This window comes from Panthera uncia (assembly GCF_023721935.1).
Source record: "Panthera uncia isolate 11264 chromosome B2 unlocalized genomic scaffold, Puncia_PCG_1.0 HiC_scaffold_24, whole genome shotgun sequence".
Classification (NCBI taxonomy): domain Eukaryota; kingdom Metazoa; phylum Chordata; class Mammalia; order Carnivora; family Felidae; genus Panthera; species Panthera uncia.
Genome location: NW_026057580.1, coordinates 27,266,813 through 27,335,316, shown reverse-complemented (window position 1 = coordinate 27,335,316; position 68,504 = coordinate 27,266,813). Strand labels below are relative to the sequence as shown.

Below are 68,504 nucleotides of genomic sequence, written 5' to 3'. Positions count from 1 at the left end.
AGAGATTGCTAGTTGGTCCATTCTTCTCTGCTACTTTCATTATAGAACCCATGATTTCCAGCTCAGAATATGGCTGCCCACAGTAAAGACCATACTTTCTGGCCTCCCTTCCTGTAGGGTGGCTATGTGATTAATTCCAGATTGATGGGCAATGGGGTGGAAGCATGAAGGTTGTACTGTGATCTCAAAGTAAAAGGCATAGGCACCTTTTCCTTTCACCCTTCCTGCTGGTTGAAACAAGCACAATATCTGATATCTTTTTTTTATGGTTATTTATTTTTGAGAGAGAGAGAGAGAGAGAGCGAGCAGGGGAGGGGCAGAGAGAGAGGGAGACAGAATCCGAAGTAGGCTCCAGGCTCTGAGCTGTCAGTACAGAGCCCGGCACCGGGCTCGAACTAGCCAACCCTGAGATCGTGACCTGAGCTGAAGTCAGACCCTTAATGGACTGAGCCACCCAGGCTCACCTATCTGCTATCTTAAAACAGTCTTGGCCCATGTGGAAAAAGCCATGCCTGTAGTTGGCAGAGAAATAAGATAGAGGGAACAGGGATCCATGACACTACAAGTGCTGGCTCGCCTATCTTTAAATCTTATTTTTGGAGGAATATACAATTCTATTTTGTTTGTGCCTCTCTTATTTTGGGTTTCCTGTTATCTCTAGATGAACCCTATTCTATCTGTCACAGATATAAGACTATTGATTACACATTTAAGAAATAAATTTAAAGTTTACAAAAAAGTGGAAAAAAAGAAGAAATAAAAAAGAAACCACCTTACTAAAACATGTTAAAGAGAAAAGAAAGAATCCTCAAGCCCAAGGCATATATTTCTGAGCCTAGGTTTTATCTCTCTACTGCTAATGTAATGATTCTTTAAAGGGGTGTCTTTATTTTTGTGGGATAATGGTGTCTGTTCCAAAAGTTCATTTGTAAGTTTCTTGATTAGGATTTGGAATATATTTTCTCATAGAAGTAAAGTTATGGATGATGGTTGGGTTCCCTATGAACCAGTGCCACAGAGGACAATAGCGGGTTCTGATGAAGACACAGGGACTTGAATCAATATTGATAGTAGTACGTATTTCCAGTCTTCTGTCTTTCTAATATAATCACATTGTTAAGTTTACAGTATTTTGTGTGTTTATATTATCATGAATATAAATGTTGTGGATGGCTCAGCCAAATATTATACCATGATCATTTTTCCTTTACTTCAACTCTTTGTTTTCCTAGGGATTAATTACAGTTTATTTTCTTCATTTGCTTATGTCTCTATGAACTATCAGTTTGACCCTAAACTCTCAATCAATAGTCTAAACCTCTTCTTAATACATTCAGACCCACCAGGTATTCTTATGGCTCTTCAGATGTGCTTCCATCCGGAAGAGTTTCCCTTAGAGCCTTGGACTCTGAGCTTTGGATTGAGAATCCTGGTAGCTCTGCCTGACTGGCTGGGCAGAGGACAAATATCTTTTCCTAGATGAGGTGCATACATGTTAATTGTAGGGGTAGAAATGTGAGAATCTGATATTTTCACCTTCTGTAGTGAGAGCTGACTATTGCTTCCACCAAGACTCTCAACATAAGTACTTTTTTCCCCCAAACGCAGGAAGGGTTTTAGATTTTAGGCAGTAAACAACACAAAATAGCACCAGTATCCATAAGGGCTATGAGTAAACAATGTTCACTATTAATCTAATTGAATTGATAAAGCAAGTAGCAAATTGAATAGCTGCACTTTTAACATTCACTGATAATAACATTTAAATGTCCCAGTTTTCAGGTGCCTCTGTGGCTCAGTGTGTTAAGTGTCTGACTCTTGATTTCAGCTCAGGTCATGACCTCAGGGTCCCGAAATCAGCCCCTCGGCAGGCTCCACACTGAGTGTGGATTCTCTTTCTCCCTCTCCCTCTACCCCTCCCCCCTCTCAAAATAAATAAACATTATAAAAATAAATTTCCCAGTTTTAATCAGTTTTCTAAAAATTAAATTCCTATATGGGATCTTGAATCATGTTCTGAGATATCTGGGCTACTTCCCTTCAAAATCTTTTGGGTTCTTAAAAAAATGATTAGGAGACAGCGAGAGCCTGAGGAGCAGAGTTGCTATGGAGGGATCTGAAGGGCGGCTCTGCCCCTCTCCCCATCAGCTCTGTCACAGTGATATAACAGTGCCCTCAATGCCACCTTATGTTTTGAGATGATTTAAACTTACAGAAGAGTTCCAAAAATAGTACAGAGTTCTAGTATGCTCTTTTTCAAGCTTCCTCTTATGTTTGCATCTTACATAACCACAGAACATTTACCAAAACCAAGAAAACTAAGAAATTAATCTTGGCACAGTACAACTAATTAGAGAATGTATTTGTATTTCACCAGTTTTTCCAAAAATGTCCTTTATTTATTTCAAATCCCCTTTTGCCCTTAGAAACGCCATAGCTTTATTTTTATTTTATTTAATTTATTATGTCAGATAACTCTACACATAGAAATTTTACAGTTCTTCCCTGGCCTAGTCATGCTAGGTGCTTAGTTGGAATTAATTTCCTTGTTTTATTTTAATTTTTTTAACGTTTATTTAATTTTGAGAGAGACAGAGTGTGAGTGGGGAAGGGACAGAGACAGGGGGACACAGAATCTGAAGCAGGCTTCAGGCCCTGAGCCGTCAGTACAGAGGCTGACACTGGGCTCGAACCTATGATCCGCGAGATCGTGACCTGAGCCAAACTGGGATGCTTAACTGACTGAGCCACGCAGGCTTCAACTCCCAGTTGGAGTTAATTTCTAAGATCTGTTTCCTATTATGACAATTACAGCATGGACGTGAAGAGGTTACATTAAACTTGGAATACGCCACAAGGAGCATAAATAAGTGTAGGGGACCATGAGTGGGTCTCTGGTTCTTTAATATTTTACAGAATTACAGAATATTAGAGTTGGGAAGAACCTGAGAGATCATCTTACCCCAATCCTCATTTTGCAAAGGAACCAAGATCTAGAAAATTAAGTGATGTGCCTTCAAGGCTTCATCTGGAACTCGGGTCTTTAATCTGCTGGCTCTTCCCCACTGCAGTAGCAGTTCTCGGTGTGGTCCAGGGACCCCTAGGGATCCCCACACCTTGTGAGGTGATTATGACATCAAAATTATTTCCATAATAAGATGTTATTTGCCTTTTTCACTCTTATTCTCTCACGAGCGTACAGTGGAATTGTCCAGGGGCTGCCTGGCATGTGGTGATGCAATAGAATGCAGAAGCAGATGTGAGATTCTAGCGATTTTCAATTTCTAGATACTAACAAGAGTTGCAAAAATATGAAATGGTGTCAAGCCTCTATTACTTTTTTGCATTTTGGAGAATATGGTTATTTTTCTTTGAAATATATTATTTGTGTTAACATGTACTCTGTTCATTACTATTTTGTTTTGAAATATGGTAAATATTGATTGACATAATCTACATAAATGAAAGGTTTTGGAATTCTCAATAATTTTTAAGCACTGTCCCAGTGTTTGGAAGGATGTCCTTAGTAAGAGAAGAAAACATGGACTGGACAACATTCACTATCAAATTTGTTAAATTAATGGTGCTATAAAAATGTTTTCTGTGACACTCCCCTTCTTTCTCTAAATAGGGCTCTGGCTGTTTGGGAGTAATTTTTTTACTCATTATATGTGATAGCAAGCTCCTTGGAACTAAGATTTCATGCTCCAACATTCATTATTGACTTTATTTAACTTTATGGAGTTTGGCTAAATATATGAATAATGATTGAAAATATTGTATTAAAATGGTTTTGAACTAGTTTTTCATTTTATCAAATCCGCATAATTGCATTATTTTGTACTTCTCGCCTGTACTTCTCGCCTAGAAATGTTTCTAGGCAGAACTGGGGAGAGGCGGGGGCTGGGTAGGTGGAGGGGACTACTGGAAGCTGTTGTAATCAGGAGTTCCAGAACTCCTGAGAGAGCCCAAATATTACTCTTCACAAGGCTTGGCCATATTCTCTTCAGTTAAGGGTGTCGATGGCAGTTTTCTGGTAGTCTGTCACAACTAGACACATATGAAAGAGGAGCAAACCCATGCAGCTTCTAGAACACAAATCTGGAGAAAGAGAAAGTGCAAGTATCCTTCTGTCACTGTGGTCATGGCCTCGCACTGATCCTAAACTATGGTTTTGTGATTGATGGAAGTGGTAAGAAAGACTATTCTCTCCTTTGCACTTATCTATTATTCTCACAAATCAGTTAGGCCCTTAGCTCCATCGGGCATGTTCTATCCTATTTCTTCAGCAGTTAGTGTTGGGAAGGCAAGAACTTTGTGTCTTATACATTGTTTTGTAACATGCATACATAAGTGTGAAGTAAAACCAGAATTATTGTGGTTTCATTTTCTTCCACTGTTTCTTGTACAATGAAAGAATAGGTTTAATCTTGTACTTAATTTGCATCCTTTGCTCCTCTAGTCCTGTTAAATAATTCAACAGAAGGCAGTAACTTAGTGGTAAACAACACACTGTTTCCCCTGGTTGGTACTTAGTAAACTTTAGCTCCTACAATCTGTTCTCAGAGAATGAATCCCATCATTCCGTTAATCATTTTAGTCACTCCTCTCTGGATCCACTCAATTAGAGTACATCTTTTTGGCAAGAGAAGTACTCGAGTTGAACAGTCTTCCCATATGTTGTCTCAGAAGAGTGGTAGGGGAAAGACTTGAATCTTACGTTCATGGCTCAATGACTCTAATCATTTGGCTGATGTAGTCCCTGAATATAGTAGGTATTGAACAAATGCTTGTGAATGAGCAATATTGACTATGGACTTATGACCATTCACTGTTTTTTCCCATCTATCCCTTAAACATTTTACTAACTTTTGGTTTCCTGAAAACTGATTTTATAACAGTAAGACTTTTAATGTATCTTGTGCTACTATCACAGATTTGGTTATTTCCATGTATCCACGCACACAAATGATTATGGTAGCTGCATGCATGGTTAGCCTATTTGCCATCCATTGCTGGACTGCAGCAGTATCAACGAAAAGATGAATAAGTGGAATAGCAAATAACCAAGAATTTTCCAAAAGGACGTTAAATATATACACATAAATATGTATAAGTGAAATAATTGACTTTATCATTCATCCAATTTGTTTTTCCTTTAATAGTTTTTAGTTCAAGAGTGAAGTTTAACATTTTATAAATTCTTTTCTTCATAGATTTTATTTTATTTTATTTTATTTTATTTTATTTTTATTTTAGAGAGAGAGAGAGTGAGCATAAGCAGGGGAGAGGAGCAGAGGGAGAGAGAATCTTAAGCAGGCTCCACGCTCAGCAAGGAGTCTGAGGTGGGGCTTGATCTCAGGACTCTGGGATTGTGACCTGAGTCAAAATCAAGAGTCAGATGCTTAACCAACTAAGCCACCCAGATGCCCCTATAAATTCTTTTTGTTTTTTTTTAATGTTTATTTATTTTGAGAAAGAGTGTGAATGCACAAGAGAGGAGGGGCAGAGAGAGAGCAGGGGAGAGAGAGAATCCCAAGCAGGCACTGTGCTGATTGAGCCCAATGCAGGGCTCAGTCTCATAAACCCTGTGATCGTGACCTGAGCTGAATTAAAAATTGGTCACTTAACTGACTGAGCCACCCAGGCACCCCTATAAATTCTTCATATAATAAAATTCCCTGGGTAAAATTACAACTGGTCTTGAAAATTGACTTGATGTCTTGGACTTTAAATAACATATTTTTCAATCAACATTTTAAGGAACAAATCATAAATCATACTAAGGAGGGGTGCCTAGGTGGCTTAGTCAGTTGAGCATCCAACTTTGGCTCAGGTCATGATCTTGTGGTTCATAAGTTTGAGCCCTGCATTGGGCTCACTGCTGTCAGTGTAGAGACCTCTTTGGATCCTCTGTCCCCCTCTTTCTCTGCCCTTTCCCTGCTCACTCTCTCTCTCTCAAAAATAAAAAATAAGCACTAAAAAAAAAAATCACACTGAGGAAAAAAATGTATATACCTCATAAAAAGACACAAAGCATATAAGAAGAAAGGAAATTATAGTAAGCAAATAGTGCTTATATTTACTTTTGCTGACCCTAAACAGAATATGAGGCAATGTGCTGAATAAGAATTCTTCCAGAAAATCAGACATTGATGAAAGGAGTTTTTAAAAGCAAAAATGTTTGTTCCTGTGTCTTATTAAATGTTCTAAGTTTACTTTCAAAATGATATGTGATATACAGAATATATTATTACATATTTTTATTTAAAAGAATGAAAACAGAAAGTATCTTGAGAGATCACAAAGTATAAATGTGTACATTTGTCGATCAAATTCTCTGTCAGGGGTTGGCAAACTGGCCATATATTGTCTATGGCTGTTGTCATCCTACAGAGGCACAACAATGACCTACAAAGCTTAAAATATTTATTATTTGGATTATGGAAAAAAAGTTTGTTGATCCCCATTCATGGTTAAATACCCAGATTTATTCCTTAAAGTTTATTTATTTAGTCTGAGAGAGAGAGATGTGGGAGGGGCAGAGAGAGAGGGAGAGACAAAGAATCCCAAGTAGGCTCCACACGGATGCAGGGCTCGAACTCACGAACTGTGAGATCATGACCTGAGCCGGAGTTGGAGGCTTAACTGACTGAGTGAACCAAGTGCCCCAAGAATCATTCTTAATTGAACAATCTTAGAAAGATTTTCAAGAAACCTGAAATAGTAGTAAATAATATACAGTATTTTCTAAAGCAGCAACCTGGTCAGAGAACACTCAAATGTTTGGCATATAAATTATATGAAGGGCTCTGACTTTACCTAAAAAGTAATCATGAATACAAATTGTCACTTCTGGGTGAAGATGTCTGACAGTAGATGTTTTCAGTCCTTTGTCTAATAGAAAGAAAGCACTCATGATAACTTCAGTGGCTATGGGGAGTGACTGCAGCATAGACACTATATCACTTGAAACTAAGTCATCATAAAAATTTGATTTAGAATGGCATAAGAGACTATTTTTTTGGCAATATATACTTAATTCTCATAATAGAAGTGTGCCATATTTTTCCTAGATAATAAATTCAGTTTTTCTCATACATCATTCATTCATTTAACAAAAGTATATTGATCTCTTATGAGATAGGCAGTATTCCAGGTACTTGGGTTACAAAATAGAGTCCAAACTCTCTAGGAATTCACAACTTTGGTGGGAGATATAGAGACAGATAAAATACTCTATGTTATGGCAAACACCATGTTAAGTTATGTAAAAGGATTAAGTGGCTAACTGTACATAAAGAAATTACATAAGACCACTTACCAAAAAAAGAAAGAAACAGAGATCAAGTAAACACAATTGAATGAACTGTTTTTTGAAGAGAGAAATCAACATTTCAACCATCCCCACCCCCACTAACTTTTGTGTTTATTAAAGATATATATGCCCATGGTTTAAAGAGGCAAACAGTTCCTCACTCCACTTCTGTTTCCTCTCCCAAGACATCTAGTCTCAATTTCTTTAGCTGGATCTTTTTGTTTTGACTCAGTTATCTCTAAAAATTGTACTTACATTACTATTTATTTATCTTTAAGTTTTTGGCATTAACTATTGACTTCTCACATTGGATAAATGAGGATTTAGCTGTCTTTCCTTGCTGAATATACATGTACACTTTCAATTCCCACAGTTGTTCTAATAAAGCATTATAATGTTATTAGGATCAAAACTTAGTATTTACATTATTATGTAAAGCTATTCACAGTTGAGCCGTGTAGTATTATTACATGATTCTTTTTCCTGACCCACATCATTTTTTTCTTTTCCATGATGTTAGCAATTGTCTTTTTTTCCCAGTTGCTTATGTATAAGTATCCTATGTAAAATTAGAAATTCAGTCTCGGGGCGCCTGGGTGGCTCAGTAGATTAAGCGGCCGACTTCAGCTCAGGTCACGATCTCGCGGTCCCTGAGTTCGAGCCCCGCGTCGGGCTCTGGGCTGATGGCTCAGAGCCTGGAGCCTGCTTCCGATTCTGTGTCTCCCTCTCTCTCTCTGCCCCTCCCCCGTTCATGCTCTGTCTCTCTCTGTCTCAAAAATAAATAAACGTTAAAAAAAAAAAAAAAAAAAGAAATTCAGTCTCAATTATTCCCCCAAAATTTAGACACAAGAGATGTTTTATTAATTTATTCTTTTTGAAAGTTATTTCTTGAGACTTTGCTCTGAAAATATCTGACAATACTTTACTTTTGCTATTCAGCCGTCATTCTGAGATTTCACCTTATCAGTTTCCTGGTGCTTCTCTTTACTCTCCCCCATGTGGATCTCCTGTTACTTGGGCCTGTGGTTTTCTTCTATTTTGGTTTCCTACATTGGAAAACCATATCCTTCATTAGTTTTCTGAGAAAGGGTACATGAGTGGTATGTGAAACATGTCATTAGTTTGTTCATTTGATTGTTAGTTTTGACTCAGTATAGAATAATGGGTTAGGTATTTTTCCACAGAACTTTGAAACCTTTTCTCCATTGTTTTCTATTAAGAAGTCTGGGTTCTTTTGGATTCTTCATACATTGTATATGTTAGTGTTCTGAAATTTTATAATAGTGAGACTAGATATGTATAAATTTTATTCCATTTAGCTACTTATTCAGTGTAACCTTTCATTCTGAAAACTCATGGCCTTCAATTCTGGGAAATGACTATTTTTGAAGATACCTTCCCCTTTATTTTTCTCTATTATATTTTTCGGAGGCTCTTATTATTCATATATCAAACCTCCTAGATTGGTCATCTTTTTCTTTTTTAGTCTCTTTGATCTTATTTTTTTTTTTACTTTTTGCTTTTTTCTCTTATTTCTGGAAAGTTCTACAGTGCACGCTGTATTGTTTCTTGACTTTTCTCACTGATTACTTAGGATTAGCTTACTGTGGTTTGTTAAAAGTTTGCTACAATTTTTCAACATGCTTTCTACCATCCAAATCTTTTTTCTGTTGTCCTCATTTCCATTAAATGAAGGGTTAAAGAGGGTTAAAGAAAGAGGATGAAAACTTCAGCTATAATTTTTTTACTCTTCCTTTATTTTAAAATTTTTTTTAAAGTTTATTGATTAATTTTGAGAAAGAGCAAGCAGGGATGGGGCAGAGAAAGGAGAGGGAGAATCGCAAGCAGGCTCTGTGCTGTGAATGTGGAGACTGACATGGGGCTTGATCTCGAGAACTGTGAGATCATGACCTGAGCTTAAACAAGAGTTAGATGCTCAACTGACTGAGCCACCCAGGCACCCCATGATTTATTAAAATTTCCAAAGAAAATCAGCATTTGGCTTTGGATTAAATTATGAAAAATCAACCAAAAGTAATTAGGCAAATAGGTCTAGTTTGATTTTTTTAAGTTTTAAGAGAGAAGTGAAAAACTTCTTAGATATTAAGTTTTGTAATTAAGAACAGCGAATAAAATTTGTCAGCAATATAGAAACTATTATAAAAAATGTGTTTGAATTTTATATTATGGTTTGGTTAGAAGTAGACACAGAGGATAAACTGAGAAGACCTTGAAGTTTATATGGTAGACAAGGAACACAAGGGAGACAGGTGGAAAGATGAGCAAAGAAGCAAAGGAAAAAATAGAGTTGATTACAACAAACATAAAACAATATGCAGTTATGGAAATAGAACAAAAGAGTCAGGCCTGGCTGATGGGCTGGAGTGTTGGCTTGGGCTTCCTCAGGCCAGAGTCCAGAACAGAAGTGATCAGCTATGGAGACTGTACACTCATACATGGAAAATGCTTAGAGAGGATTTGATTTGGTTCAGAACACTTCCCTCCTCTCCCCCACCAACATGAAGTCACAATTGAAGGCAACAGAAGCATAATTTCAAACTCTCTTTGAAAAAGCATTCCCTATTCCTCTGACTGAGTTAGGATTGTTTCTGGACCATGTGGGGGCAACCTGTAGATCATTCTATGTTCCTTGTGGCCAGCTGGGAAGGGCGGGGGTTTGTCAGAGAGTGACATTTGTAAAATTAGAAAGGCTAAATAAAGAAAAATGGTTGTGGCTATATAGCAAAGGACCAGAATTAATTTAGAAGCTAGAAAGGACCCTAGAAAACAAAAGGAGAGGAAAGGAAAGGAAAGGGAAGGGAAGGGAAGGGAAGGGAAGAGAAGAGAAGAGAAGAAAAAAATGGGAATTACAAATGAGTGGATCTTTGCCATTGGTATAAATCTGGGTCACTTACAACTGTATTTTTCCATTTGTGTTTTGTCTGTGGACTGTGATTGCATAGTTGTCTAATAAATGTTTCATCATCTGAGGCTAACAATAGAGTTCATTCTAGAATACAATTGTTATATAACAAAATTCAGTATGTTGGAGAAAAAGTCAATCAACACAGTTTTAAGCTCTGCAATGTCCTTTGTTTGTAGGGAGTCAGGCATAAATGAGCATTTGTCATTCGACTCTTCTAGTGCATTTCCAGCATACTGTGCCTTGGGCATGACACATCAGAGTCTGGTGTTTATCTTTTATTACCTGCCAGACCCCTCTGGAAAAGAGCCTCAATGGAATTCATCATCTGCCGTGTTTGTTTCAGGTATACATATAAATACGTGTTGAACGCATTTGTTGGGGATTGTGGTTTCCAAAGTGGACTTAAATAAAAAAGTGTGAGATGGATGATGAAGGGGACCTTCTACAGGAGGTATGAAGTTAATGGTTAAAATGTTATTTACCAAAATACTGACAGCAAAGCTTTTTATTATTCTATGTGAACTATTTGAGTGCCAGTATGAATAAGGGCAGCATGATTATACTTGTTTTATGTCTGCTTCAGAGAAGTTGGTGAAGACACTCTCTCCTCTACTACACGTTGAGTTTATAAATATAATCAAAACTAAATTCAGAATTTGCATTAGAAAAGCTCATTTAGTTTGAATAATCATTGAAAATAACTTCACTAGGCACTGCATTTAGGAAGCATAAGGATGGTGTAGAATTCTTTTATGCATATTTTGGTTGTTTTTAAGAGCACAATCTTTGTTTTTCTCAAAGCTTTTGTCTCATAATAAAAATGCTTTGAGGTTAAGTGGCTAAAGGTGAGAACCCATTTTCAAATTATAATTGAAATGCATGGCATTTAAATAGTGATAGCCTCTCATCTGCTCTAGAATATATTAAAATACTCAGTTGTCAACATGTAGCACTTCTCACTAGTTTTTAATGGGTATGTACCCAACTTTTGCTCTTGTATTTCTGACAGACCATTCTGGAAGACTGAAAGGTAGACTGGGAGGTGCATTGTGGTCGAATATTGGAGAATGTGGGTTTTCTTTAGATGGATTTAAGAAAATAAAATACAAGAAGCACATCTACTAAGTGCAAAGCATAGTGGTAGGACGATGCACTGTGTTTGAAATAGAGGCATAGAGAAAATAGACCTGATCCCCCCTCCTCCATCTAGTGGAGAAGACAGCTTGAAGGCTAAGGAAGAGTGGGGTCACTGCTACGTAGAATGAGTGTGAGCTGTGTGCTTTGGGATGGAGACAACAAATGCACTTTCCACAAGGAAACTGGGTAACAGTATGTGAAGAAGGGATTCACTGAGGAGTAGCTGTGGCTCATCACACAGTGTCCTGTCATTGTCAGAGGTGTCAAATGATGGACACATTTAATAGAATGATTTTATCTGAAAGTAAATTTGGAGCTGAGAATAAATGATGACTTCGGGAAAGTAATTAGAATGCACATCATTACCTTTTTAAAAAATTTCTTTTAAGTTTTATTTGTTTATTTTGTGAGAGAAAGAGAGCATGAGCAGGGGAAGGGGCAGAGAGACAAGGAGGGAGAGAATCTCAAACAGGTTCTGCACTGTCAGTGTGGAGCCCAATTCAGGGCTCAAACCCAAGAACCGTGAGATCATGACCTGAGCAGAAATCAGGAGTCAGATGCTTAACCAACTGAGCCACACAGGTAACTCACCTTTTCAATTATTGGCGTCTAACTATTCAACTTCTTCTTGTTCTAGGTTTTATTACACCTGAGCCTATGACAAAACTGTATTTCCCACCCCCAGCTGTATTCCCAGGTGGCCCAGCTTTTGTGAAAATCTTTAAGTGTCATAGTCTCCCAAGACCAGTCTAGACCAAATGTTGAGTATTCATTCACTCTTAGGAGAATAGAAAAACTAGCAATATGATTTTGAAGTACACAATTTTCATGGCAAGAGAAAAACCCTGTGTCTTGGGAAAAAGTTCTTTGATAACTGGGATAGAACATTATATTTACCCAACTCTCCTCTGAATAACCCCTGTGTTACCCTGTGTAGGGTCATATTCTCAGGAAGAGAAAGAATATGGAAGGTGGGAGGGAGATGGTGTGTGACATTCCGTTTCTACTTAACTAATGTCTGGAAAAGGACAATAATTTTGTTCCATACCAGATGTTTTGGTAACGTGAGCTGCAGCAGCATGAGGTTAACTGCAAAAAACACAGCAGCTGAACAAAGACTCGATGAATCAAAAGGGCAGATTGTGCGTGTGAAGAAACTCTCCCAGGTGGTTACTTCCCCAGCCCGAACAAATTCTTTGGTAGAATCTTCAGTGAAAATGAACAGTTATTAATCTTAGATTTGGTATTTCCCTAAAGAATATTTTACTGAGATTCTCTATTCAAAACAATGTCATAAAGTCGTGTGTTCAGCCAAATTCTCAGCAGCAGTGAACAGACAATAGATCAAAAACACATTCTTATTCCTGAAAGTAGACCCTATGGGTGTGTGAAGTTGCAAATTGATGGAAATGGCAGGACATCATAATAATTAAAAGCTATTTATCAAAACCTTGCATGTAGTCCTGAGCTGGGTGATACGCCAAGCGAGTTGGGTAAGATCTGTTCTCTGCCCTGTAAATTATGCATCTGTGAGGTAGACACAGAGGAAAACACCTGCACAGGTAGACACAAAGGGGTGATGCTTCCAGACTGCGGGACGAATGGACCCCGTCTGGGTGAGACCAGAGGTTCATCCTACTCTGCAGCCTGTATTGTGTGTGTGTGTGTGTGTGTGTGTGTGTGTGTGTGTGTGTGTTGGGGCATTAAGTGCAGCTCCGTGGGAAGCTATGACTGACTTTCTAGAAGTAGGACTCAAGGCTAGAGATTTCCCTACTCCAACTTACCCTCTTTTCCCTGCTTTATGCTTGTCTGGGCAACTCTGTATAGACTTTCTGACTCTATTTTTATATTTTAAATATGTTTTGTCTCTTAAACATTCAGTTTTGTTTTTAGATTTCAAGGTTTTTAGTTCATTTTATGTTTATTTTTATTTACCTTGAATCTACCTCCCTTTAAGTACCTCTCTTAATGTTAAAAATTAGGTTTGTGTTTCACATACCTAATACACTCCCCAAAACCGGAATGCCTGTGTTTTCATCTTGGCTGTACTACCTACTAGCTGGGTGAGCTGGGACAAAGTATTGGATTTTTCTGTGCTTCATTTGGACATTAATAGTACTGACTGGAAGAGATTTTGTGAGAGATTAAATGAGTTAATACAAGTCCAGGGCTTAGAATAGTGCTCAGAACTACTGAATAACAGGAGTTATTCATATGCACTTTACTATGTTGTAGATGACCAGCAGTGTTTCCCCTAAGTTTTCATTTTTATAGCCTTGAGGAGTTTTGCACTTTTTCTTTTACATGGTAGAACTTTATTTACCTTTTTTGGTAAACGTTTGTTTGTTTGTTTGTTTATGAGAGAGAGTGGGGGAGGGGCAGAAAGAGGGAGAAAGAGAATCCCAAGCAGGCTCCACACTATCAGCACAGAGCCCAACCTGGGGCTCCATCTCATGAACCGTGAGACCATGACCTGAACTGAAATCAAGAGTTGGACACTTAACCTGGTGAGCCACCCAGGTGCCCCTATTTGCCTTTCTATGTGATAATGATGACAATTACATGTGGCATACATTTATATAAATAAACACATATTGATCCACTTCTAGCCCATTAATGTTTTTCCAGGGGCAGTGACTAGAACTATATTTAGTATTCTAGCCATAAACACATCACATTGTTTTTAAAAGATGGAACTCCTCCTGTCACATTGAAAATATTCTTTTTTGATGAGGCCCAATATTTTTATCTGCAATGGCCTATTAGCTGATATCTTTGCTGACAGTTCTATAATGTTCTTGGATCTTATTTCACTCTATATTATAGAACTCATTACCATAAATATATATTATATACTACATGTATATTTAAATTTTTCTACAAATCTTCTCTCACCTTTGAAACATATTTGTTTTTATGCCCATCACAGAGTCTGCAAAAATTACTTTGATCCTATTTACATGGATATTTTTAGAGACAAAATCTTCATTTCTCAGGTAAATATGGAAATTTATTTTTCAGTAAAAAAAGAAGGTCAGTACTAGCATCAAGCTCAGGAAATTGACCAAACTTTTTGTCCTTTATTATTTTAGCTTCATTTGTTTTTTAGCTTCATATTGTGAAAATAACATGGTGTTAGATGTTTATAAAATCATTTTTCCCCTCTCTGAAACTATTGACTCTGCACACTTTTCTCATATTGAATGTTGTGTTCAAGATTTTACCTGCAGAGGAGAGATTGGCTGTAGGCTTGGTTCTGCTGTTGCATATTTTGCCATCTTGTTGGGAATGGAAGTGAGATGCCAAGCACTTCACATCATTTACAGCCATAGGGGCAGCCAATAATTAACGTTGTGGCCCTTCTTTCACATAGAGGCTCTTTACAATGATAGTTTCTCTATAATTTTTGGGCAGAGATGGATATATAGGTGGAACAGGGTTCCATCTAACCTACCAACTTGGATCTAGGTTATTTTACTGCAAAAGTGGTGAGGACTGGAAACTATCTGGGTCATCCCTGACAATTGACTATCCAACCCCACCACAAATGTGCTGGAGGATGACAAATCTGACATGTTTCCAAATAGCTCATCCTATTTTTAGCCCATTATAGTTAAGTAAAATTCTGATTCTCTGTAACTTCCAAGGAATGTATCTGTAGTTACCTTTACCTTAGGTTTACCTCAAAAGACAGGGATGCTACTGAACTCTGTGTTAAAATGTGAAGTTAAAAAAAATCAACTTGAATTTCCTGCTGCCTTTTATATAAAACTGCTCAGTGTTTAGCATTCTTAAAGGCAACATTTTTAGTTTTCAATATTTTGTTGCTTGAGGGCACCTGGGTTGCTCATTTGGTTGAGCATCTCTTTAAAAAAATTTTTTTAATGTTTATTTATTTTTGAGAGAGAGAGAGAGAGAGAGAGAGAGAGAACGAGTGGGAGGAGGGGCAGAGAGCGGGAGATACAGAATCTGAAGCATGCTCCAGGCTCCAAGCTGTCAGCCCAGAGCCCAGTGCAGGGCTCAGACTCAGGAATGGTAAGATCATGACCTGAGCTGAAGTCAGATGCTTAACCAACTGAGCCACCCAGGTGCCCCATCCAGCCCCTGACTCTTGATTTAGCTCAGGTCATGATCTCCTGGTTCGTGGGTTTTTGAGCCCCACAACTGGCTCTGTGTTGATAGCACAGAGCCTGCTTGGGATTCTGTCTCCCTCTATCTTTGCCCACCACCCCCACTTCTCAGCCCCTTGCTTACTCTCTATCTCGCTCTCTCAAAACAACAACAACAACAACAACAACAACTCATTATTTTGTTGTCTGTAAAGTTTGTAAATAAGAAGAAAAAATGAAAGAAGAATTTCAAACCACACGTTTGGATTCTGCTATTTTCTAGGTGTGAAGTCAGGGGGGGGTAGTTACTATAACTTTCAAAGACTCAGCTGTTGCATCAGCAAGATGGTTCTAGGGGCACCTTCCTCATTCACATAATATACGTACACCACTTTCTATCACGTATTATATTTATGTTCCATGGAACAAGTAGCTCATCTTTATTTTCCTATGGCATCCAAACCAGTGACTGGCTTCTTCTAGATATTCACTAAGTACTTGTTGAGTAAATGAATGAATTTCATACAAAGAGGGTGGCTCCAGTAAGTCTCCTGTCAACAAGGTGTATAAATGTACTATATCTATTCTTTTCAGTTTCTATTTTTGATATATTTCAAAATGTGCATAGTCCCAATCAGTACTGACACATTAAATCATTACTAGAAACAATTATTAAAGAACTTATATTAGAAGATGAGCCATTATAAGAGTTATTTGGAGTGGTAAGAAATGACTTTCTGAAAATATTTGCTTGTCAAAAAATCTAAAGTTTAGAGGAGAACAGAGGACTCTTACTGTTTTTAAAATTTTCCATTTTATTTCATGAGCTTCTGACCTTTGAGTTTTTGCAATGAGGATTATTGCATTTGTAATAAAGAACATTGTAACAAAAGTCTCCAGAGATCCATGTATTCAGATGGAACCTCCTAAAATGCAATACAGCTTAAGGATTAAAATTATTTAAAAAATATATAGATGAAGAATTAGCGTTGGAAATAAGTAGATCTGTGGGTAATGTCTCCTTAAGAATGTCTCATTTTCTTTAAGTTGGGAAATGGTGGTCATTTGGGTCTTTGTCCTTAATGATATCAGGGACTCTAATTTAGGGTAAGACTACAGTGACTTTGCAGAAACAGCTTGGTTGAAGGAGTGAATCACTTAGTAGACCATAAAGAAGTGTTCTACGTTTCCAAATAAGTTTCCAAAAGATGCTTATTTATCTGGTTGGTGAGTCAGAGAACTAAAAAGGCAAATACTTTGGACAGGTCTTGAGTAAGACAGGGAACAGATCAGAACTGAAGAAAATATATCTAATGACCAAGACAATAGAAAGCATGTGTTTTATAATTTTCTTTCTTTTTTCTTTTCTTTTTTATTGTTCCTTAATGTTTAGAAAATTCTTTTGAAATCTCAGCATGTTTTAGTTATGCTATGAGGAAAAATAGGAAATAAGATTTTGTGTATGTCTTAAAGTACATAATCATAACCTTGAAGATAAGGTGTGGCTTTGAGGATACAGTGAGGAAAACCCTAAAGGAAAGGTGGAATTAATGGGGTGAAGGGACAGAGTCACTGCAGAGCAGCTCCCCAGCAGGGATTCTTTTCTCTTAGCTCACCTTGAGAAAACTGAGGGAATCCAGTAACATTTTATCTAGGAAAAGTGTTTTGATTACATCAACCCATTCATTCTATTGGATATCCAAAGATTTCATTTTAAATCACTTATGAAGGAGAGATCTGAGTTGAAGTTCCCTTCTGGCCTTATATTCCAACAAAGTAGGCCTTGGTTGCCATTCACTGATTAGAAAATATTTACTCAATTCCTATTTTATTCTAGTCAATATATTCGGCACAAGGATACATATAAAATGCCACTTTCTAAGACTCTCCAGTCCTTGGACTAGGTTCCCCTTGTCGGTCTTTCCTGGTTTCATTTCCCATTTCATCTCTCTTGGATTCCATATCTCATTATTTTAGTCTTTCTTGCCAGTATCCTTAACTTATTTTTGTTATTGTCTTCCTAAGTTTGTATCTTCACAAAACCTCAATCCTGGAAGAATTTGCTGGAGGAAAAATAATTTACCTGTACAGATTGATGCCACTATAACTTAAAAATCTCCCATTTCTGTGGGGCACTCGGCACTTTTGTTTCCTGAGTTGGCTTTTTTGAATTCTCTGCTATGGCAATGTCAACCATTTCCATTTTTCTTAAACCTCTAGTCTTGCATTCGAATACTGTCTGTTCATCTCCCACCCAGAGAAGAAAATTGGAAGCTTCATAACTGGCTACCTTTCTTATCCAGAATAGACAAGAAAGAACAAATGTTTAAAATCAGTTTTGCATCCAGATTCTGCCACTTCCTGGGTGAATTTAATTGTCATGAGGCACAATTATGTCACCTGAATAGCCCTCATTAGATGTTGACAATTCCCTTCTTCCCCTCCTCCTCTTAATTTCCCTTTCCTCCTTAATTTTTTTTTTTCTTCTCTCTTCCTTCTAACATTCTATCTTCCTTTCTTCCTCTTATAGAGGAAGGTATATTAAAGTTAAACCTTTCATTTCAACTCTAGTTTCCATATTTTCTGCCCTTTCAGGGACCTTGCTTTATCCTTCTTCTTCTCCCTTCAACATCTTCTTTATTAACTCCTTTAATTAAGCATTTAAATATGTGTAAGCCGTTCTTCATAAAAACAACATAAGCTTTTCTTAGACCCTTCGGCACTTCTCCAGTGGTCAAAGTCTCTGCCTCTTTCTCTTGTTATTTTTGAGGTGTATTTTCTTACTGTCTCCACTTGATAGTAGAGAATATTTCTGTTGTGTTTGTAGTGTGTGGACCTTGGACTAAGCATCTCTCATTCCCTCCTCAACTCTTTGATGTCTACCTTCTTCCACTGAACCTGCCTTTACCAATGCCTCTAGTGACTCGAGTTGTAAAATGCAATGGACTAGCTTTTTTCCTTTTTTCTTGTTTTTGATAATATGGAAGATGTATATTTATACAACGTATGTTTTTTAAAATATAATTTATTGTTAAATCGGCTTATGTACAACACCCAGTGCTCATCCCAACAAGTGCCCTCCTCAATGCCCATCACACATTTTCCCCTCTCCCCCACCCCCCCATCCACCCTCAGTTTGTTCTCTGTATTTAAGAGTCTCTTGCGGTTTGCCTCCCTCTCCGTTTGAAACTTTTTTTCCCCACCTACCCTTCCCCCATGGACTTCTGTTAAGTTTCTCAAGATCCACATATGAGTAAAAATATATGATATCTGTCCTCTGACTGACTTATTTCACTCAGCATAATACCTTCCAGTTCCATCCACATTGTTGCTAATGGCATGATTTTATTCTTTCTCAACAATGGACTAGTCTTAATATCAACCTTATTTATCATTTCAGTAGTAGGCTTACTGGTACTCCCTTCTTTTAATACAGCTTTTATTTCTTGCTATCAATGAAACCACTCTGTCCCAACTTTTTCTTTCACCTTCTTGTCTTTTTTTTTTTTCTCTGATTACTTTTTGGGATTCCCTTTCTTTGTTTACTTATTAAGTATTGTCCTTTTTTAGTTCTAGCTTAGTCCTCTTATATTCTCAGTCTCTGCTCTTTCTCTTAATGGTTTAGCCACTTTCAGGGCTATGCTCTTTACTTCCATTTTATCTCTTGAATTCTGACCCCTGCTTTCTGGAGGCCTTCAGAAGACACAGTCATCATAGGGTCCATATGTTCACAAAACAACCCAGCAACTCCTGTCTCAGGTCTCCTCCTCATCCTGGGATCCCTAGTCAGAAACCTATCACTTTTGACCCTCTGTCTCTTGCACCTCCTATATCAAGTCAATCACCAAATTGCCAAGTCTACCTCCCAAATATATCTGTAGTATGTTCATTTTCCCCATCCCTACAGCCATTGCCATACTCAGATCAACATAATCTCTACCCTAGTTTGCCCAAGTGGATATTGGGGCTATAAATACTTCCTTCGTTTATAGTGGCAGTAGTTCTTAATTCTAGGAGGGGTGCTTAAATATATCCTTGGCACTTAAGGAACCCCAAAAACTAATTTTTGCCTTGTGGTTTGGAGAAAAAAGTATACAAATGGAAGGAAGCTACTTTAACGATACTGAGAATTATTGTACAAAGCAATAAGCGAGATTTTTAAGAGAAGGCTAAACATTTTAACAATTGTGATGAAGAAGACAATAATTGATTACAAAATTTGGTAAGGGAGATGCTTTCATCGGGGATTTTAAAAAAAATCAGCCATCTTTGAATGGAGTGGCTACAGCAAATTGTCCAGGGAGTTAATTTTGAGCTGTGACCAGAAAAGTAGATTACATTTCCTTAGGACAGTCTAGAAAACCAATGAGCGTAGGAAAAAAGAAATCAGTGTGGGACAGAGGAATGATAAAATTAGTTTTGAATGGGTGGAGATAAGGTTTGTGTGTAAAAATGGCCAGCTATGGAGTCTGGAGGCATTGGTGAGACTGGCCTCTGCAGGGCGTCAGAGAATACTAGTCTGAATTTTTCTTAAAGGTGGGGGAAAACTGGATGCAACCTAAGCAGAGAAATAGTAATACCAACATTGTGATGTAAAGAAGGACCATGGGCCATAGTGTGGAGGATGGGTAGAAATAGAGAGTGCAGGGAGGACATTTTGGTAAGTGTTGTGCTAATCCAGGCGACAAAGATAGGAAATGGAGGCACTCATTTTAAATGGTGAACTCACTGAACAGAATGACCACAATCTGTTCCACTCTTCCTACTTCACTGTGCTCTGCTTTCAAGTGTTTGCTATTATAAAAAAAGTGACCCTGGACATGCATGACTTTATATTTTGTATTATTTTCTTAGAACAAATTGTTAGAAGTAGAACTAGTAGTTAATGGGTATGGATGGTTTTAGATTCATTGATGTAAGTTTGTGATGTGCTCTTCGAAGTATCTCTTCTGTAAATATTCTGAATACATTTTCCTCCCTTTTTTTTGAAGAGCACACTTTAAGGAAATTGAAGGCATACTCTTTTCTCCCTGACATATTCTTTTAAATTTGATAATCATTGATACTTTTTTCTCCTTTTTTCTTTTCTTCTAAATTATTTTAATATTTAATTATTTTTGAAAGAGAGAGAGAGAGAAAGAGTGTGAGTGGGGGAGGGGCAGAGAGAGACACACACACACACACACACAGAATCTGAAGCAGACTCCAGGCTTCAAAGCTGTCAGTGCAGAGACCTATGTGGGGCTCGAACTCACAAAATGTGAGATCATGACCTGAGCTGAAGTCAGATGCTTAACTGACTGAGCCACCCAGCACCCCTCATTATTTCTTAAAAAAAAAAAAGTTTATTTATTTATTTTTGAGAGAGAGAGAGAGAGAGAGCAAGGAGGGGAGGGGCAGAGAGAAAGAGGGAGACAGAATCCCAAACAGGCTCTGCATTGTCAGTGCAGAGCTGGCCGTGGGGCTTGAACCCACCAACTGTAAGATCACAACCTGAGTGGAAACCAAGAATCAGACGCTTAACCGACTGAGCCACTCCGGTGCCTCTCCCATTATTTCTCACAGAGGTTAAAACTTGAGATTTTTTTTTGGCTTGCTTTCTTTTTCTTGCACCCCATCATTAATGAAGTCAGAGTGTTTGGTAAATGCATTCGTGATTATACCTCAGACTCTAGCCAGTATACAGGAGACAAAACAATGATTTTTAAAGTATTGATATTAAAAAAGTAGCTGTTAGAGAAAATTGAAAGTAAATGAATAAAATCAGTGATATTTAGAATCTAAATAACACTGGTTAATACATTGAAGGGAAACTTATTAGGTCAAATTAGGGTCTAAATTTAATGCTTGGCACAATCCCTTTAGGTTAAGCCTCTTTTAGTTAATTTGATCAAGCCACTGGGTTGAAATGCAAAATGACAAACTTTTGTTAAGCCATAAAACAACTTTCAAAAGCAACAATGTGATGAGAGAAACATGAATTATGAAAATTCTTGTAATATGAAACCTTCTTTGAGGCCAGTCCCATGTATGAGACAAAGGAGTCCTCTAATGGAATGACAGCAGAAACATTTCTGAAGTGGGAAAAGCCTCTCTGTTGGGAATGTCAAATCAAGTCAGGATCAACCTACTGTAGTGGAATTTTGAGACTGTCTAAGCTAAGCATGAATTGGATTTGCATATTTATGTCATGTGATCAAAATTAAATTGTGTATCTGTGCTTGTGTTCCTGGTTCTTCCAACCTGCCTTACGTCACCTCTCTCTATCTTCAGCGTATGTATCCCTTCTTCTTTTTAAGTTTAGCCTAGTTTCCCTGGCTGTGTGGAGACTGTTTATAAAATATTCTGCCTATTTAATAATAGTAGTACTATAGAGTCCAGGCATGAGTATATTCTCAGAACCCTTCCCGAGAATCCTCAGACTGCTTGGCATACCCTCACCTCTCTGAGAAGTTCCCCTAGTTTATTGTTCAGAATCTAGAGCTGTTCAGATAAAGGATTAGGGCCTGACTCAGTGAGAACCATCTCCCAAGAGCCAGGGGCCCAGGAAGTAACCTAGAATGGGGTATCTTTCCCACAGACAACCCCAGTAATGCAGGGGGCCTAGGGAATAATAATAAGGATTAATGTCTGTTTCAGTGCTTACTACATAGATCAGGCACTGCTTGTCCAACATGATGGTGCAACCAGGAGATCTGTAAATTGGAACTATATGGCTGAATGTCTGACAGATCAAGAAAAGTTTCTAAACTAGTTGGTAAACAGGTGCTGGTAAGAGTCCCTTAAGGTTCCCCCAACCCTCCAAACTTCTGTAGCTAACCTACTATTCCTCTTGGGCTTTTGGAACTTTCATGATCCATCAGCTAAAGAGTTAACATCTCACCCTGCAGGGGCCCTCTAGAACCAGCAATGATGCTTCCCAGCATCCCAGCAATGATGCAGGGGTATTCTGGTGGTGTTCATTAAGGATGGATGCATTAAGTATTTGTAATCTGGAGTCAATGTCTGGGTTCAAACCTTAGCTTTACCAATTATGAGAAATGTGATTTTGAGCTAGTTAATTAGTATTCCTTTGACTCAGTTGATAATATATTTATTGCAAGGGATTGTTTTGAGACTAAATGAATTAATACGTGCAAAGCATTTAGAAGAGATGTGACATATAGTAGGTACAATAAAAGTATTTTTTATTTTTTATTAGCTGTAATAACAGTTAGATGTTTTGACCATCATGTCTCAGGACCACATTAAATACCAACGTTAGGGAAGAGATACGCCGTCACCGCTGCTCTCATTGTGCTGGGGGCCTCCAGAACTGCATATTCTGAGCAGCATTCCAGTCTTTTTGAGACCTGGCTGTGTAGTAGTTGAGAAACTTTCTTTTCTTCTTTACTTCCTACCTTATACTTTAAATTAATTGCCAACATTTAAAAAGCATAAAATTTCACAGGTGACTCTTATTAAAATGAACTTTCTCTAAACGGGTGTCTCTGGCATTTGGGAAGCAGAATGGCATTTTGGCAATCGGAAGACGTGTTTGTAAACTACATCTCTCACTCCCTCTTGAGGCCTTGGCAAATTATTCTGGGTCTCACTTTTCTCATTTGTAAAATGGAGATTCTATTACTGTGAGGCTTATGCTGAGAAATGTGCCTGACAAAGGGCTCGATTTTAGCACACTGCTATTCAATTGCAGGTTACAGTTTAAAGCTGAAGGAAATCTTAAAGTCTATCTCATTTGATTCCTTCTATCTGTATATGAGGGATACCTAATGGGTCAACTAACACAAATGTTAGTCTGCTCAATTTTCTTTCATATTTACATACCTGACCAAGTATTTCCTTGTCTAAACAAGACTTCTTAATAAAGCTAGTCATGTATTTATAGAAACATTTACCAAAAGTACAATTATATGATGTATATTTCTGGCAATGCAATTTTAGAAATGTTGAATACGTACAATAAAATCAGGATATCACTGTCGGAATTCTTTCACAAGTGTATTGGAAAATATGTAAATAAAATGATAAACTGCTAGGAAAAATTAAACTCGTATATCTCACAATAAGTATCACATCATTCAAATATAAAATTGTCTGGAGTAGAGGGGACCACAATTTTCTAAGATGTGAAATTTTACTTTTATTTTATTTTATTTTATTTTATTTTATTTTATTTATTTTTTTAAAAATGTTTATTTATTTTTGAGAGAGCGCAAGTGGAGGAGGGACAGAGGATCCGAAGCAGGCTCCCCGCTGACAGCAGGGAGCCCCATGTGGGGGAACTCATGAACCTAGAGATCAGGACATGAGCTGAAGTCAGATGATGCTCAACCAACTGATCCACCCAGGCGCCCCTAAGATGTGAAATTTTAAAATGACAAAAAAAAAGATTGCATCCTATGAAATATACCTTTTAAAACGTAGTAACAATAATAACAATGTGTCCTGATTACATATAAACACCAACAGGTTGAATTCTGTTTTCTTCTTTTAGCTTTTGGAGGCTGAACTGGTCTTATTGACAAATGTGTACAGCTGTTTCCCAGATAACTTGCTCCCAGATATAGAATCTTTCAGAATCTGCTCTTCAAAAAGACAATAGCTCAAAACATTTTAGACTATAGTTTTTGACCCTGACCCTGCCACTTATTTCTCCCTTCACACTACAATGAGGAGTTTGTAAAAAAAAAAAACATAAAAAATACTAATGTCTGCTTTTTTTTCTTATTTTTTTTTTAATGTTAGCTTTCATGTCCTGGGACTGCAGGGGTGATTCTGCCCACTGTTGGCGCAGAGATGCCCGAGCTCTTCCCCCTTCAGCCCCTGCTTCACTGCCCAGCTCCTTGCTAGGAATAGCCCTTGACAGGTTTATTGAAGAATTCTGTCAAGGATTAGAACTTGATTGTAAAAGTGAAGTTATTTTGTTTTAAAATATTTTTCTTTACATTTTCCCAAGCTATAAAACTGTTTTGAGTATAACATTTGTTTTACCCATAGAAACTAATATGTACAAATGCAACTGCATTTTTTATTTTATTTTTTATATTTTAATTTACTTTTGAAGTAAAGTAAATATTGATGCAGTAAGGCTGAGGGTAAGAGAAAAGAAAGAATAGAATCAAATTCCTCGGGTACTTGTGCTTTTGGTCAAAAGGTTAGAGATCCAAAAAAAGATAGAAATCATAAAAAGAGGATTTTACGCTTAAATGGGTTTAGGCATGGATAATATAAAATATCCCAGAGTAAAAAATAAAGATTTAAAATCTTGCCTAGTTGGACAAAATCCCAATTTATTTAATTATATTTCTGTACCAGGTATAAAAGGAGTACAGAATATCCAGCCTGTAAACAGAATATTGGGCTTGTTAATTTTGAACTATTCAAGTGACAGAAGTGACAAAATTTACCTCATTATAAAAGTCTCTTACATTCACTTTAAAACTTAAGTATCCAGTCACCATGCTTTCCTGACATCCAGATTTAGTTGTGTGCACGATCTGTTATCTGGTTTTTGTTTATTAATTATTACAGGACACGAGAGATGAAGGTAATGAGACTGAAGCCAACAGGATGAGTAAATTAAGAAGAACAAGAAAGAAAGTTACTAAACAACATCTATTTTCAACTGAAGTAGGAGAAATGGATATATCCAACTCAAAAGGTAACTTAGTTACTCTTATCCCTCAGGAATATGATGTCAATTGCAATCTCTATTTAGTTCTCCTTTTTACAAAACCTTTTCTTTTCATCGAAGGGAGAAACAAAAACAAAGAAATGAAATTTAGTTCTACATAGGCAACACAAAAGATAGCAAATATAAGGGTATAACGTAAATATATAAAAATAACCAATCAAAATATTTAGAATGTAAAGGGAGCAGAACTAGGTTGATAGTGGGGCAAAAAGAGAGAAGACAACAGAGAGAACATATGCATAAGCAGGGAAGCACATTTCTGCTCTGAGATTGATTGCAAAGATCATTGCCAAGGATTTGGGAGGCCACAATAAAGATGTGGAACAAGTTTTCATACCACATGCTGGAATTTCAACCAAACTCAATAGATCTGAAACAGTGCTGAAGCTAGGAGTTAATCTGAACAAGAGATGCAATCCAGGAACAGTGGTGTTCCAAGGCAGGGGCACAGGGATGGCTGGTACATGGTAACAATAAAAAGCAAGCAGGGTGCTCATCGATTTTATTGTTGCTTTAAAATTTTCTGCAGACCATGTACCCCCTTATGGCCTGCAACGGGTGCAGACCTTTCCCATTGCTCCTCATTCGGTATGTCACTGCCCAGGAATAAATTATTTTCTCAAAGATTCCTCTCCGTATCATGTTAAAAGACGGTTGAAAACCAAGGCAGTGTGTGTTTTAACATTTTTCTTTATTATTAAAGAAAGGATCAGATACCAAATGGTGTGCCACAAGTTGGGGGATATCAGCAAACCAGTTGTGGGACCTGGCTCTGCAGACTCTCATTTGCCACAAGATGACAAGGACTCTGAGAATCAGACAACAGTGATGAAACCCTCCCGCCTCAAAACATCAGCCAGTGCTCCTTGTAGCGAATTTAACACAAACTCCAGCCATTCTGGTAAGGACTGGGAAACAAACTCACGTGTCATTCTAGCCACTGCCCCCAAATTTGTATTTGAAATAGAAATAATGTGGCCTTCAACAGGCACATGAAAAGATGCTCAACGTCGCTCCTCATCAGGGAAATACAAATCAAAACCACACTCAGATATCACCTCACACCAGTCAGAGTGGCCAAAATGAACAAATCAGGAGACTATAGATGCTGGAGAGGATGTGGAGAAACGGGAACCCTCTTGCACTGTTGGTGGGAATGCAAATTGGTGCAGCCACCCTGGAAAACAGTGTGGAGGTTCCTCAAAAAATTAAAAATAGACCTACCCTATGACCCAGCAATAGCACTGCTAGGAATTTACCCAAGGGATACAGGAGTACTGATGCATAGGGGCACTTGTACCCCAATGTTTATAGCAGCACTCTCAACAATAGCCGAATTATGGAAAGAGCCTAAATGTCCATCAACTGCTGAATGGATAAAGAAATTGTGTTTTATATACATAATGGAGTACCACGTGGCAATGAGAAAGAATTAAATATGGCCCTTTGTAGCAACGTGGATGGAACTGGAGAGTGTGATGCTAAGTGAAATAAGCCATACAGAGAAAGACAGATACCATATGGTTTCACTCTTATGTGGATCCTGAGAAACATAACAGAAACCCATGGGGGAGGGGAAGGAAGGAAAGAAAAAAAAAAAAGAGGTTAGAGTGGGAGAGAGCCAAAGCATAAGAGACTGTTAAAAACTGAGAACAAACTGAGGGTTGATGGGGGGTGGGAGGGAGGGCAGGGTGGGTGATGGGTATTGAGGAGGGCACCTTTTGGGATGAGCACTGGGTGTTTTATGGAAACCAATTTTACAATAAATTTCATATACTGAAAAAAAAAAAAAAAGAAATAATGTGGCCTTGATTGAGGAACGCTAGTCTCGGAGTCATCGAAGAATTTATATACCTATCATTTATAAAAGACCTCATAGTTTTCTTTAACCACTAGGCTGCTCATCAAGAAAATGGCGGGGTTGCAATGGATGATCTTTCTAGTCTTTTTTTTAAAGTGAAATTCTTTTAAGTTTCTGGCTTATTAATAGCTATATAAGTATTTTGGTCTATCTGTGTATGGGTTAAAAATCTCTGGGATCCAAGTGACAGAAAACAGTTAAAATGAAATATTGGGGCACCTGGGTGGCTCAGTCGGTTGAGTGTCCGACTTTGGCTCAGGTCATGATCTGACAGTCTGTGAGTTCGAGCCCACGTTGGACTCTGTGCTGACAGCTTAGAGCCTGGAGCCTGCTTCAGATTCTGTGTCTCCTTCTCTCTCTGTCCCTCCCCCTACCTCATGCTCTGTCTCTCTCTGTCTCTGAAAAATGAATAATCCTTAAACAAATTTAAAAAAGTGAAATATGTATTCCATAAGGGAATCCCTGATAAGAGGGTTGAACAAATAAGGTTTGAAAAGACAGAAATATGACAGGGTGTGAAGTTAGGTGTCCACCGTCGTTATTGACACCAATTGCAAGTTTGAGAATTCCCCAAGACTAATCCTAGTTTTGATAATTTGCTATAAGGACTCACAGAACTCATTGAAAACTATTATACTCAAGAATACAGTGAAAAAATACAGATTAAAATCAGCCAAGGGAAGAGACCCCAGCAGGGGGAGTCCAGGAAAGTTCGAAGCATGGTGCCTCCACTTGTCTTCTCCCAGTGGAGTCATGGACAGAACCACTCTTCTGACAATGATGTGTGACAATATGCATGGAGGATTGCCAACCAGGGAAGCTTACCTGAGTCTTGGTCTCCAGAGTCTTTACTGGAGCTCCATAGCGGGGTTCCATGTGGCAGACCTCAGTCTCCAGCTTCTCTGGGGGGTCAAGCTGATACAACATGACTCAAAGCTCCCATGAAAAATGACATTATTAGATTTTCTAGTGTGGCCCAGAGATCACAAACAAAGACACTCTCATTAGTCAGGATGTTCCAAAGTCTTAGAGATTATCTTCCAGGAGCCAAGGGTAAGGAGGTCTCCTTTGGCAAGGTTAAATTCTTTACTACACACAGGTCCTAAGGAGGAACTAGAGCCTGAGAAGTGAATGCTATCAGGACTCCATATGTATTAGTTTTCCATTGCCACCATAACGGATTACCACAAATTTAGTAACTTAAAAGAATACAATTCATTACCTTATAGTTCTGTATGCCAGAAGTCAGGGTTGTCTCAGCTGGTTTCTCTGATTCAGATTTTGCAAGGTTGAAGTCAAGGTGTTGTCCATCTGGATTCTTATCCAGTGATTCTAGGGAGTTCACTCAGATGGTTGGGAGAATCCATTTCCTTGGGGTTGTAGGATTGAGGTTTATGTTTCCTTGCTGGCTGTCACCTGGAGTGGCCCTTGCCTTCTAGAAGCCTCTGTGTGGTCCTGTGTCTCGGGACCAAGACAATCAGTCAAATCCTTCTCACGTTTGGAACCTCTCCAAATTCTCCTTCTTCTACATCTCTTTTCTCCTTACAGCTGGAGAAAGTTCTCTGCTTTTAAGAACTCACTTGGATAATCCAAGACAATATCCCAATTTTAAGGTTTATAGCCTTAATTGCCTGCAGTTTAACATATTCAGGTTTCAGGACTTAGGATGTGAACATATTTGTGAGGCAGCTCTGCCCACCGTGGCATTTCTCATCTCTGCATTTCCTTGTGCGTTGGCTTTGTGAGTTTCTCCATAAGATGCAGGTGAGGGCTGACAGTCAAGCCTCAGGAACTATTGATGCTAATGCCACAGGGGCCAGGTAAATAATACAAATGAGTAAGGTGGGCTTGTATAAAAAAACAGTGATGCTGGCTGTGAGGAACTAGAGCAGAGGTTGACACACTGTGGCCCACAGGACAAATTCAGCCTGCTGGCCATGTTTTGTAAGTAAGGTTTATGTATTGTCTATGGCTGCTTTTGTGTTACGGCTGCATAGTTGAGTGGTTGCGAGAGCAGATACCATACGGTCTGCCAAGCTGCAAATATTTACTCTTTGGCCCTTTACAGAAAGCATTTGCCAACCCATGGATTAGAGGATGTGTGCCCCATTTCAGGCCACCTCAGAGCTCCAGCCAGTGGTTGCTATGGAGAAATAATTACCCAGTGGTACCAAATTTAATTTCTTCAAGAGAAGCTTGAACTGAAGATTTTTCTATGCAATTTTCAGATTTTCAAGTGTCAACTATTTTAAATGTTTCCAAACACTGTGAGACAACCAGTGAGAAAACATCTGCTAGCCACATTGGCTCTTCCATGAACAGTTTGTGACCCTTGTTTTATATAGTCTCAGCCATAAAATTTAGATGAAATTTACCATTTCTTAGTCTTACATCAAAAAAATCTGTGGAAGGAATTTGTGCCATGAGCTCTCTTTGCACCAACCGACTATGACTGGGATTATGGGTATCATTATTAACTCAGTTTGGTTCATTCAGAAGTTCCCTCTTTGGCCCCAGGCTAGATTAATTTTTTTATAGGCCCAGAGCACCAAAAAGTTTATAGCTTGCAACAAACCACCACTACAGAATTTAAAGATATGTATGAAAAATCCATCCCCCAATAAATGCTAGAAATTTTAACATGGTGTTTTCTTCTCTGTGATACCACCCTGACTCTAAAAAAAGTTTTTTTTTTTTTAAGTTTATTTATTTATTCTGAGAGAGAGAGAGGGCACACACAAGCAGTGGGAGGGGCAGAGAGAGAGAGAGAGAGGGAGAGAGAGAAATCCCAAGCAGACTCTGTACTGACAGTGCATATAGCCTGATGCCTGGGGCTCGAACTCATGAGCCTATGAGATCATAACCTGAGCCGAGATCAAGAGGCCAACACTTAACTGCTTAACCGACTGAGTCACCCATGTGCCCCACCACTCTGACTTAAAAAAAATATTTTTTTCAAAGAAGGCCCCCCCTCCGGACTTTTTTTTATTGTTTTTGTTTTTGTTGCTGCTTTGTACTTGGTTATTCTGCCACCTGGGCTGACATGATACTTCTGGAGAGTGGGGTCACATTTGCTCTAAGAGGGTGTCTGTCAGAGAAGCCATGTGGAGGAAGGAGGGCAGGCCCTGGGAACAGAGTGTGGCACATCATCCAAGGCATATTCCATAAGCTAAATGTGTTGCACAGTACTCTTTGGTGCACTTTTCCCTTTTTAAATTGACATTTCTGAAAGCTCAAACACCTATTCAATCTGCCTTTTATAAGTGACCACAGCTTGTTCTCTATAGCTGAAATATGTCCTCATCGTCACTGAACACAGACAACATTTCTCCAAGGCATTTTAGTTGCTATAGAGCTTTGAAGTTTTATTTTAATTTTAATTTTTTTTGTAGTGTTGTCTTATCTCCCCCCCCCCCCCCCCCCCAAACACTCACAGCAGGAAAACTTCCTCTGTAAAAGCAGATTGATTTAATTTATTAGTCCTCTGAGGGGATAGGAAAGGAGAACATCTCCCAGGAACCATACTGTAAGAAAAACAAATGAGTCCCCGAACTAGCAATTATCTGCCTGCTATTCATCATGTACATCTGGGAAGTCCTGACCAAAAGGTTTAATTGTAACTAACAAGTATGATTTATTTGAAGAAGAGAAATTCAGACAATGATACAGTAAGATTAGTTGATTCCTTGAAAATGAATTTAGATTGCATAGAATTCTCATATTTGATGGAAGAATTAAACTTTTAAATTAAAAAAAAAAGATATCAAATTACCAAAACATGTGATGCCAATTTCTACTTCTTAATTAGATGAGGTCAAATCATGCAGGGTTTATTAATTAATTAATTTATTCACACACCCCTTTATGAAAGGATTAAAGGAGTGGTCATTGAGCATCTCTGATATGCTCGTACTGCTGCAGGTACCCGGGATACAGCAGCAAGTAAAGTGTTCTCCTGGAACTGACATGCAAGTGGGGAAAGACAGAAAGTAAACATGTGATTATACAATATGGTGGGTAGTGATAGGGGCTCAAGAAAATGGAAACGAGATGATATATTGTTAGGGGTTGAATTATGTCTGCCCCAAATTCGTGGGTGGTTGGAATCCTATCCCCTCATACCTACATTGTAACTGTATTTGGAGATAGGGTTTTAAAAGGAGTAATGAGTGTTACTCTTCTTATGAGAAGAGAAGATTAGGACACCCAAAGAGGGAAGATCATGTGAAGACAGCCATTTACGAGCCAACGAGGGAGGGCTCTCAGAACAGACCAACTCTGGTTGACACTTCGAACTTAGACTTCTACCCTCTGGAAGTGTAAGAAAATAAATTTGTACATAAGTCACCTGGTCTGTGGAATTTGTCTTGGCACCCCTAGCAAATGAATACATCTACTTATTGTCCAGCCACAGGGCAACTTGGCAATCTTGGAATGAATCAGGGGTTAGACCTGTCCGTACTGTGATCAGATCTCATAGAATTATTACTCCAGGTGATTATATTTTATTTATTTTCAGCACTTTTAACCATGGTAAAGTATACCACCTTTGCACTCAATGGCATATGTATTGTCTATCACTCCCCCATTCAATAATATAAAGCTGTATGAGGGCAGGGCTTTTTCTGGCTTCTTCCTAGGTGTATGCCCAATAAATAATAATAATAAATAAATAATACATGGTAACTAAACAACATATTTTGAGTGGATACATACTTTTCTTATTTTAAAAGAATGCATATTTATTGTAGAAATGTTAGAAGCTACATGTAAGGCAAAGAACTAATAAGATTGTCTGTGATTATATTACGGATGAACTAATAAAATGACCTTCCTCCTTTGATAGGAGATGAATACTGATTTTTTTATGTTGTTAAAATATTTATAGCTTATATATTAATTGCTTATTATTTTTAGAATACTGCTTGTCTGAAATTTTCCATATTTTATAATTTTTTAATGTTTATTCATTTTTCAGAGAGAGAGAGAGAGAGCAGGGGAGGGGCAGAGGGAGAGGGAGACAGAATTTGAAGCAGGCTCCAGGTGTCAGTACAGAGCCCAATGCAGGCCTCCAACTCACAAACCGTGAGATCATGACCTAAGCTGAGGTCAGCCCTTAACTGGCCCCAGAAGTTTTCCATATTTTAAAATGCTTATCACTTTTATTTCTGTAAAGAGAATTGTTCAACCTGGACAGAACACCCAATACTTCAGGATAGGTTGGGAAGACAGCAACTGCTAATTTAGCATGAAACATTGTAATTGCTACAGCTTAATTGTTTGTGTTAAATGGAAGGTAGTTATAAAGCCTCAGGAGTCTCAGAGTAGCCAAATGTATCAGTGACAGGACATTATCTCTAATATATTTGTAGAGGTGGAACCAGTAATTTGTTTTCCTCATGCTTCACATACTTAAAAATCTGCTTAATCTGTGTTTTTAAACTGTCAATCTTTATGCCTATTTTTAAAGCCAATTATATATCAAAAAAGGATATTCAGGTATCACGTTAAAATTATAGCTGCTCAACATCAGTGATGTGACAGATTGATGAGTATTCAGATTCAGACATGATCATGGTACCATTACTAGGGTTAGAGTAATTGTGTTCACTTTATGCGTTTCAGAAGCACTTATATGATGCTTAATGTCTGCCAGGGATTGTTAAATAACTTGTTTAATCATCACAGCAAGCCTATGAAGAGGATAATATTGTATCAGTGAGAGAGCCCAGGCACAGAGAGGATGAAAAAAGTGTCTAGGACACAGGCAGGATTCCGAGGGAGGCAGACAGGCTTCAGTGTGTGTGTTGAATCATCACGGTCCGCTACCTCTCCTCAAAGTTTGGACAGTAGCTAACATGTATGATGTGTATTATGTGCCAGATCCTTTAGATCTATGTGCTTTATATATATTCATTCACTTTATGGTAACAAGTCACCAACTGGGAGTTAAGAGGTCTGGTTTCTAGTTTCAATTTCAGCACTGGACTGAGAGCATGATTTGGACTACCTTACTGTACCTCTCTGGGACTCAAGCTAGACAGTTAGTTGAATTAGGTGATTTATCTCCAAACTCTCTTCTAGCTCTGAAGTTTTAGAATTTGCAGTCTACCTTAAATGCCTTGAAAATATATACATACCTACCTACACACGCACACACACATAGACACACACACACACGCACATTTGGGGTTAGGTTTCTGGTTTTAAAATTGAATATTCACTCTAGATTTTTCCTCTCTTACACTCTCATCCTTGAAGAACCCTTTTGTTTGCTCACTCACACTGATTTTAAAGTTTAAATCTGACAGAGACATGTAGATGTCTTAGATTTAGATGCCATTATAAAATCCTTTTGGCAAACAAAACAAAAAACACAAAATGGAAACCCACAGAAAATACACAAAAACCAAACACTTTTGCCTTTAATCATACAGGAACTTCTAATGAAGGCATTACTAGTTAGTTCAAGAAGCTCAGTCTTTTCAATGATAGTCATCTGTATGCAGACTTGTGTGGTGCCTTATTCACATAAGGTTATCTTTCACCTACCCCCAAGTGCTAAACAGTCTCTAAGGCTGTTTAGAGACCATGTTCTTGGGAATATGGTAAAGGCAGGGAAAGAAAGGTAAGATCCCCAATTCTAAGCCAATAACATGAGTATATGATGCTTTTGTTAACAATCATGGTGACGAAGCCACTACTGTGTAGCTTCCTTTTGCTTTTCAGTTCATCGTGATCTAACTACTTAGGGCCATTCTCTATTTTACAGATGACACCAGAGATGGCACTCAGCTTCCGACCACACCCCATATCTCCTCTAGAATGAAGCACATTAAGCAAGAGATGGTCAAAAATCACCTACAGTTTGTGCGATTTGAAGCAACAGACCTCCATGGTGTGTCCAGATCTAAGAGTATCCCTGCACACTTTTTCCAAGTGAGTTTTACAGGTGGAGTTAAGATTAAATGTAATTTCACGACCATGAGCAAGCAAATGGTCCTAACTAATCTTTCTTATTTTCTTGTAATCTATACAGTAATTAAAGCTGAAAACCAATAATTTATTTTCTTTCTTGCTTGTCCCTCCCCAAACACATTATTGCTCCCTAAGGAGCTGAACATATACTTTCAAGGCCCAAGCAGCAATTCCTTTACCCGATAGAAATACAAAACTAATTAAGACTGGTAATTTTAGTTTTTCTGCCTTGAATAGTTTCCCTCTATAGAATTATCTTTTCTCTCTTGCTGCAATTATGAAGATTATATTTTGTTTGACATGAGAAAATTGCAACAGAAGACCCAAGAGCAAATATCAAATGAAAAAAAAAGATTAAATGGTAAGAATTTGCTAGATAAAAAGAACATCCCTTTCAGCTTCTAATTCTGATAAGAAAATACCTTATTGTTGTTGGATGACTTAATGAATATGATTAAATTGTTGAAAATAGTGATATTAAGAAATATTGTAGTTTTGGGGCACCTGGGTGGCGCAGTCGGTTAAGCGTCCGACTTCAGCCAGGTCACGATCTCGCGGTCTGTGAGTTCGAGCCCCGCGTCAGGCTCTGGGCTGATGGCTCGGAGCCTGGAGCCTGTTTCCGATTCTGTGTCTCCCTCTCTCTCTGCCCCTCCCCCGTTCATGCTCTGTCTCTCTCTGTCCCAAAAATAAATAAAAAACGTTGAAAAAAAATTAAAAAAAAAAAAGAAATATTGTAGTTTTGGATATGTTTTGAGACTTTTTGAGATTTTTTTTCCAGTTTATGTCGTGTATTTTTTTAATGACTGATTTATTGCATCACTGAAACATTTCTTGGAAGGGATGTTAGTATTACATATGAAAGTGTAAAAGTTAAGTATCCTTGAAGTTTATTTTTAAGAGATATCTTACTTTTATCACTTTAATATTAAATTGTAATTTTATCATTTGTTTTATTTTGGGAAAAACTGAGCATCCCAAAAACACTTTTTTTTTTTACAAGAATTCCAACAGGTTCAAATTTGTTTCTTAAAAATTTTCAACATCACTCATCATCAGGGAAATGCAAGTCAAAACCACAATAAGATATAATCTCACACCTGTCAGAATGGCTGGTACCCAAAAGACAAGAAATAACAAGTGTTAAAAAAAAAAAAAAAGAAATAACAAGTGTTGGCAAAGGTGTGGAGAAAAGGGAGCCCTTGTGCACAGTTGACGGGAATGTAAATTGGTGCAACCACTGTGGAAAACCACAGTATAGAGATTCCTTAAAATATTAAAAGTAGAAATGCCATACCATTCAGTAATTCCACTACTGGCTATTTACCCTCCAAAAATGAAAATACAAATTTGGAAAGACATATTACCCCTACGTTTATTGTAGCATTATTTACAATAGCTAAGATACGGAAACAATCTAAGTGTCCATTGATAAATGAATAAAGATGTGGAACACATATACAGTGGAATATTTCTCAGCCACAAAAAGGATGAGATCTTGCCACTTGTGACAACATAGATGGATCTAGAGGGTATTATGCTAAGTGAAATAAGTCAGATAAAGAAAGAAATACCATATGATTCCATCTACATGTGGAATCTCAAAAAAAGAAAACAAAGGAGCAAACAAACAAACAAGCTGAAACGGATTCATTGAGAACAAACTGATAGTTGCCAGGGAGTATGGGGTAGGGGATGGGTGAAATAGGTGAAGGCAATGACAAAGTACAAAACTTCCAGTTATAAATACGCCATGTGGATGAAAAATGCAGCAAAGGGAATATAGTCAATAATATTGTGATAACGTTGTATGGTGACAGACGGTGGACTTTGGTGGACTTTGTTGTGATCCAAATTTCAGTTATTATAGAGATTTAAGCTATTTTGCAAGAATTAGTATTGAATTCCTGGTGATCTATGTTGGGGTGTGAAGTTGTTCTAATGCTTTATATATATACAAGGTAACTTAATTTGTGGTCATGAACATGACATGTTTGTATATATTTATATATTTCCCCCTACTAATAGAGTAGTTTGAATCAGAATGTCCAGAAACGAAAAAAGAAAATGATAGTGTTAACAAAGACTGCTCGGAAAAATACAGATTAAATCGTTTGAAGAATACAGTGTGACTTTTTACTATTCTTTAAATTTGTGAAGGCCTAGTGGAATGAAATGGTAACAAGCCGTTCTTTATTGTTCACAATCAAGTGAGTACAAACAGATTTAAATTGCAGGAACTCTTGGAAGTCTCATGAGTAAAATAATATTACTCCTCATGTTAGATACATACGAAATGACAGATTTTCAAATGAAGAAATTGAAAAGTAGGGAAATAATATTATTTCTTACAGTAAAAATTCAAATGAAAGGATTTTATATTAAAGTACTCTAAAATTCCACAATATGTATGTGTGTATACAGGTCCTTGAGGGAGTTGAAAAATTAAGTAGGCGCTGAATAACTGAATAGTGCTTGACTTTCTCTACTTTATTACTGGCAAAAGCAGATTTGGATCAGCTAAGCCAAATGGCATTTGAAAACATGTGTATAGATGGTGGAAAGTGAAGGAGACAGTGACTTAAGGTCAAAGGCAGAAGAGGGACCAGTAGATTGCCTCTACTAGCTTTGGCCCCTTTTTGGTACCCATGCTCTTTGGGATTGGAGGTAATATAAGAAACAATTTGGCTCACAGAATGTTAGTATGTTTTATTAACCTCATGATGCACACTGACATTATGGGAACCAGACTTTATATTTAGCTTTCTCTACCATCAGTGTAACCTTCAACACATGAAGCCTTGTTATACTGCTATGACACTATTTCTAGAAATTGTTTTATGTGTCTGCTCAACTTTATAACCTCATCATGTCCCTGTTGTCTGGCACATAGCAAAAGTTAAATAAATGACCAAATCTATTGACCCCAAGAGGTATATAGCTAGAAAGTGTTTTAGCAATCATCTAGTCTAACACTTTTGTTTCACAGACACGGAAGCCGATGGCACATAGTCCAGTGATTTGCCTAACTTCGCATAGGTAATTGGTGAAACACCTAGGGCTAGAAGTCAGATTTGGTAACATCCAGTTCATGGCTGACTTGAAGGCTATAACATTTTGGAACTCTAGCTCACGGGCAAAGTTTCTGGGACTGTGAGGCTGCGAGGCAGTCATTCTTAGTGGGCTATAAAAATGACTGAAGACAGAAGTGCAGCTTTCAGTAGACCCGGTTCCTCTGGTGTTAGGATGTCTGTCATGTGTGTCCTAGAATAGGATAATTGTCATGTGTGTCCCAGGATTGACCCATACTAGTCTCTCTGGGAAGAACTGAGGATTCTCAGTTAACTGTGTGGATTACAATAGAATAAGCCAAAATAAAATCTTATCTGAAGTATTAGCAACTATGCCATAAAATAAAAAGTGCTTTGAAAAGGGCTAGGTTATAATCATTTCGAATAATTTCATATGGCTTTACCTTTGTTGTTTGTGATAAAGACATTTTATCATTGTACCTTTTATTTAGGATTGTTACTTTCAGATCCAAGAATATATAAAGCCTTGAAGGCTAAAAAGGTTAACAGTTGCTTATAAAAGTAACGTTGGGGGTTTATTTTTAAAATATTTGAAATTTACTTGATACTAAGCTAATGTTACCCAGCAGACATTAGACACAGTTTTTTTTTCCTCATCAGCAGTGTCTCACCCCCACCTCCACCCTTTTGTTTGTTTTCAAGTTTCAAAGCCTGATTGCTGTGTCTACTTTCTTTAGGAAAAAGTGATCCATGGTGTTTGCATGCCTCGAGGTTATCTTGAATTGATACCGAATCCTAAGGACGACGAAGTGGATCACATAAGAGCAACATGTTTTAATAGTGACATAGTCCTGATGCCAGAGCTCTCAACCTTTCGTGTGTTGCCATGGGCTGAGAGAACGGCAAGAGTGATATGTGACACATTCACTGTGACCGGTGAACCTCTTCTGACTTCCCCAAGGTACATTGCCAAGAGGCAACTGAGCCAGCTACAAGATTCTGGCTTTTCCTTGCTCTCTGCCTTCATCTATGATTTTTGCATTTTTGCTGTGCCTGAAATTATCAATTCAAAGACCATATCTTTTCCTGCTTCAACGTTGCTAAATAATCATGACCAGCCTTTCATCCAGGAACTCGTTGATGGTTTGTATCACACAGGAGCCAATGTTGAGAGCTTTTCCTCCTCTACCAGGCCTGGTCAGATGGAAATCTGTTTTTTGCCCGAATTTGGCATCAGTGCAGCTGATAATGCATTTACCCTCAGAACAGGTGTCAAAGAAGTGGCAAGGAAATATAACTACATCGCCAGCTTTTTCATTGAGACTGGATTCTGCAATTCAGGAATTTTGTCTCACAGTCTCTGGGATGTCGATGGGAAGGAAAACATGTTCTGCAGCAGTTCTGGGATTGAGGAGCTCACGATCACTGGGAAAAAATGGTTGGCAGGACTCTTGAAGCATTCCGCTGCTCTCAGCTGCTTGATGGCTCCCGCTGTTAGCTGCCGAAAGCGTTATTCTAAGGAGAGTAAAGACCTCAAGGACAGTGTGCCTACAACGTGGGGATACAATGATAACAGCTGTGCTTTTAATATCAAGTGTCATGGTGAGAAAGGCACCCGGATAGAGAACAAACTGGGCTCAGCCACTGCGAATCCTTACCTGGTGTTGGCTGCTACTGTTGCTGCAGGCTTGGATGGACTTCAAAGCAGCGATGGTGTCCTTGTTGGTCCAGATGACAGCACGGACCTCTATCAGTCAAAACCTTCCGAGATTCCTTTGAAACTGGAAGATGCTCTTGTGGCACTGGAGGAAGATCAATGCCTGAGACAGGCTCTCGGGGAAACTTTTATTCGCTATTTTGTTGCCATGAAAAAATATGAGTTGGAAAATGAAGAAACAGATGCAGAGAGAAACAAATTCTTAGAATATTTTATTTAGAATAGCACCCTTAACTATTCTTTCAGAGATGTGATTTTTACTTAAGTAGTTGATCTCCCAGAAAGAAAAGATTGGATTTTTATAATTAACAACAAAAAGACTACAAATGCTTTCGCTCTTTTTTGTCCCCATGGAGTATTTGACAGATATGAAGTGGGACTGCTGAGAGATTCTGACAGTAGAAACAAACAATAAAGTTGTGGTGCGGCTGTATTATGCAAATTTACCAGGTCTTGTCAGTCAGTCATCATTTCCTCCGTGTATGTTGACCTACATAGAAATATGCAGTTATTTTGGGCAACAGATACATTCACACAATAAAAGAAGTCTTAAGAATTACAAAACAGAATTTAAATGACTAAAAAACCCAAAGGATTTCAATTAATTTCAATTATACACATAGGTTGTGACTGCCAGAAAGACAAAAATGCTTACTAATACAATCTCACTAATCAAGACCTCTGGAGGACAGGTGCTCTGTTTCCTGCCCTTTCCCCACCCTTCTGCCATTACCCTTCCTGTTGGCCAACCTGCAGGTGATGTGGCGAGGGTGACACTCCTGGGAATGGAGCCCGCACAAGATGGAGTAACAACATGGAAGCTGTTTTGTGAAGCAAATTTTGCAAGCATCATTGTGATCTTTCTAAATAAGTTAAATGAGTTTTCAAAAATATGTCATGATGACAAGTTAGCAGAAGTTTTCACCTATATCCCTTCTTTTCACTGTTTTTTTACTAGTTTCTGAAAGGCCTGGGAAGTTCAGGGCTATAATGTCCATGAGGAACAAATCCATAAGAAATAAAATTTGGCTGGGAACAATGAGGTCAAATATTTGAAAGTCATGAAAATTTTTCTTTAAGCAATATCTCATATAGAATCCCATGCATAAAACACAGGTGGAATGGGTATGTGTGGCAGGGCGGGTGGGGGGGCGGGATGGTTGGGCTCTTCATGCTTCGTTCTGTTCTTTGAAGATGTCTGTAGTGCTTTGTGAAGTGTCAGAGCAACTGCCTATATAAGAAGGCTATGCTTGCAGCTTAAGTTTATCTTTAGATGACTGATTCTACTGCCCACAGAGGTTGGTATGTCCCAGAGAATATTAAATGTTCCAGATCTTCATTTGAATGAGATAATATTGCTAACTATCCCTAAAGTTTAGCTTCATTGGGAGGAAATCCAAAATCCACTGAGTAGCAAGTGAAAACCCTATTCTACTGCTTAGGATCAAACGAGATTTTATGTTCAATTAAAACTGACAGTGGCCTCAGTTTAGATAGCAAACACAAGAGCAGAGGATTAGACTTGGCTCAGATCCTCCTATTCAAATTCATAGCACCCAGTAGCTTAAACAGTCAAAGTCGCCTGTCCATCACTAATTGCTGCCCTCTTTTCTCTGTTGAGCAGGAGAATAACGTTCTTGGTGGATTAAGAGGTAGAGGGCAAGGTGGTGCTGGGTGAGTGGAGAAGGAAAGGAATCAGCCCAGAAACTTCTGAGAATGGAAACCCACACATTACATCATGGGAAGGATGGCAGGGAGGAACCCCATGGCAGCTCGCTAGTTATTTGCCAATATTCATTCTCTCTCTGTTCCCCATAGTAACACCTAAATGTGTCAGTTGGAACGCATGATGGAAAATAAAAATGATGTTTCTGAGTTCCACTGGGGCTGAGTGTGGTCATGTGATTAGATTCAGGCCAAAGAGATGTAAGTACAAGTGCTGCATGGAAACTCTGGGAAACTTCTTTAAAGGGCAGACTCTGTTTCCCACCCTTTCTCTATCCTTCTGCCTTTGCCATTCCTGTTGGTTAACCTGCAGGTCTTGCAGCTAGAGTAATGCCCTCGGGAATGGAACCCACACGAGATGGAGTTACAAGGTGGAAACTCTGCTCAATGGCCTACATTGAGATTTTTACCTGGGAGAGAAGGAAACTCTCCTCTAAGGTGCAGTGATTTTCGGTCTTTGTTTATGTGACAAAACTTATCTTCCTACTTGTGTGTGTGTGTGTGTGCATGAGTGCATGTGCCTGAGTTGTATGTGTATATATACGTGTGTGGGGGACATTTGGGGAATTTGAGAATGAAAGAATAAAGATATAAGAAACAGTGAAAGACTACTTCCTCAATCTTTCCACTTCTTGAGAATCTGAATCAGAAGGATCCACGCGTGTAAAATAAACTGTACTATCTCCCACCCTAACAGAGCTGTATAGAAACTTCTGTCATCCATGGGCCTTCATGAAACATGGCTAGTGTTTTGGCTTGTTTTTTCCACAACAGATAGAGGTGCTATAAAAATTTTGCTAATCAAGTTGTTATATCAGTGTGTGTGTTTGTGTGTATATATATATATATATATACATATATATATGTATATATATATGTTATATCAGCATAACCTAAAAAAAACTACAAAATTCAGGATGGCAATGTGAGGAAATTATGTAACCAGGAATAATACCTTTGATGTTAATTGTACCATAGTGAGTTGACAAAAAATGTTCAGCTGATCTTACAACATAATTTGGTGTGGTAATCTTCACAGAGATTTCCTTTAGGTGTGGGCTGATGTATATTCTTGTTTTTAAAGGTAAAACCAAAGTAACATTGGCCAAGAGTAAAGTTGAGGGTTAAAGAAAAATTGTGATAGATGTAAAAATGGAATGATCTGTTTCTTTTCTATTTCTTTACCTGTTTACATGCTTTCTATTTTTGAGGGGACTTTCTGCTAATGCTTCTAGCTTTTAGGTCTAGGCAAAAGGGCCAGATACTCACTCAGTAGCATTTATTGGGCACATTTTGTGTGCTAACTCTTCTGCTGGGAGCCACAGTACCAGAGTAGACCCAGAAAAAAAGATGAGAAGACAGTGAAAGTGTTTTGGATCTGTGTATCTTGAGCAGAACAGAATAATTTTTTTTGATAGACCTAATGCTGAAGAAACTATTTGGAAGGCTGCTTTATGGCTTGAAAAGGATGCTTTATGAATCTCTTTACAGAAATTACTTTCTTATTTTCATTAACTATAATTGTTCTAATCAAAGCTTAGGGGAAAATGTGATTCCTGAATTTAAAGTTGGTTATTAAATGAGTATACATAAGAAATGTAAATTAAAAACTATAATGTTTTAAGACCAGAAACTAAAACATTAGTATCATAGTAAGAAGTTTCTATTTTCAAGGACATTTTATGATCTAAAATTTCATTTTACAGTGTCTGAATCATAACGAAGCTTGAAATGATGATTTGAAGGCAATAAAAGACCCAAAAACTTTAATATGAATAAAAATTGAAAGTGCACACACAGTAAGACCTGAACTTATCAGCAATGTGCAACAGTCTATTGACATATATCTGGTCTCTGTTTAACAATATAGACTTACCAATATGTTTGTGATATAAGTATTACGGGGCAATACCTTTCATCTTGGGTTTCCCACTACAAGAGTTAGAACCAGTGTCTCTAAACACTACATATATGCAGAGTGCCCTACATCTTCTCTGTTAACATGCTCCACATGTTACCTTTAGTTAGCAGTTCATACGGCGGATTTCCTATGGATGTGAGTTTCAAGAATGAAGGACACAGATCTTATTCATATTTTTGTTTATATTTCCTATTCCTTGTAGATGTTCTACAAGGAATTCAATAAATGCTTAATCAATCCATCAATCAGTCAGTCAATCAATGTATATAGTGTAAGCATAATGGAGTTCTATGCTTGTCCAGTATCATACTCTTACACATATTCATATACCCAGAGAGAGTGAAAAGTAGAAATGGGGACAGCTGAGAGAATCCATGATTTGTGCTTTGTTATTAGCCCTAAACGTTCTGCCGTTAGATGTACTTCTTCAGTTTCTCTGTTTCTAGGAACTCTTGGGTAAACAATTTGATCAGCTTGATGGGGATCTTAGAAGAAAACAACAAACAAACGAAAAACAAAAAACAGAGAGCAAGGTGGAGTGATCATGCTTTTTGGCCACATTGAACCCTTAAGTAACTTTCTTATGTTTGTAGAATTCCTCACTTTTTGTCTCCTGTTGTCCAAAGTAGAAGTTAGAATCTCACCTTTCCAGTTTTTCTTGCAGCCTTGGTGCAGGCTCTGCCGATCAGATGCAATAATTCAACCCTTGTGGACTTCACTCTGGGTAAACCTGAGGAGGCAGCAGTGACAAGAGTCCCAAGGGTAGCATCCTGGGTTGGCATTGGTAGTACTTGTTGCTCAGTGGGAGTGGCTTATGGTGTGTGTGGAACAGTCAGTGTAGCTTCCAAACCTGGTTTTCTGACCATCCCTGATTCTGTGAATTACTTAATAGCTCTTAATAATTCACTTCTGCTTAAACAAGCTCGAATTTGCAAAGATCGAAAAACAGTACGTAAGGATACACAAAGAGCACGAAATTTAGATAAGGGGAAAAGAAGATACAAGATAGAGAGTGCCCCTTTATCAGAAGAATAGGAACAACTTAATGTTTATATTAGAGTAAACAAAGGCTTATTAAACTCCTTGTTTGGAGCATACATCATGCTCGTGCTTTCTCATTCATTGCCTCGTTTGATGGTTTCTACAATTGCATGAGCATGGTATACTCGTTATTTTAAATGTAAGAGAGGTAAGACTCAGTACTTAAGTGCTGACAGAACTGAGAATCAAATCCAGGTATCCACCCTTGGGGCATCATGGTCTCTGTGCTATATGCAAATGTCATTCCCTACACAGTTCCAGCTGAGAACAACACTGAAACTTAAGCTGCACGTTATATTTCAATTTTAAGGCTTTTGGGTACCAAAATGCAAGTAGATACTTAAATAAACATATCTTCCTTTTCTGTTAATGTGTCGACATGTTCAATTTAATGTCGTTTCACTGGGTTTTAGCCAATATGTTTGAATACAAATAAACCCCAGCCAAGCAGATATGGAATTGTTCAGGTAACAAATAGCTGATAACTCTGTCCAAGGCCAGAAAATCTCATCACAAAGGAGTTTCATGTCAGAACAGCATTTATTTCAGAACTTTTCTCAGAGAAGAATAGCAACCCAAGCCTTAAAGAGTGTTATAATTTTTTTGAATATAAAAACAGCTGTTTTGAAGTTACTGACAGTCCTCGGAATGTGAACTGAAATTATTTTGTTCCTTCTTCAGAAATATCCTTTGACAAGTGTTCAGCATTCACTGAGAGCATAAAAGATTTGATACTTCTCTCTGGCTGCTTAAGGAATAAAAGATAAGAAAGCACATTGATTTTTAAAACAGCCAGCTTACCTGAAAGGAGAAGGTGTAAATTAAGGTGAAAAGAGAATCAGCTGGGAATCTGGCACACAATGAGGGAGCTTTAAATTTTTTCCTTTTTAAGATTTTTCTTCTATTGTAATATGATCAGTTAATCAACTTATAAATCCGCGTAAATCTTATCTGGAAAGGAAAGAAATGTATACCTTTAATTAATAGCTGTACAAATAAAGAGCCTCCAATGTATGATTCATTGAAAACGAATGGGTATCTGTTTACTGCACTCATACAAGGGATTTGCTGAATAAATTGTTACATTGCAGGAAGTTTGCAAATGTAAGCTAGAGGGCAGCAGCGGACCATCAAACACAGAACTTGTGGCTTGGAATTCCTCACAAAATCTGATATTAAACATGAAAGTAACCAGATCTTAAATGAATAGAAATTGGAAAAAAAACGTATTAGAAATACTAACAGCATAAATGCATCTCCAATCACATGACTCTCATTTGAGTATCTTTAGGTTAACAGATATTAAGTAGAGGCTCAGTATCAGGCTAGGGGGAAAGGAGAGAGGAAGGTTATAATATTACTGACACTGAAGGGTACATTCAGGAGCCGTTAGAAATATGAAACCATGGAAACATTAGCTTCATTATGTGATGCCTGAAATTAATCCAGGTGTTTAAAATTCTGGATGACTCTGCAATGGATTTGGAATAAATAGTTCTGAAAAGGACTAAAGAAGAAATGTTTAATATTTAATAAGCTATAAAAAGAATGATAAAAAACCTGGCTATAATTTGTTACTTATTCGGAGGTCCATTTAAATAAATCAGATTATAAAACCTCTCAAACCTCTACAAATTAAAAAAATTCCTCCAAATGATAGTTTTCTTTCTCACATCACTAGAAAACACATAGGCTAAATCAGCTTTCACAAGGTAATCAGAAATTAGGATACTTTAGCGTCAAGAGTGAAAAAATATGGTGAGATTTTAGGTGGTTATTGACTTAGATACTAAGCAACATTTCTAATCAACTTATTAAATAATTGTTTTTGAGAGAATTTTGCATGTAAATTCTGAAGAGGAAGCTGCAAAAGTGGACAATACATGTTTGTCTCTCACAAAGAATTTTTAACTTAATTGAGACAGTAAGACATATTTATTACTGTCTACGGATTGAGGACAGATACATGTTGGAGAAGACAACAAAACAGCAGAGTGGAGAATGTCATTGATCGAGTAATACTAAAGTCTGTATCTTGTCTATATGTCCTTGACTCCGAACTCATTTCCCACAGGGGCAGGGGTTATCAGGATCCCTGTCTCCAGGACTTGAAGAAGGAAAAGAGGTGTGGCTAGGAAGGAGAGAAGAAACAGAGGCTGGGTCAGGCTGTACCCCTGCCTTCATTCCCTGACAGTGAACGGGCATCTTACTTGAGCTTCTCATCTAATGCAAGAGGCGTCTCTCAGGTGTTCTCAGGACCCCAATCTTCTGGCCTTCTCAGCCCTAATTCTACCATTATGCTACTATCTACTTATCTCCTGTGCGGACCATTCCTGATGTTTCTTTCCGTCAGAATTTAAACATGTTGACATGTTTCCAATGTGTATAATACATGTACACACATCCCAGGAAGGGGAATAAAAACTGTATCCATCTCAAATACCCTTCATACTCTCTTTTAAATCAAATTTATTGATTATGTTACATATCCTTGCTCTTTCTACCTCCTGTTACTATTTACTCCTGACAGCTCCATAGCAATCTACTCCATACTTCTCTCATCAAGGTTGACAGCCATGTCCTCCCCTCTTGTTAAATCCACTGGCCATGTCTCCTTCTTTATGTTTCAGGACTGCTAGACAGGTAGAATTTGACACAGCTGGACTCTGCCTTTTTGTTGAAATGGTCTCCTCTTGACTTGTAAGACAACACAGGTTCTAGGTTTTCTTCTTTATGGCCACTTCTCAATCTCCTGTGAACTTCTCTCTTCTGTCTGATACTTTTGTTGGTTATTATTTACGATCCTTGCCATCTCTCTAAAAAGTCCTCTCCTCATTCTAAAAAGTGTCCCCATAACCTCTTATCTATTATTAGCATTACTTTTTTATTGATTAAAACTCTTGGTTTGAAGTAATGGAAATCAAATTGAACTTGATTAAACAAAAGGGAAGTCTTGGAGTTTTTCTCTGGTAGAGGTAGAAGGTGTGGCTCATGGGCCATAAGAACCTGCATGTGGGTAGGTCCCAGAAATGGATCTAATCAGGGACCAAGGCACTGTAGATGAACCAGAACATCTCTGTTCTCATCTCTGGGTCTCTCTTTATGCTAGCATTATGTTTTCTCTCTTGCCATCGCCTGGATTTCTCTATATCTTTCCCTATACAATGGAAAATGGCTGCTGATACAACGGACCAGATTTATATCTTTTATGTTCAACAAGCACCCGCCTGAAGCTGGACTTTCTACTTCCCATTCTAAATTGCCTGGTTCAGTTTGGGCAATGTACCCACTCTTCATACAGTTAACTGTGGCCTGCAAGGGCAAGACATAGTGTACAACCATGGCTGTTTCCTCTATCACAATGTGGGTAGGACAGAGAAGGGGGAACCTGTGTGGGATGACATGAAAACCCAGTGAGTGTTCATGGCAAATTCCATCCCTTCAGTTTCCATCTACAAGTAGATGACTTCCAAATTAATGGCTCAAAATACACTTCCACTTGCATATCCCCCAGGCATCTCAAATTAAGTGTCCAGTGTTTAACTCATGACCTTTGGCCTAAAAATCTCCATATCTGTCCTCTGCTATTCTTTCAGTCTTGACTGGTGTCCTACTAGGAGAAGTCCCTTCACCAGGTTACTGATAATCTGCTGCCATTCTTTGTTTAAGCACTGGAGGTCTGGTGAGACGTGTGTTCTCTTCTCTTCACATGGTTGGGACTTCCCCCCTGATCCCTCTTACCTACCCACTTTAGTCTGTCTTCAGCTTTTTCCTGTTTGAAGGGCTCACTGAGTCTCAGTCATATCCTCTACCCACTGAAGGATCTACACAGTCCACCGGGCAGCTTCAGTTATGGCTTTACCTCATCCTGCACACCAGTTTGCCTCAGGTCAACTATTTCCCTCTATGCTTTTGGCATGTGATTTTGGGCAAGTAAGCTAATTTCTTTAAGCCACGTTTGTATCATTGATAAATAAAGATATCCTGCTTATCCACAGCAGCAGGCCTGTTGCAATAACTCCCCCTTTTTAGCTCAAAACGTATTGTGCTAAGCTTCTTTGGATATTCCTTTAAAAATGTGACATTAAATGAGTGATCATTTGACTTAACCATCCAACGGTTACTGAAAACTTTGTTATGAGTTAGATGAACAGAAACCTAAAACTGAGTGGAAAATAAAGACATGTCTTGACTGAGATCTGCAGAAAGCATCTGAATTGGACCCCACATGCACTCACTTTCAAATCTTCTTGGCTTCTCTTTATAGTATGAAACAGCACCCTAAGGTCGGTCACTTGCCACCCTTGGAGCTCATGGTACAATAGAATGATTCTCTTCAGGGACACTCATTTTTCATACTCATGTACCCAGTCAAAGAAGCCTCATGCTGTATGGTGGCCTTGCAGGTTGTTTTGGTATTTTGGTCAGGGCACAGTAATTGTTTTTGCATGTCCTGGTTTCCCAGAGCTGTTTCTCCATCTCACTGATATGAAGGAAGAGAAAAAAAAAATAGTGAGAAACTGAGGCAGCTTTGAGAATCACAGTGGTTACAAGGATGCCCTAAAACAGTGCTGCTCAGCGCTGCTCAAAGGGAACCTTGCAACAGCAGAAGCATCACCTCTGAGATTTTTAGAAATGCAAACTCTCAAGCCCAGGAATATGTGTTTTCACAAGTGCTCTAGGCGATTCCTCTGCATGCTTAGGGTTGAGAAGCACTGACCTTCAAGATCAAGACCTGTCCAGTAGTTCACAGAGATTTCCATAAGCCCCGAATCTAAGGGGAAAACACACAAAGCCTCCACTGCCTTCGAGAAGCTACTTCCATGCTTCTAGTTTCTCGTGCCCCTGGGGCTAACATTTGCTATTCTAAACTGCCACAGAGCCAAACAGCTGTTCTCACACCTAGGATATCTGCCTAGTACTCAAGAAAGGCTTTTGCGTGCTTCAAAAAAAGTATGTTATCTGCTGTGCTATTAGGGCCAATGTGATGACTATTAATCAAGTTTGCAGCTAAGGCAGTTAAAAGCTTCTTGACATGTGAATGATCTCACTTCAGTTCATCACTTACTCCTTTAAGGAAGGAGAGAGGCTCTATAAAGAATAGTCTTTCATTGAATGACTTCTAACTTATTGGGTTTGGGATATTTTTAAGAATGCGATTTTGGCAGGACGTTTAACCTTATTGAGCTATCTGTACTCTGTGGAGGCAAAATTCCTGCATGATCAAGAAGTCACATGGTATTTATTTGGTACTAGTTGGGGTTATGCAATGCCTCTTAATTCTCTTAATGCCTCTTAATTCTAATAATAAGCCCATTTTTTTTTCATAAGGCAGAAGCAGTTTTTAGGATATACACTCACAATAGGAAACACATTGTACACACTGCATTTGTCCACATTCCTGTAAAAGATTCTGATATTTCTAAAATGCATTATGCACATCAGATTCACACACACACACACATACATACACAAACACACATGCATACACAGGAATGAAAGAGAAAGAAGTGTATTTATCCACAATAGATTTAAACCCCTACATAAAGACACACACAAATGTGTGATTTGAAGGACAGCCATTAAGCCTATTGGGGAGGTCTAGTGTAGAATTTTCAATGGTGAAGGTTCTGGAATTAGACTCTGGGTTTGAGTCCCAGCTCTATTTCTCACTATCTCTGTATCCTTGTGAAGGTTTTGGGAACTTTCCATGCTCAGTTTCTGATGTGGAAAAGGAGGCTCAAAATAAAACTTCAAAAGTCAATGTGAGTATTAAATTAGTTAATGCATGGAGAGCCCCTGAATTAGTGCATGACATCTGTTAAACACGCAGTAAATATTTGCAAACAAATTATAGTATTGTTTATTTTTTGTGACAAGAGAAAACATGAATTTCCTTTTACCCTGTCCATATGGTTTGAGACCTTCCCAGCTGGGGGCTGTAGTTTAAAAAAGGAGTTCTCTTGGAGATATTTATGGTGGAGTTGTATAAAGGAAGCAAGGATAGGGACCAGTTTTAGACTTAACCTTGATGTCTTCAGGCCTCAATGTTTGTTTTCCTCCTTCCCAATCCAAGTAATTCCTAGACAAGATAAGCACTACTTTATCATGTCAGTGCAGAGCTTGACATGGGGCTCAAACTCACAAACTGAGATCATGACCTGAGCTGAAATCTAGTCAGATGCTTAACCAACTGACCAACCCAATTGCCCTGCTTTTCTCTTCCTTCCTCCCTTTCTTTCTTTCTTTCTTCTTTCTCTTTCTTTTTCTTTCTTTCTTTCATCTCTCTCCCTCCCTTCCTCCCTTCCTTCTTTCTTTCTCTCTTTCTCTTTCTCTTTCTTTCAATATGTATAATTTAAAAAAATTACTTTTTTACTTGTAATACACTTCAGAGGTTGTCTTTGACTGACAGAAAATATAATAGTATATCAAATTCAAGCAGTCCTTCGAACATTATTCTTCACAGTTATATTTTATACACATGTAAGAAGAAGATGACTTTTGCAGATGGAACTTTCTAGAAGAAATCCCACGTAGCATAGATTTTCAACTGCCTGTGAAGTTGAAAGGAATCTTTCTAACGTACTAAATCACAGTGTGTTTCTTGAACAATACAAAGGACTGAAATGCAAGCCTGTTCATTCATTTGCTTACTACCAAGTACAATTTTCATGTTAAGTCAAAAAAGAAATATGCAGGGTTAAGAGAAAGACAAATTTGAATAATTTATGTAAAGGACAAAAACTTCACATATACAAAAAATAATGTTTGACACTGGGATTTCTTCTGAAAAGAGCTCACTTTATTAAATTTCAAGGAAAGTAAACTTATTCTAAAGAGTAACAGATTTATAACCTTTTAAACAAAAAATTGTCCTCAATGAAGACATTAAACTTAGAAATTAAATATTACGAATTGATAACAGTATTTAGACCAAGAAACACACAATTTTGCACACTTTAATTTTTTTACATTATTTTCAAACTTGAAAATCTTGTAAGATTTTTTTCCTGAAGACTTTAAAAAATTATCCCCAGATAATAATCTACTTTATTTTGTGCTACCTCATCTAGTTCTACATAGTTCAAATAGTGATTAATACACTTTTCTAAATAGGAAATAAAATATGAGCAAGTGAAGATAATCGCAGGCTATTTCATATAGTATTTATAAAATATAACTAATCTTATGATGAATTATCACATTGTTCTTTCTCCTTTCAAATTTAGACTATGAACTTTGGTATTAACAATTTTTTGGTGAGGATAAAATCTTTCATCCTTCTTACTAAAAGGAAGATTAGCGACACTCATCTTATGCCAGAGACTGTTCTCCTGAGGTTGTTTTTTCATGACTTCCACACAGAACACTGTGCTTGCTACTGTTCATGGTTGGTTAGAGCCACATTGCAGCCTACGAAGGGCTTCTACTGAGAAATTCACAATGAATTAATGAAATTTCAAGTTCTGTTACCAGAGAGTGACACAATAAAATCCTCTGAGATCCATATCAAACCAGAGGGTTTCACTACCAAGTGACTCAGTTGGTTTCATGCTACTGCACAGTGAATAAGAGTCTCTCAATAAAGCCACACCATGAGCTTCTATATACCGTACAGTAAATCAATAGCATTTTACAACAGAATTATATGGTAAGCTTCCCTGTGCTTTACTCTAAATCAATGGAGATTCACAATAGGATTCACCTTTTAGCTTCTATGAATTGCATGGTAAATCAAGTGTCTTTATTTATTTTAAAACTGGATAGTTGCCATTACATTAGGCAATAAACCTACAGGCATAACGTTTCTAAGAAAGAAGTCTTATTTCCAAAACTTGCCTCCAGATACTTAATGAATTTCTCATGAATAAAGGTGATAGCTTCTATGATGTCAAATACTGGAGCCACTTGGACAAAAAAAGAAAAACTTACTGGAAGGGGCAAGACAATTTTCAGAACCACAAACTCATGAAGAAACCGAGGGCTAAGAAATTTTTCTGTTGGTGAGAAGTAGGATGATGATAGCAAAAAGGATTCAGAGAGAATGAGGAGGTTGTAAGAGGGAAGAGAACAAGATGCTTGTCAAGCATTGACTGAAATATCCCATCCAGCAATTACTAAAAATTTTATTCTTTTTTTGCCAGTGAGATATAGTTACTTGATCCCGTGGTCTCTTTTAATGGTAACGTTTTAGGGACTGAGGACAAACAATTTCTAGAGAAAATATTTTACCAACCTGGAAATATTTTCTCAGTTCTGAAAGCTTCTTGCCTTTTTAGTACAGTGCTATTAGTTTTCTAAAGATTAAATTTAAGTAGGGTGAGTTCAGATTGGGTTTTAGTCTGTTGTAGGGGGAAATAATAGTAAGTATCAAATTTGATTTTAAAGTGATTTTCACTTATGAGACAATCAAATGATGTAAACCTTTGAAACAACCCAAAGTGTGAGGTTTTCAAGTAGATACAGAACTAAACATTTTAGGAATGTGAAAGATACCAATTATCCCTCACCTTTCTTTTAAGGATGAGGAAGCTAAGGCCCAGAAAATTTTATATAATTTGCCCAAGGGCTGTTAGTCACTGGCAAAGCCAAAATAATATCAGGATCTTCTAATTTCCAGCCTAGTGCTTTTTTTTTTTTATGCTGTACAATGTCATCTTCCTATTATCCCATATTTAAATAGAATTTTTGTGCTGTCACTGGAACTTGTAAAATATTTTTACCCTTGAATCTGCCCTTTTATTTGCGTTTTGCCATGTTTTAAAGCCCCATTGGTTTTCTGCCTAGAGGAATTTTGAATTAAATTGCCTTTTGGGTTCTAAATTTGTTTTAAAACTCATTTTGAATTGGCTCATAAAACTGTGAGCTTGTCCTGCTTGAGTTTGGGCCCAGCCCCTGATTTAAATTGACTTAGACATAAACTGGAGATAATTTCCAATTTTTGTCTACTTCCCAATCACCAGTCAGACTTTTGTTATTCTGTTTTACGTTCTTATGACAGAAACTGAGGAAAATATCCCAACCCTTGAGGTGATTTAGAGAACCCTGGACCAGATTCAAACACATTAAGGAAAAAAAATAGAGTAGCGGTAGATTTTAGATACCAAGTGTATTCAAACCTGTTCCAGAAAAAATGCCAGCAGGTGTCAATGACTCCTAGTCCTCCAGTCCTTTATCACCTCATTAACTTTTGACTGTCTGACCCAGGATGCTCATGGCTATGTCAGTGTCAGGCTTCTGGCTTCCTATTTTCTCTCAGGAATATGAATTATTCCCCCCCACCCAACTTAAAGAAAGCTTTTACTGACAATATCCTTTGGGAATTGGAGTAACAGAGAAATACTATGTAAACATATGTTCTGCTCGGGGCACCTTTACCTCTAACCTTCAATAATCTTTGAGATTTTATTTTATTTTTTTAATTTTTTTTAACGTTTATTTATTTTTGGGACAGAGAGAGACAGAGCATGAACTGGGGAGGGGCAGAGAGAGAGGGAGACACAGAATCGGAAGCAGGCTCCAGGCTCTGAGCCATCAGCCCAGAGCCTGACGCGGGGCTCAAACTCACGGACTGTGAGATCATGACCTGAGCTGAAGTCGGACGCTTAACCGACTGAGGTCTTTGAGATTTTAATTCTATCTTTTCTGTGTCCAGTTCGGCCCAGAGTTCCTAACATTCCTACCTTCCTTTCTTCCCATCTAAGTCCTGAAATACACAAGGGGACAAAGTTTTAAGCAAGAGTTTGCAATGGAGATTACATGCATAAGCTGTGAGTGTGTGTTCAGAGTTTGTGAATGGATGCAGGTAAACAAGTCAGAAATAGAAAATCATCCACATTTTCTTTTACATGAGTGCAAGGTAATGCTTACACTTAGCTTAAATAGCTGTTGGGTAAATGAGTGAAATTATGATACATTTCTCTTTCAGATTTCAGTTTTGGATACTTAAGTATTCTGCTCCAGTGGAAGGCAGGCTAACTAGAAGCTGCAGACCCAGTTCTTGGCTCCCTGTTGGAGCTACCCCCAAGCTGCGGACAGATGTTGATGTGTCGTCACATTCAGGGTGACAGCTCTGTGACTGTAGCCCAGAGAGAGGAAGAAGGCACAGAGAGAAGGGAGCTGGGGGGAAACAAAACCAAACCACTCTGCCTGATTATTTCCACCCCTTAAAGCAATGGTTCTCTCCTTGGCTGCACATTGCAGTTACCTGGGAGCTTTGAAAAACACTGACGCTTGGGTCCCACCCCCAAACATCCTGATGAGATTGGTCTGGGGGCTGGGGCCTAAGCTTCAGGATTTAAATAAAAAACCTCCCAAGGTGATTCTAATGTGCAGCTGAGTTGTTCTTAATCTTGGCCTTAAGGAATTATTGACTATCAATTCTGCTTTTGATTTAACCAATAGTTCTCAAACCTGCTTGTGAATGAGAATTGCCTTGGGAGGCTGCTGAAGACACAGATTCCTAGGCCTCATCTTGCTCAAACAGAATGACTTCAGGGTGGGTCCCCAAAAATATGCTTTTAAGAAAATACCCCCTCGGGGCACCTGGGTGGCTCAGTTGGTTGAGCATCCAACTTCATCTCAGGTCATGACCTCAAGGTTCATGAGTTCGAGCCCCACATCAGGCTCACTGCTGTCAGCACAGAGCCCACTTCTGATCCTCGGTCTCCCTCTCTCTGCCCCTCCCCTACCTGCATTCTCTCTCTCTCTCCTTCTCTCTCTGTCTCAAAAGTAAACATTAAAAAAGAAGAAAATACCTCCTCAGTGATATTTTATGCAGTCAGCTACTTGAGAAAGAGAACTGTTTATCTGTTCTTCTTTTTACAAAACTTTTAAATGTTTATTTATTTTTGAGAGAGAGAGAGAGAGAGAGAGAGAGAGAGAGACAGAGCATGAGCAGGGGAGGGGCAGAGAGAGAGGGAGACATAGAATCTGGAACAGGCTCCAGCCTCTGAGCTGTCAACACAGAACTCAACAAGGGGCTCAAACTAACAGACCGTGAGATCATGACCTGAGCCGAAGTCAGAGGCTTAATCAACTGAGCCACCCAGATGCCCCGTGTTCTGATAATTACTGGATAATTTATCCTGGCTTATGTCCCTAAAGTTCATAGGAACCTCGGCTGACGGCACTATTCATAGCTGAGGAAGGGGAGGGTTTACAGAGTTTACAGAGAAGTGAAAGTTATGCTGGAAACGCTTCCCAAGTGGGAAGAAGAATAGGAAGAAATATGGAAAAGGAGGAGAAATTTTTTGTGCAATTTTAACATGGTTTGTTGATAAACTTATCTTGAGGTAAGTATATATCAATCCAGTGATTCTTTGATGTTGCAAAAGACCTGGACTTGCGCCCTGCAGCTGGCACTTTCCATTGTGTAAACTCAAGATATCTGTGTTCAGCCATGAAATGGATAGAAGAAGACCTCATACTTTTGTGGGGTTATTGGGAAGCAACATCTGTAATGTATCTGGGACAATCTTTGTGTGGAAGGTGGTAAGAGGCAGCCATTATTTTTATTGCATATCCATAAATTTTTTCTGAGCGATAATACATGTAGAGAGGACGATGAGGAGAGAAGGATAATCAAGCAGGAGCATATCAAGCCTGGAACAATCATAAGACTTAATTGCCATCTATTAAGAAAAACAAAAATGTCAAAGTTGTTTTTTTTTTATTTTAGTCTTAATTATTATGTTGTTTTTAAAAATGTAGGCGGTCTCAAAAATGCAACTGTATTTTGAAACATTTCATTTTAAGCTCATTAGTGACTTGTGTCTAATCAAAAACATATCTATCCAATTTGCAGTTATCACCAGCATTATAATCATCATGCACAGAATTATTATTTTTCTACCCTAGATATACAAAAATAACCTAAAGATCCATTTTGGCTTCATTATAGTGAGGTTTTTTTCCTTTTCCAAAACCCAATAAGTTTCTTAAATTATAGGAAAACGTAACAAGTGAATTCGAGTCTGATATTTATTAAATAGGATGTCTGTTTGATAGGGTGTATCAATTTTAATATATCCAAGCTTCTCAATAGTCCATATTTATAGAAAATATAGACTATGCAAATATGAACAGCAGGCTGGCTACATTTCTTTGGCTTCATTGGCAAAGCCTATGATTATAAATGACAAGAAGACTTAAAATATCTCCTGATCTGGCAATAGAAAATCATCGCATGTACTGTCCTCATAGCTTAGTTTCAGGAAGAGAAAGAGAGAGAGAGAGAGAGAGAGAGAGAGAGAGAGAACAAGGAAGGTATTTTATTATTGCAGAAGTTCTGTTTCTTCTTAGTATGAACCCCACACACAATGGGGGAGACCTACAAGTGAATCATCATAATATCATTATCCCTTTATAAAAAATATAGAACTGGTGATCTACTTTAAAAGTATCATTGGTAACAACCACAGGCCCAGAAATGCATGAACAAATGAACAGAAAAAGAAGACTTCCAAGGCCCAATGGTATAGGGATGTGAGAACCATAGATGTAGGTTCTTGAGGCGAGTTAACTCCAGTGGAAGAAAGGATGGAGAATGTGAAATTCACACAATAGCTTAAGGTTATGGGGTGAGAGCTTCAAGTTTCAAGAGACACTGCAAAAAGCAAACTTAAGAAATAGTTTCAAAGACAAGGAAAGAAAGGAAGACTTCAAATAGACTTTGCTACAGAACAAAGGAAATTCATAATATTGCATAACATCATAATGTTGATGGGGGATGCTTATTAAAAGTAATTTGTATTTGATGGGAACCACAGCATAATTAGCTTAAATGTGTGGTTTATTGTCCAGTGGCTCCATTTCTGAGAGAACACCAGAGTGGGCTGGATCAGAGCAGCTATGCATTAGGGTATGCTAAGAGTGCCAGGTATTCTTCTCAATATCCGAATAGCAGTTGTTCATGGGAGCTTAATGTGCTTTTCATTATTCATGCCAAACAGTAGTATCTCTGAGGATTGGATTCTTATAATTAACAAAAAGACAGATTCTTCCAGGCTGGAGGATTCAGGTCTTCTCAGTGGGTGGGTTCTCCAGAGAACTTTTCAGACAGAATAATGAATAATCCAAAAACCTATTAACTTTTGAGTTTTCGGGGTGGCACACACCTGGTCATTCGTGATAAGAGGGAGTAATTTAGGTAACCTATGCACAAGTCCAGTCCTATGTCTCCTATTTTGGTTCTTGGATGACAAAATAGCATATGTCATCTTACAAAAAGTTTCGTGTGTTTATGTGTTGACATCTTTACGCAGAATATCTTTTCCTTATTATTTATTTTTCCTCTAATAATATGGATATTTAATCTGTCTTACACATGGATGAATCGTTTTGAAATACAGTTCAGATATTGTCACCCCCTGAGCAAAAAACATTAGTGACTCACAGCTGTCTATAGAACAATATTTATATTCCTTAGTCTTTACGGTCTGCACTGGCCTTCAAAGATCCCATAGCCCAGCGAAACTGAACTAGTGGTAAATTTTATTTTCCATTGGGAAGTTTGCAACATTGTGCCTACTTTCGCTCCAGGTGCTCCTTTCATTTGAACTTCCATATTTCCTCATCTCTGTTTGCCCAGGTCTTGTATCCTTCAAAAGCTAGCTAGAATATTCTTTTCCACTCCATCTTTTATTTTCTTTAAGCCACACACTAAATTAAAAATACATTTTTTTAAAATCTCCTAGACTAGCTTGCACATTAGTTGGAGATTTTATAGACCTCACAAAACCAATCAGGATCTTGTGAGTAATCAATGTAACACCTAGACTCAAAGGAGTAAACATTTTCTCACATCTAATGTGAACAATTCCCATCTTAATGGTACAGTGCCTTTTCTAAAAGGCTTATTTGGTTCACTTCCTTTCCCATAGCAGGAAAACTTGAATCCTTGTTTTGACGAGGTCCATTATTCAGACAGTCGAGAGGGGCTGCAGATGGAGAAAGCTTTTGATAGTTCTCTTTAGTTATTTCACCCAGCACTCTTATTTTGTAATATCTTAATGTCTTAGTTCAGGCTGCTATAACAAAATACCACAGACTGGGTGGCTCAAATAACAGACTTTCATTTATTTTGCACAGTTCTGGAAGTTGCGAAATCTGGCATCAAGGCACCAGAAGATTTGGCCCTTGGTGAGGGCTGTCTTCCTGCCTTGCAGATTGTTGTCATCTCATTGTGTGCACACACGACCTCTCCTTGGCGTGTGCCAGTGGAGAGAGAGTGTGCTGTCTTCCTTTCCTTTTGAGGGCTCTAATCTCATCATGAAGGTTCTATTCTCACTTCCCAAAGACTCTGAAGATTATTGCTTCAACATATGAATTTTGAAGTGATATCATGATCCAGTCCATAACACTATCTTGATATATTGCTCCTGCTACCTTTTCAGTAAAAGTTCTAGGTGTTTTGGAGAATATCTGAAACCTTGGCCTGGAGTACTCTACTTAGGTGATTATTTATCCTCTCCATGTCAACAATCCATAAATCATTAGAAAATGAGAACCCATCTTTTGGAAACTCTGCAGAACAAACAGGATAAGGGTAATGGAAGTACTTCTGAGTAACTATACTCTAATTATAGGCTGTAAAACATTTCAAGACTAAATAGAATTCAGAGGGCCTTCCATTTTCTCAGATGATTAAATGTAGGATGTTAGAGAAGCTGTTGTTTATGCTGAAACCTTCCAACCAGGAGAGACAAAGTTTGCTGAGATAGGTTGGTCAGGGAGAAGCTTAAGAACCCTGCATGTTTAGTTGGCTGACCAGATGGATTCCATCCCAAACTGTGTGTTCTCATTTGAAAATCTATCAGAGAGTCATCTCTTTGAGAACAAGTACCATATTTTGTTATTGTTTATAATTTCTGTACCATGATGCTTTGTATGGCCTAGGCACTCAGGAAATAATTACTGAATTAAAGAATGAAAACTGGTATTGTTGTGAGGTATGTTGGAAAAGGTTTAAAATTTTGAGTTGAGTTTCAGCTTGGTTATTTACTAGCTGCATGATACAGGTAAATTATTTAACTTTGCAGGCTCTTAGTTTAGGCATCTGTAAAAATAAGTTATAATGCTATCAAATTTACAGTTTATTGCAAGGATTAAAGTGTAATTAAAAAAATTCCTGTCCTCAGTTTGTGTTCATTTATTCAACATACAGTTAATGATGCTTGCTCTGTTTCAGTTCTATGATCTTGGGATACATCAATCAATAGAACAGACAAAAGCTCCAATTATAGAACTTGTATTCTAGTGCAGAGAGAGAAAAAATAACAAAGCCTATAAGTCAGTTGCATAGGATGTTGGAGAGTGCCATGGAAAGAAGAAAAGAACAGAGGGGAGGGGATTGGAGCCTGGTGGTGTTGGTGCAGGAGCTACATAAGTGTTTGATAAGGGTAGCGAGTGAGGGCCTCGCCGTGAGGGTGAGATGTAAGCAAAGATTGAAACGAGGTGAGGGAGTTAGCAAAATAGATACCTGAGGAAGAGGACTCCGGGGTTGTCCAATATCCTCAAGCAGGAGCTGGCATGGGGGTTCTCTGGTGAGGTTGTAGTCATGAGAGCAAGAGAGGAGAGGAGCAGCAGATAAAGTCAGAGAAGGGGGGCTGTTGGCAGTAGAATGTTCGGGGCCTTGTAGGCTCCTGAAGATACTTCACCTTTTCTCTGGGTCAGACTGGGTGCCATTGTGGAGTCTGAGAAAAGATGACATGGTGTGGCATCCATTGTATTCAGTTAGTGCCCTGAGCACAGTGGACAACGAATGCGCATCTGATGATGCTTATGAATTGAGATTTATATTTTTAAATGATTATTTATGATTTTCTTTAATCAGAATAAAATTTTGGTTGCATCTGTAGCATGCAGAAGTGATTAACAAAATAAAACAAAAATACAAGGATATTTCTGTCAGCTTATTGCCAGTCTTCTAGGTTGACTAAATATTATTAATGAAATGTTCGATCTGTGTTTTCCAAAGAGTTCTTTCTTAGAAAGTCAACAAATTCTGGCTTTTATAAAAGTCAGTATAAAATTTCGCCTCATATTAAGTACCTTGGAAACTTATGGGAAATTTTTGGAGAATTTAAAGCACTTTATATTTCTTAAAAATAATACTCTTTTTCTATGAGGAGGAATTTCCTGACCTATATCTGGTGGAAATGACAGGACAGACTTTCATTCTCTAGTCACAGAAGTGAGCTCATGGTGCTTATTGTATTGTTTGGGGTTCCACTGCACTGCTTTCTCCTTTAGCTCAAACCATGAATCCAGGCCTCTCTGTTCCTCATACTACTTGGCATTGTCAGAATTAAAAAAATCAGATTCGGCATTAGAACTTTCACAGAGGTTTTAATTTTCTTCTCTACTAGTGCCACTCCTGTCTCCCAGCAACTTGCTTACTCCTAATCAGAAGAAACACTTTGAATCGTTCCTTTCTTATTTTCAAAGGGTCCTGAGGGTACAGTTGCAACAACTATACTAGGTACAACCTAATTAAATGATATTCTTTGGGAATAAATTACTGACATCCACAGACATATAGTTTTCAAATTGTCTTTAAAAACTCAAAAGGAAAAAGCCCTTTACAAATTTAGCATATGCTCACAGAAGAGAGGTTTGAATACTTTTATCTTTAAAATCATCTAATGCACTTTATTAACACATCTTAGGTGCATCAGATGAGAACATTCTCTGAAACTTATTTTATGCCATTTAAAAATATTGAGGATGTATTTGGTTCAGTGAAAAGAATATTAGGTTTTACTCAGTTGTAAATAGAGTTATAATCTTATATATATCTCTGAATTTAGTTTCAAAGAAATAATACACTAGTACATTATTTGGTAATATTTATGCTACACTGTGGTAGACAGACTAATGGTCCTCCAGAGATCCCACATCCTACTGTTTGGAACCTGTTACCTTACATTGCAAAAGGGGCTTAGCATATATGATTAAGTTGTGGATCTGGAGATGATAAGATTATCCTGGATTATCTGTGTGGACAAAACGTAATCACAAAGATCCTTATAAAAGGGAAGCAAGAGGATCAAAGTTACAAAAGGTGATAAGAGCAGAGGTTGAAGTGATGTGGTCGCAAGCCAAAGAAAGTCAGCAGCCTCCAGAAAGCTGTAAGAGGCAAGGAGCATCTAGAAGGAACCATCCTTGGAGACTCCTTGAAGTTAGCCCAGTGAGACTGATTTTGGACTTCTGATCCCCAGACCTGTAAGGTAATAAATTTGTGTTGTTTTAAGCTACCAAATTAATAGTAATTTGTTGCATAGCAATAGGAAACATATAATTAAATCAAATGTACATTTTTAAAAGTTGATAACACACCAATTTATGTGTTCAATATTTGATAGCACACACACACACCCACAAAACTAGAGCAAGAAATACCATCCACTACTGTTTTCATGTAATTAACATAGATGCAGAAGTAGAGGACTATTCCAAAAACTTTTTTGACTACACAACTGTAGGGATAGCCAAGAGTTAAGCAGTCTATTAACTTATCCTGGAGGTTAATTTGCTTGCACGAGATGTCAGAGACAGTTGTAGTTACAACTAGGAAGAAGGAAAACTCATCATTGGTGTCTGTTATTATACCCTTCCAGAGTCTTTTATCATTTGCGTAGCTTCCTCCATCTGATTCTGCCTTCTGTGTTCTGTTACACTCATCAAAAGTAAAACATCTGCTAAGTTTATACTGCATTATTATTGTCCAGTTTAATTTGTTGAATATAATCAGAGATAGTTATCCTTTTGTATGTATGTGTATGTGTGTATACACACACACACACACACACACACACACACACACACATAATTTACATCCAAGTTAGTTAGCATATAGTGCAACAATAATTTCAAGAGTAGATTCCTTAATGCCCCTTACTCATTTAGCCCATCCCCCCTCCCACAACCCCTCCAGTAATCCTCTGTTTTTCTCCATATTTAAGAGTCTCTTATGTTTTGTCCCCCTCCCTGTTTTTATATTATTTTTGCTTCCCTTATCTTGTGTTCATCTGTTCTGTGTCCTAAACTCCTCAGAGATATTTATATATTTTGAAGAAACCCAAGGGAAGAAAACACTCATGGGAGAATTTTAAGCACCATGACATCTTTCTTGAAGAGAAATTGAGTAGGACTGGGGAATGAAGAGAAGTTCTCACACTGCAAGATGTGATGGTGTGTTACCATACTTTGCATAGAATAGAAATCAGATGCTGATATATTTTGAGTTTTTAAAACTTTCAATCATAAGTTTTTGTTCAATATAGCCAAAAATTTAAAATATAGATAAGTATATAAAATGAATATTCCTATAATGAGAAATAATATTAACAACTGCTAGTAACAGTGGTGGATTCTGATATTATTTTAGATATAGATTTTAATACATCTGATGCTACTCTTTATATTTTTAGTGCTTTTTTCACTTAGCATTGTATCGTGAATATTTTTTGCATGTCATTGAGAACTCTCAAGTATGTTGCTATGAAGAAAAAGTAAAATTCTTCATTGTTTTCTTAACTCAGACTCACATTTAATTAGTTTTATAAAGAGGAAAATCTTTAGATATATTCTTATTTCTAAGATCTGCAAATCCTTTCATATTGGTTAGGTTAAGCCTAAGTAGATTAGTGTGATCATATTAATGATCACTACATCAGTAAATAAAATAAATTATAAAGTTTACAACTTTAAGTCAATAAACACCATTTTCTCAGACAAAAATTTTAACAGGTAGAATGTTTGTTAGCATTTGTAGTGTTGAAAAATGCCAAGAGTTCATGAATACATTAAAACATATTAGAATATTAGAATGTTTTGACCTTAAAACATTTTTTTAATGTTTGTTTTTGAGAGAGAGAGAGAGAGAGAGAGAGAGCATGAATGGGGGAGGGGCAGAGAGAGAGGGAATCCAAAGCAGTCTCCAGGCTCTGAGCCATCAGCACAGAGCCTGAGGCAGGACTTGAACTTGTGAACCACAAGATCATGACATGAGCCAAAGTCAGATGCTTAACTGACTGAGCCACCCAGGCTTCCCAGAATGTTTTGACCTTTTATTATTATTTTTTAATGTTTTATTTATTCTTATGAGAGAGAGAGAGAGAGAGAGAGAGAGAGAGAGAGAGACAGAGCATGAGCGGTTAAGGGATAAGGTGAGAGAGGGACACAGAATCTGAAGCAGACTCCAGGCTCTGAGCTGTCAGCACAGAGCCCCACGCAGGGCTCGAACCCACAAGCCATGAGATCATGACCTGAGCTGAAGTCGGCCGCCCAGCCGACTGAGCCACCCAGGCGCCCCATGTTTTGACCTTCTAAATAAATAAACAGATTAAGAAGAGATAGACAGTAAGGAGAGTTTATTTTAGATTTTGTTGTATATGTGAGGTATATATTTTCTTTTTTTTAAATTTAAGTTTATTCAATTATTTTGAGAGAGAGAGAGAGAGAGCAGGGGAGGGGTGAGAGAGAGAGGGAGAGAGAGAATCCTAAGCAGACTCTGCACTGTCAGTACAGAACCTGAGGAGGGTCTAGATCCCATGAACCCTGAGATCACAACCTGAGCTGAAATCAAGAGTCACAGGCTTAACTGACTGAAACACCCAGGTGCCCCAGAGATATATATTTTCTCTTTCTTATTTTCCCCAGTGAATACTGATGTGTGGTATTTTGCTTTATAGTCTCAAAAGTCCTGATGTCAGCAATCTCTCATTCTCTCATATTTTCTGTAAAAAGAACACACTTTAATTTTGATAAAGACTGAATTAAAGACTTTGGATGTATACAAATAATATATATCCATTCTTAATAGATTTGTCATAATTTAGTGTAGACATTTAGTTTGATTCCTATTCCTATATTTTTCACTCCTATAAATAATGCTTCAGTGAATTCTTGATGAATGAAATTTCATTTACATTTGTAGTTTTTTCTTTAGGAGGGATTTATAAATCATAGGTTATTAAAATTTTAAAAATGATATATAATGCTTATTTTCTTTATAGAAAAGTTGTAACATTTGAATCTCTCATCAGCAGGGTATAAATGTTTTTATTTCATTATACAACTAAAGAAATCAAAGTAGTACTTAAAAACACTTTGTTAATTTGATAGAAAAAGAATGGTGGCCCACTGTTGATTAATAAAATTGTATCTTTGATTATTGCTGAGAATTAATTATTTTAGTAGCTTGTTTGAACTTTTTTATGATTTATTTGTTCATTATTAGCAATAGGGGAGATTAATACCTTTTTATTTTTGATCTCTTTATATAGTAAGGATACTAAGCACTGACCTATCATATTTATTGCAAATATTTTCCCAATCTTTCATTTGCCTTTTATTTCTATCTGTGTGGTTTTCCTGTGTTGCAGTTCAAATTGTATGTAGTTTAATCCATCAACCTTTTCTCTATAATTTCTTTTATTATTTTTAATCTTAGAAAGTTCTTCCCTCAAAATATTAGATAAATATTCATTTATATTTTCTTTTTTTCATGTTTATTCACTTTTTGAGAGAGAGAAAGAGAGCGAGCTTGAGTGGGGGAAGGGCAGAGAGAGAGGAAGACACAGAATCTGAAGCAGGCTCCAGGCTCTAAGCTGTCAGCACAGAGCCTGATGTGAGGCTCAAACTCATGAACTGTGAGATCATGACCTTAGCCAAAGTTGGATGCTCAACCAACTGAGTCACCCAGGTGCCCCCTTTAATATTTTCTTATAGCTCAAAAATTTAGATTTTAAATTATTTGTTTTATTGATTTATTTTATATTAAATCCACTTAGAATTTATTTGAAAGTGTGTTGAGAGACAATCTTTTGTGAACCTTTTATGATTCTGCACATGTTGCATGAGAGGCACTAACTACCTTTTGCTTCACACTGTTTTTTTTAAGGATGTTTGTATAGCAAAGAGCCTTAGAAGACAGACGTAGTGTCTCCCTCCAGAGCAAAGGGCAGGCATACTTACTGAACATTATAAAATATTAAGGTTCCCTAAACTCAGAGTTCCTCTCCTCTATGGCAAGCATCAATCTGGGCCCATTTGGGCTTCCTCTGTGGCACTTGTGGGCAAGGAACACCAATGCAAGTATGCTTAGGCTAGAAGTCTTGCTGAGCTGTAATAAAGTCCTTTATCTCTAACATATATAACATCCATGAAACTGTGGTGAGCTAATTTGTTGGTTTGTAAATAGGGAATAATTTCAGATACTTTATTATTCTTGATAAGTACACTATTTAATTTTAAATAATGGTTAATGAAATACTTACTCATTAAGCAGGTCAATATCATTTTATTATATTTTCTAAATATACTTTAAAATACCTCAGTCAAGGTTTTTATTTTTAAGCCTACGATAGTGTGAATGTTCTTTTGTTTTTGATACTGTGAATGTTCTATTAAAATAATTAAAAAACGATTCCCTTATATCCAGGTTTTTAAATTGAGCTAGTATTTTGAGATCCATTTGATTGCATTTATAAGGAATTTATTAATAAAAATCTGTGTTCCACAGTTTTGAGATTATTCTCACTTAAAACTGCTTGGCTAAGCAATAGGTCATACTTAATCAGGGCAATTAACTTAATGTTCTTTGGATAATGAACCAAAGCATAAAAAAATTCATTTAGGATATCATGGACTAGATATTTATAGATGAAGAAAAAATTAATAAATATTTAGACTCCTACAAATTAATTTGGCACATCAGAATTTTCCAAACTAGTATGTATGTGTACATTTACACACATGTGTATACATACCTACATGTATATTATTTTGATGTACATATATATCAAAAGATAGTAACTGACAGCTGACAGAAATTCTGGTGCTATGGTATAAAAATAACTGAAAGAAGCTGAAAATTTCAACTAATCATTTTTAAAAAAATTATTTATTTGTGAGAGAGACAGAGACAGAGTGCAAGTGAGGGAGGGACAGAGAGAGGGAGACACAGAACCTGAAGCAGGCTCCAGGCTCCCAGCTGTCAGCACAGAGCCCTATGCAAGGCTGGAACTCATGAACCGTGAGATCATGACCTGAGCTGAAGTCAGACACTTAACTAACTGAGCCACCCAGGTGCCCCTCAGCCAATCATTTTAATGTTCAATGTAAACAAGTGATGCTTCAATATTTTTCAATATGAACAAAGGTGACATGTATCTAACTATATTGCTATTGTGTTTAGAAACAAACTCATCATCCCCAGTTTTTTTTTTTAGTAAAAAATAATACAAAATGTAATTTTAACTGTCAGCTTCTTCTGTAATAATAGAATCCCAATACTTCTATACTTTAAAATAACAATGGTTGTTTCTCTTGTTCACATTACATGAAAGTTTAGGGTTTGGCTGTAGGGTTGTACTGCATTAGGTTAGGTGTGAGGCTATTTGTCAAGTTTAGATATTCTCCCAAATCCTATGCATTTTGGATCTAAGATGGCCCTCATCTTAGACTTTCACCCCTATTCCTCACCATTTATTTGAATACTTCAATTGTGTCTTTGGGTTTCTTGTAATGCCGTAAAATTAATATCTAGATGGTTTTTAAATGTATTCTTTTAAAATTATTTTATCTAAAATAAATATTACTGAATTTAAAAAAAGAAAAGGAAGTAAAGAAAAGAAAAGGAAAGGAAAGGAAAGAAAAGAAAAGAAAAGAAAAGAGCGGAAGCTGGAAGGAGCAGCTTCTGAGACAGGTCTTTTTCCTGTCAGTGGGCACAGGAGCAAGAAAGGCCAAACCAAACAATGCAATTGTATTTGGAACTTCTCAGATACGACAAATATTATGTTCCATTTACGTCTCAATGGCCAAAGCCTATTATGTGACAAGTCCCGAATATGTAGGCAGGGAAACTAAACTCAGCATGGCTAAATTGGCAAGAGAATAAATAATTGTGAGTAAATAATATTACTGCAGCAAAATGTTCATGACACATGGAATAAAGATATGAAACTCTTATTAACTGAAACCTTTGTAACAATTGATTAGACTAATGGTACATTGCAACTGAACACCAAAAGGCCCCTGTCCTATTCCTTTCTCATCTATGGTTCTGTATTTCTGTTGTATCAATGTGATTCTGTTGCTCCCCTTCAGAAATCTTACCTACAATAGGAGGTCTAGGTTGAAAAACCAATCAGGTTTTATGTTTTTTTTTTTAATGTTTTTATAATTGTTTTTTGAGAGAGAGAGTGCAAGTGAGTGAGGGGCAGAGAGAGAGGAAAACAGAGGGTAGAGCCCAAAGCAAGGCTCGAGCTCATGAACCATGAGATCATGCTCTGAGCCGAAGTCATGATCAACGATGCTTGATCAACTGTGCCACCCAGGTGCTCCTAGGTTTTATGTTGCTTTAAACTCTGGATTATTTAATGCAGATAAGAATCATGTTTAGATTGAGCCAATATGTAACTTATATTACAGTTTTCAAACTTCTTTCCAAAACATGTGAAAGACATTTCTGGACATTGATCAGTTTAGCTGGACAGTAGGGCTTTTGTCAACCATTCAAAAATTAAGTTGGAAAAATAGGTACAGATTGTGTAGGATTCTCAGTATCAGTTTAACTAACTTATTTGCAAATAGCCAAAAAACAATCCCATTTTATTCTCATCCTAATGGTTTACTAACTTGTAATTCAAGAAGGGACATAAAAGTTGACCTAACCATATCCCTTCACTGTTAATATCCTATTCAAATACTATTCCTTCCTCAAGGCCCTGTTAAAATGCTATGAAGGTCATGGAAGCTGCCTCTAGGACATAACAATCTCTTCATTACACTAGAGTCCAAGACTTTAAATTTCTTCATCCAAAGACTGTGCTTTGATCAGTAAATGGATGAGAGAAAAAAAGTTTGAGAAACCAAGAGACATTATGAAGTTGTGCATCTGAAGCCACGCTTGACCAACTATTCCCATGCTTTGAGCATAATAAAGACAAAATATTTTCTTCCATTTTAAATTACTCATTGCTTCTGGTGCCAATATTTTAGTGGCCCCACCAAACTATTAGACAAGATCATTGTGAAATTTATTTAGAAATATATATATATTTTAGACATATATCAAAGACATATATCATATATTTATACATTTATATCCCAATACATACACACATATGTATGTGCACACAGGCAATATACATTAGTTTCATTTCAGAAGGTAAAAGGAGTTTCAGAATACTTATAAAAACAGGACGTTGAGTTTGATAAAACTCGGGACTACTGTACTATAAGATTTTATGTAGGGGGATACATTTAGAAATATCCTTTGGCATTAGGATCAAGGGTAGATTACAAGCAAGAAACTGAGACTTGAGGCCACAAAAGTGACAAGGGCCTGAAAGAGGTAACTGTTATCTGTTTTAAAGATTCGGAATCTTGAAAGGTTTTATTTGGACAGTGTGCCACCACTACTTTTAATATCTTGAGAATCAGTATTTAAAAAATGATTTAAAAAATTATTAAAGTTTGTAAGAAAATGTATAAATACAGAAAAATGAAAACAGTTACCCATGATTCTTCACACCAGTGACATTTACTGTAAACATTTTTGTTGAATTTTTCTCTGTAAATTTTCTAAGCATTTACAAATATCTTCAGAAATGATTTTTGAAATAAGACAAATACCTCCAGATGACAAAAAAACTCAACTAAAGCAGAAGTTTGTGATATGAAAAAAAAAGTCTTCCCATCGCTAGTACCAATTCCTAGATGTAATTACTTATTTTGTCGTCTCCTTGTGGGTAGGATAGTACAGAATACTTGGAATTCCAGCTGACAAGGGATCTCTTGATCTGCCTTTCCTGTAATTTGTGTGAGTGTGTGAGTGTGTGTGTGTGTGTGTGTGTGTGTGTGTGTGGTGTGTAGGTAAAATTGACATACAATAAACTGCATATTTTAAAAATGTACTAAGTTTCTGTATATGCATATACCTGTTAAACTATTACCACAATCATGGTAATGAATAATTTAATCAACTAAGAGGTTTCTTTTTTCACCAAGGTATTCTTTCCTCTTTTCTCCTTCC

At 37.5% G+C, this 68,504-nt stretch overlaps 1 protein-coding gene across 1 annotated transcript; it reads left to right on the top strand.

Annotated features, from left to right (window-relative positions):
* The first annotated feature begins 10,669 nt into the window (after nt 1-10,669).
* On the top strand, nt 10,670-38,992 carry LGSN (lengsin, lens protein with glutamine synthetase domain). Its single transcript, XM_049653170.1, has 6 exons — nt 10,670-10,695; nt 14,311-14,377; nt 25,025-25,154; nt 25,891-26,088; nt 33,821-33,987; nt 37,793-38,992. Exons 1-6 carry the CDS (start codon nt 10,670-10,672, stop codon nt 38,990-38,992), a joined length of 1,788 nt encoding a protein of 595 aa, XP_049509127.1.
* Nucleotides 38,993-68,504: the final 29,512 nt, after the last annotated feature.

What these genes read in the sequence shown, in the direction of transcription:
- LGSN (XM_049653170.1), top strand. Translation starts at nt 10,670, where the DNA reads ATGATGAAGGGGACCTTCTACAGGAG. An exon ending in GGATATATCCAACTCAAAAG is followed by an intron (nt 25,155 to 25,890) that starts GTAACTTAGTTA and finishes TTATTATTAAAG; the next exon opens with AAAGGATCAGATACCAAATG. An exon ending in TCCCTGCACACTTTTTCCAA is followed by an intron (nt 33,988 to 37,792) that starts GTGAGTTTTACA and finishes TACTTTCTTTAG; the next exon opens with GAAAAAGTGATCCATGGTGT.